The 71320-nt window shown below is 47.9% G+C and overlaps 4 protein-coding genes across 4 annotated transcripts; 3 read left to right on the plus strand and 1 right to left on the minus strand.

Annotated features, from left to right (window-relative positions):
* Window positions 1-14826: 14826 nt before the first annotated feature.
* LOC124676994 (beta-amylase Tri a 17) lies at window positions 14827-17780 on the plus strand. Its single transcript, XM_047213003.1, has 7 exons — window positions 14827-14938; window positions 15120-15518; window positions 15672-15836; window positions 16266-16529; window positions 16718-16927; window positions 17029-17268; window positions 17364-17780. Exons 1-7 carry the CDS (start codon window positions 14888-14890, stop codon window positions 17499-17501), a joined length of 1467 nt encoding a protein of 488 aa, XP_047068959.1. The 5' UTR covers window positions 14827-14887; the 3' UTR covers window positions 17502-17780.
* Window positions 17781-20099: 2319 nt separating this feature from the next.
* On the plus strand, window positions 20100-21159 carry LOC124676996 (oxygen-evolving enhancer protein 3, chloroplastic-like). Its single transcript, XM_047213004.1, has 3 exons — window positions 20100-20358; window positions 20460-20758; window positions 20922-21159. The coding sequence occupies exons 1-3, from the start codon at window positions 20115-20117 to the stop codon at window positions 21018-21020; spliced, it is 642 nt and encodes a 213-aa protein (XP_047068960.1). The 5' UTR covers window positions 20100-20114; the 3' UTR covers window positions 21021-21159.
* An 868-nt stretch (window positions 21160-22027) lies between these two features.
* Window positions 22028-25777, minus strand: LOC124675636 (54S ribosomal protein L24, mitochondrial-like). The gene is made up of 2 exons (XM_047211701.1): window positions 25513-25777; window positions 22028-22690 (listed from the first exon to the last, which is right to left on the minus strand). Exons 1-2 carry the CDS (start codon window positions 25710-25712, stop codon window positions 22276-22278), a joined length of 615 nt encoding a protein of 204 aa, XP_047067657.1. The 5' UTR covers window positions 25713-25777; the 3' UTR covers window positions 22028-22275.
* A 10933-nt stretch (window positions 25778-36710) lies between these two features.
* Window positions 36711-37746, plus strand: LOC124669398 (protein DESIGUAL 3-like). The gene is made up of 3 exons (XM_047206016.1): window positions 36711-36870; window positions 36999-37207; window positions 37322-37746. The coding sequence occupies exons 1-3, from the start codon at window positions 36772-36774 to the stop codon at window positions 37542-37544; spliced, it is 531 nt and encodes a 176-aa protein (XP_047061972.1). The 5' UTR covers window positions 36711-36771; the 3' UTR covers window positions 37545-37746.
* The last annotated feature ends 33574 nt before the right edge of the window (window positions 37747-71320 follow it).

Below are 71320 nucleotides of genomic sequence, written 5' to 3' on the forward strand. Positions count from 1 at the left end.
AAGTAAAAGAGAGATTCAAGTTCCTTCCGCTCCAGATGATGATGATCATCTAGTAGCTGATACCACTCCTTTGCTTTGTCCTTAAGTGACAATGGAAATAAATTCTTCATGACATTTTCTCTTGATAAACCTGCAACCTTAAACAACTCACAAAGTTCTTTAAATTTCAACAAGTGGTCACTTGGATGGACTGTTCCATCTCCTGCATAACGTTCATCCATGATATTTTCAACAATTTTCATAGGTATTTTAAAAGAAATACTTTCAGTGGGTTGATTTAAAATATCACAAGAATCATTAGAATTACCACATATGGGAGATAAAATATCATCAGAGCAAATTTTATCCTCTAAAGCCGGGGACTAAAAAGATCATAAAAACTAGATTCCCCAAGCTTAGATTTTTCCATAGTATTAGCAATAATAGTGTTCAAAGCATTCGTACCAATAACATTACTATTAGCATGCGAGTAAAGTTCCGTAGGGTTTTGAATTTTCTCTTCAAACACCTCATGTCCTAACTCAAGATAAATACTATAAAGCTCTCTAATTTTTTTTTTGTTTTCCATTAAGCCTAACTAGTGAAAATAGAAACAAGAAAAACAAAAATATTTACTTGCAGAATATAAAGGAAATAACTTAGAGCACTCACCAGCAACTAAAAAACTTTGTAGCCAGAGGATGTGAGTACCTTTTACATAACCTCCCCGGCAACGGCGCCAGAAAAGAGCTTGATGTCTACGACACTTTTATTCTTGTAGACAGTGTTGGACCTCCAAGTGCAGAGGTTTGTAGAACAACAACAAGTTTCCCTTAAGTGGATCACCCAAGGTTTATCGAACTCAGGGAGGTAGATGTCAAAGATATCCCTCTCAAGCAACCCTGCAATTACGATACAAGAAGTCTGTGATGTCCCCAACACACCCAATACACTTGTCAGATGTGTAGGTGCACTAGTTCGGCGAAGAGATAGTGAAATACAAGTAATATGGATGATTATGAGTAGTAATTGTAATCTGAAATAAAAATGGCAGCAAGCAAGCATGTAGCCGAACTGGTTGTAAACGGTGTTTCAATGCTTGGAAACAAGGCCTAGGGATCATACTTTCACTAGTGGACACTCTCAACAATAATACCATAATTGAATACATAGATATTATCACTTCACTATGCTACTCTGAATCACTCTCCGGTTTGATAATAAACACAAATTCATTGCGTAGGTCTGCATAAGCATTCCTTAAAGTTCGCATTCCCAATCTATGGACACCCCACACTATCACTTTGAGCATACAAATATGGTACTACCTAGTCACCATAATTTATAAGTATTTCTATAAATTAAGCATAAGAAACAAACACGGTGTGCACACTGTCACCTTCACACCGTTGGATAAGGTGTTCCCGGAGATCACATAATAAAACTACTTGAGTAGCACAATAGTTGAAGCATAACATCTACTTATTCAACTAGATTACAAAGTTCATGATCACATAAAGATCATACATGGAGAGATAGATAGAAACACATAGCTACCGGTAAAGCCCTCAGCCTCGGGAGAGAACTACTCACTCCCTCATCGTGGGAGTCGGCAACAGCGATGGAGATGGCAGTGGAGTCGATGGAGATGGCTCCGGGGGAAATTCCCCGTCCCGGCAGGGTGCCGGAAAAGAGACTTCTGTCTCCCGAATCTTGTCTGCGACAACGGCGGAGCTACGGATTTTTTCGTGGATGGAGGCTGGTTGATTTAGGGTTTTTGCATCGGGAGATATTTATGGGCGGAAGGGCGAGGTCGGTTGATGCCAGGTGGACCCACACCTCCCCTACGCGTGGGCCAGGGCCAGGCCGCGCCTAGGCATGGTCTGGCCACCCTGTGGACCCTCTTCGTCTCTCATCTGGACTCCGTCTTCACTCCGGGAAAATAGGAACTTTGGCTTTTGTTTCGTCCAATTCCGAGAATATTTCCTGTACAATTTTTTTGAAATACAAAACAGCAGAAAACAGGGAACTGGCACTGTGGCATCTTGTTGATAGGTTAGTGCAGGAAAATACATAAAAGTGCCACGAAGTGTAAACAAAACATATAGAAATTGGTGTAAAACAAGCATGGAGCCTCAAAAATTATAGATACATTTGCAACGTTTCAGTAGGTGGTGCGACTTGATGCCCTCAACATGCCACTAGGCCCGCTGGGCTTCCGGTGACCCACTTTAGCTCATTGTATTCATCTAGAAAATTAAAAAAAGTGCTCTTAGACCTTTTTGGAGTCTCGAAACTCCGTGAAAGTTAAATGTAAAGACATAAAGTTTTATGCCAAACAGAGTTAAAACTAAAATAAAGAGGATGGAAAATCCCCGAAATCAATGAAAATCAAGGTAATAACTCATAATATGGTGGTGCAAATATGATGAAATATAATACAATAAACTACAAACAACATAGATGCATGTTACATGCATCAGCAACCATAACCTTTACAACAAGGTTGGATTCCACTACTCAATTAGAGGCTCTCACCGTCACCCACGAAGCTCTTACACACCAACTTAGGAACCCCGTCTGCGAGGATCACTACTTGGGTTTGACCCAAGGTTTTGGGGCCGGAGATTTGGGGCTGAAGCTTTGGACGGAACATGTGGTCTTCAAGACGGATATCCTGGTGTTCCTCACACCATATATTTTGCCCCCCCCCCCCCATAAGTTTCTGCAACAACTTGAAATATTTTTTTTGACAACTTTACCGTAGGGGAAGCCCCTACGGTGTAGATTTTCTATTTATATATAAAAAGACACCCGAAGAGTACAAAAGGATTACATCAAGGAGGGAAGAAATGTACAAGAAGTAGTAAAATCATTATGTAAAGGTGCAGGAGATCCAATCAAGTAGAGGTTGGACTAAAGGAGATTTGACCCTAAATTGGTGAAGAAGAAGATCACTCTGGAATCTAACTTTCCATCTGGCCAGGGATGGAACTTGTTGTTTGAAGATCAAATCATTTCTTTCCTTCCAAATATTCCAAGCAACACAAGCAGTAATTTCCAAGAAACATGGTCCAGCGAAGGAGGTCTTTGCTCTCAAGAAACGCTCAGAGATCGGAAGAGAGCAATCCCATTGAATATGAATTGAACTCCAGCTAGAGGCAGCAAAAGAACATGAGAAAAATAGGTGGTCTCGAGTTTCCAAGTTCATGTTGGCACAGAGGACACAAGAAGGCCCATCATTTACGTTCCAGTGTTTACGAAGCATGAGATCCTTCGTGTTCAATCTGTCCTTAAGTAGTAACCAAACAAAAACACGGAACTTTGGTAAACATTTTGATTTCCAAATTGACTGGAGAGTAGGGTCACGTGGTGCTTGAGCAAATAAGAACTTGTAGTATTTGGCCGAAGTATAAATTGAGTTGCCCCACGGAAAGACTCTCATATCCATCACATTAGGATCCAAGTAACGTACTTTGAAGGTGAAGTTGAACATGCTCCCATTCCTGGAACGCCTGAGCAGAGAGGGGTAAAACAAACAGAGTGCTTGGATCTTCAGAACGAGCAAGCTCAGCTACTGATATGTCCTCATTAAGTGCAAATGAGAATACTCTAGAATATTTTTCACATAGTAACTCTTCGTTGAACCAAAAATCCTTCCAAAATAAAGTGGATTCACCATCCCCAATAGTGGAACGAGTGAGGCTTCTATATTCCTGAGAGAGGCTGAAGATATCGCGCCACCAGAATGAACCCGGAGAAGACTGGGCCTGAGGTGCGCCTGGGCCGTACAGGGACCATACTAGCTTCACCCACAGAATGTCCTCCTTGCTATAGAATTTGTGAAGCTGCTTCATGAGCAAAGCCTTATTTTGAACTTCCAGATTGATCACACCCAAGCCACCACATTTCTTGGGTTGGCGGACAACGTACCACGCAGCTAAAGAATGAACCGTGGTGCCCTCCTCCTTAGCCCACAAGCAATGTTTTCTAGACCGATCAAAAATATTTATGATCGTCTTGTGGATTTTTAGAGAAGCAAGGTAGTGAGTTGGTAATGAGGAGAGGACAGACCTGACCAAGGTTAACCTTCCACCATAGTCTAGAAATCTGGCACTTGCGTTCAAGCGACGCTCAATTTGATCCACAATCGGCGTGAGATCTTGGACAGTTGGTTTTGTCGTTCCCAGAGGGAGACCCAAATACGCAAATGGAAGAGATCCAACCGCACAACCGAAAACATTGGCAAGAAGCTGAAGATTTTGATCATCAATGTTTACTGGCATAAGGCAAGATTTATTGTAGTTGACATGGAGCCCCGTGGCAAGAGAAAAAGATTCAAGCAAATTCTTAAGAGCCAAGAGCTGAGCTGGACATGCTTGCAGAATCAAAAGCGTGTCGTCTGCGTATTGCACAATTGGGAAGTCTGTATTTGGGATGAGGAGAGGAGGGATAAGGACTCCTTGACCAGCTAGCTTGTTCACCATGGACTGTAATAGATCAGCTCCCGCCACAAACATAATTGGCGAAAAAGGGTCGCCCTGTCGCACACCACGCCTACATTGGAATTTTTTACCGGGGACCCCATTAAGTAAAACCGAGGAGGAGCCTGAAGAAAAAATGGACTGAACCCATTGCAACAATTTGTCATCAAAACCCCAACACTTCAAAATATTCAGAATAGCTTGGTGCTCAATTGTGTCGAAAGCTTTTGCGAAATCGAGTTTGAGAATCACCACAGGTTGGCCCGACTGCTTGCATTGATGTATATATTCATAAGCCCATGCCACACAATCTTGTATTGACCTGCTCTTAAGGAAACCGTATTGATTCTTATGAACAAGTGAGAGAATTATTTTTTGCAAACGGTTGGCCAATAGCTTGGTAAGAAGTTTCAGGCAAGTGTTTAGAAGAGAGATAGGTCTGAAATCATTAGGACCTTCCGGGGCATTGACTTTTGGGATTAAAGTGATGAAAGCATCATTTATACTCTGCAAGTTAACGGATCCTTCCCGTAATTCATGACAAAGTCTATAAAAATCATACTTAATGATGGGCCAACACACTTTGACAAACAAGCCAAGTAAAACCATCTCGGGCCCGGGCCTTATCGAAGGGATTTCTGCCACAATCTTGTCAATCTCCTCATGGGAAAAAGGGTTGGATAAAGATTCTAGACCTTCAGCGAGCAGGGATAAAATCAGAGAAGTTGAAACCGGCGTCAATTGGGGTAGAAATACCAAGCCTCTCCTTAAAAGAGTGCCGAAGTATCCCTGCTATTTCATGATGATCTTGGGCCACGGATCCATCTTCACGAACCAAGGAAGCAATGGTATTTTTTCTATAGCGAATTGTGGCCATCGAGTGAAAAAATGAGGTGTTCTCACTACCAAACTTTGCCCAGCGTGCAGTGCATCGTTTCTTCCAATATTCTTGCTTGCACTGTAATAAGTGTTGCAACCTCTTTTTAACAATGTTCCTAAAATTCCATTCGCTGATATGAAGAACACGCTTTTCTTCAATATCATCAAGCATTAAGATGATCTCATTGCAATTTTCCACAAGCTTGCCGATCACGGAAATACTCGGTGCTCCATTTCTTAAGGCCCTTCCTCAAGAGTTTAAACTTTGCAGAGAGGCAACGAGCGCTGTCCCCGGGACAGTTGATGTCCCATATACGACTGACCACATCATAGAAACCTGGCATCTTAATCCAGTGGTTTTCAAAACGGAAAACTTTCGCTTTAGGAATGGAGGTACCAACAGACACCACGCAAGGAATATGATCTGAGGTTGGGCGAGCCAAAGGTTTAACCAAGGTGTTAGGATATTTTAGAGTCCATGCCGAAGAGGTAAAGAACCAATCGATTTGTTCCAGTAGTGGCTCGGCTTGCATATTGCTCCATGTAAATACACGACCTTTAATTGGAAGCTCGACTAACCCTTGGTAACTAATGATTTCATTAAACGTAGCCATATCTGCTACATTTGCCCCTGGTTGGTTGCGATTATCAGAGTATCTGTAGAAGTTAAAGTCCCCAATAATAAGCCATAGTGCATCATCGGAAATATCCAAGTGAAACAGCCAAGCCACAACATTTTCCCTGGCAATCCCCTCACAAGGTCCATAAACATTGACAAGAATGAAGCTATCGACAGATACTGTTGACGTGAAGGAAACAACAATTGCAAAACTTTCTTGCAAGAGCACCTGTCCTGTGAAAATGTTACTCGACCACAAGATCAAGATCCCCCCAGAGGCTCCATCAGAAGGAACAAATTCAAATTTGATAGGGCAAAGGTGGCCGATCTTTCGATGAGACGTGGATAGATCGATTTGTTGGTGGAGTTCGTGCTTGACGATCCGACTACACGTGCAAAGCTCGTGCGCCAATGCAATCGCTAGGACAATCTCCGGGAGTTACTGATCTTGCGGATGCACGATCAGCCCGACCAACGAGGGTCTTAATTCCTACCCGAAATCGAGAACAAGTAAGAACTAATAATGCAATCAGAATTATTGCGGATATAGATGAAAGCTTTATTGAAAAGGTGGGATTCCGAATAGTCGGTCTTGTTCTGGCGTTGGCCTCAAAAGAAGTACACGAGAGTTGCAGCAATGGCTAACTTTTAGTCTAATCAAAATCCGAGTCTAAACGTGACGGCTATGGGGGTATTTAAAGGTGGAAAAGGTGGGGTTTCGGCCAGCCATACATGTGGTGGCCGAACCAAACCCTAGAAGGCCTTTTCCCCTTCAATACGGACTCTAAAAAGTGGCTGACTTAATTTCAGCGAAAATGACATGGGCCTGGCCCAAAACTAAAGGTGACGCAGCACCATATTATGCTATGGACGAAATTATGAAGTGGAGAACTCTATATTTCGTCTATGTCTTCATCTCTTCTTATGGTGGCTTCAAAGTTCTGAAATCTCCACTTGTGGCATCATCTTCTATCCTCAAGTGCTTGCTGCTATCTCCTCCATGTGTGATCATGCTCCAATGCTTGTCCTCCTCATCCATGCTAGGTCCATCATTCCTAAGAGTAACAAACATATCTGATTTAGGCAGCATCATATTCTCATGTATATGAGGAATAGTTCCAAGAAACGAAAGTACTCGATAGTTAAGTTGTTTGGCACGAGCTCGAGTGATTGGTCCTTGTATTTGTGTGGCTGTAGGTACAGCGGTTGTATCAATAGATGGGATGTCCTCATCATGCCCCCTTCTTGAATTGAAGTCGTCCTCGACGCAAGCTCATCTTCTTCACCAAAGTAAGGCTTCAAATCTGCAATGTTAAATGTAGGACTTACCGGACCCAATTCTGCAGGAAGCTCAAGTTTATATGCATTATCATTTATTTTCTCTAACACCTTAAAAGGACCAGCGGCACGGGGCATTAACTTAGACTTGCGCAATGCAGGAAAACGATCTTTGCGCAAATGCAACCAAACAAGATCACCAACATCAAACACAACATGCTTTCTTCCTCTATCCCCAGCAATTTTATACTTAGCATTCATGCGTTCTATGTTGTCTTTAGTAGTCTCATGCAACTTTAATATCAATTCAGCACGTTGTGTAGCATCCAAATCATTTTGCACCGAAGATGGTAAAGGCAATAAATCAATAGGTGCACGTGGAACAAAACCATACACAATCTCAAAAGGGCACATCTTAGTGGTAGAATGCAGCGAACGATTATAAGCAAATTCAATATGAGGCAAACACTCTTCCCACAATTTTAAGTTCTTCTTCAAAACAGCCCGCAGCATAGTAGACAATGTTCTATTTACTACTTCAGTTTGTCCATCAGTTTGGGGATGACATGTAGTACTAAACAGTAATTTAGTCCCCAACTTAGCCCATAAACATCTCCAAAAGTGGCTAAGAAATTTAGTATCACGATCAGAAACAATAGTATTTGGCACACCATGTAAACGTACAATTTCGCGAAAGAACAAATCAGCAACATGTGTAGCATCATCAGTCTTATGACATGGAATAAAGTGTGCCATCTTTGAAAACCGATCCACAACAACAAAGATACTATCCCTCCCCTTTGTGTACGAGGCAATCCCAAAACGAAATCCATAGAAATATCCTCCCAAGGTACACTAGGAACAGGAAGAGGCATATATAAACCATGTGGATTAAGTCGAGACTTAGCTTTTTGACATGTAGTGCAGCGTGCCACAAATCTCTCAACGTCTCGACGCATACGTGGCCAAAAGAAGTGTGCAGCAAGTACATCCTCCGTCTTCTTGACACCAAAGTGTCCCATCAATCCTCCTCCATGCGCCTCCTCGCAACAACAAAAGACGAACGGAACTATCTGGGATGCATAGCTTGTTAGCACGGAACACAAATCCATCATTGAGGACGAATTTGTTCCATGTTCTACCATCTCTACAATTCAGCAACACATCTTTAAAATCAGCATCATGCAAATATTGTTCCTTTATAGTTTCTAATCCAAAAATCTTGAAGTCAAGTTGAGATAGCATAGTATAACGGCGCGACAAAGCATCAGCAATAACATTATCTTTACCCTTTTTGTGTTTTATAAGGAAAAGACTCAATAAATTCAACCCACTTTGCATGGCGACGATTCAACTTAGCTTGACTACGAATATGCTTCAAAGATTTATGATCAGAATGTATAACAAATTCTTTAGGCCATAAATAATGTTGCCAAGTTTCTAATGTCCGAACCAGCGCATATAATTCTTTATCATAAGTAGAATAGTTCAGACTAGGCCCACTCAATTTCTCACTAAAGTATGTAACAGGTTTCTTGTTGTGCATCGCCCCACACAAAGGGCACATCCTTCTTTGTAAGCTCATTCAGCGGCGCAGCAATGGATCCAAAATCTTTCACAAAGCGCCTATAGAAACCAGCGAGGCCAAGAAAACTCCTCACTTGTGTGACCGTCTTTGGCTGCGGCCAACTCTCAATTGCCTCAATCTTGGCTGGATCAACTTCAATACCCTGCGCAGTAACAACATAGCCAAGAAACGCAACTCGATTGGTGCAAAAGGTGCACTTCTCAAGATTACCATACAAACGTGCATCACGTAAAGCATTGAAAACAGCTCGTAAATGATCCAAATGTTCCTCCAAAGATTTGCTATAAATCAGAATATCATCAAAGTATACCACCACAAAACTTCCAATAAAAGCACGTAAAACTTCGTTCATCAGTCTCATGAAAGTACTAGGTGCATTAGTTAAACCAAAAGGCATTACTAACCACTCATATAAACCGAACTTAGTTTTAAACGTTGTTTTCCATTCATCTCCTAATTGCATACGAATCTGGTGGTAACCACTACGCAAATCAACTTTAGAGAACATAATAGAACCACTCAATTCATCAAGCATATCATCTAAACGAGGTATTGGATGACGGTATCGAATGGTAATATTATTAATAGCCCTACAATCAGTACACATGCGTGAAGAACCATCTTTCTTAGGTACCAAGATAATAGGGACAGCACATGGGCTAAGAGACTCACGAATGTAACCTTTATCTTGGAGAACCTGAATTTGTCGCTGAATCTCTTTGGTCTCTTCAGGATTAGTACGATATGGCGCACGGTTGGGCAGCGAAGCACCTGGAATCAAGTCAATCTGGTGTTCTATCCCACGGATAGGTGGTAGTCCAGGTGGTACATCTTGTGGGAACACATCAATGAATTCCTGCAAAAGGTTAGCAACCGCAGTGGCAAAGAAGGAGGCATATCCTCAAATGAAAACAGAACTTCTTTGCAAATAATAGCATAACATTGAGTAGTGTTGACATCAAGTTCAGCAATATCAGATTTGCTCGCAAGCAAACAAGGATTTTTTAAACGAATTTCAGTAGCATGGTTTGAATCAGATTTAGTATTAGTCTTATGTGGCACAAAATCTGCAGCAACAATCTGATTCTCACTCTTAAGTTTCTCCTCGTTTTTTACTCTACTAGCTCTAGCAAGATCATCTTTTAGCATTTGTTCAGGAGTCATAGGTTTGAGACCAATTTTCTTTCCATCATGCATAAGAGAATACTGATTAGTTTTACCATTATGAACAGATTCTCTATCAGATTGCCAAGGTCTACCAAGTAACAAAGAACAAGCTTGCATAGGTACAACATCACAATCCACAAAATCAGAATATGTACCAATGGTAAAATGCACACGTGTAATTCTTGTTACCTTGAGCTTCCGAGAGCTCTCAAACCATTGAATGTAGTATGGATGTGTGCGCTCTCTTGTAGGGAGAGAAAGCTTCTCCACCATGTCAACGCTAGCCAGATTATTGCAGCTTCCTCCATCAATGATGATCCTAATAGCTCGCTCTTTTATAACGCCTCTTGTTTGGAACAGATTGTGGCGTTGATCATGCTCAGCTTTGCTCAATTGCACGCTCAACACACGCTGTGCAACTAACTCCTGTACTGATCAGCAGTGTCGCCTTCCATTACCTCCATCTCTTTCTCGGAATCAGAATTGGCACCATCACGTGCGGCAATAAGGGCCAAAGTATCTTCATCAAAGTCACTTGCGGAATCATATTCGCCATCTTCACGCACCAACATCACACGCTTGGTTCTCGCATTCTCTCTCTATGTGTCCAAATCCCAAGCATTTGCGACATTGTATGTCGCGCGTCTTCCCCGTGGAGGCCATCGAAGATGAACTCCGAGGAGGACCAGACGAGATGGTGGTGGAGTAGCAGCCGATGGTGCTCGTGATGCAGGCGCGGTGTACTTGGATGTAGTAGGTGCTGCTGCAGTCCCACGAGATGGTGGCGCTGATTGTCGCGGAGACCACGACGATGTACGACCTGCAGAAACATTAGCTTTTCTCCATGGTGGTTGACGATCCTGCACTTCACGTTCAGCTTTGCAAGCAAGATGAAACAAACGAGTAATAGTGTTGTACTCCTTATAATCTAAAATATGCTGAATCTCCTTATTCAAACCACCAAAGAAACGTGCAAGCATAGCCTCATTATCCTCTACAATACCACAACGAATCATGCCAGTTTGCAATTCTTGATAATGCAAGGCACAAATTCAAATATGCAAAACTGAAAAGACAATGCAAGGCGTGGCAGGGGGTTTATGGGACGATATGATCTAAACCCTAACTGTATTTTTTTTTGGCTTTTTCGTGGTTTATGGGTATGATGGCAGATGCAATCTACACGAGGAAAACAGTAAAATCTCACCGAGCAACCTGAAATCCGATACCACTTGATAGGGCAAAGGTGGCCGATCTTTCGATGAGACGTGGATAGATCGATTTGTTGGTGGAGTTCGTGCTTGACGATCCGACTACACGTGCAAAGCTCGTGCGCCAATGCAATCGCTAGTACAATCTCCGGGAGTTACTGATCTTGCGGATGCACGATCAGCTCGACCGACGAGGGTCTTAATTCCTACCCGAAATCGAGAACAAGTAAGAACTAATAATGCAATCAGAATTATTGCGGATATAGATGAAAGCTTTATTGAAAAGGTGGGATTCCGAATAGTCGGTCTTGTTCGGGCGTTGGCCTCAAAAGAAGTACACGAGAGTTGCGAGCAATGGCTAACTTTTAGTCTAATCAAAATCCGAGTCTAAACGTGACGGCTATGGGGGTATTTAAAGGTGGAAAAGGTGGGGTTTCGGCCAACCATACATGTGGTGGCCGAACCAAACCCTAGAAGGCCTTTTCCCTTCAATACGGACTCTAAAAAGTGGCTGACTTAATTTCAGCGAAAATGACATGGGCCCGGCCCAAAACTAAAGGTGACGCAGCACCATATTATGCTATGGACGAAATTATGAAGTGGAGAACTCTATATTTCGTCTATGTCTTCATCTCTTCTTATGGTGGCTTCAAAGTTCGAAATCTCCACTTGTGGCGTCATCTTCTATCCTCAAGTGCTTGCTCGCTATCTCCTCCATGTGTGATCATGCTCCAATGCTTGTCCTCCTCATCCATGCTAGGTCCATCATTCCTAAGAGTAACAAACATATCTGATTTAGGCAGCATCATATTCTCATGTATATGAGGAATAGTTCCAAGAAACGAAAGTACCTGATAGTTAAGTTGTTTGGCACGAGCTCGAGTGATTGGTCCTTGTATTTGTGTGGCTGTAGGTACAGCGGTTGTATCAATAGATGGGATGTCCTCATCAAAACTTATCTAGACGACGAGGCGCAAATCCTTTAATAAATTTCATATCAAAGTTGGCACGCTTAGTCTCTTGAAGACAAACAATAGAAGCAAAACTCTCATCAATTTTGTTATAAAGTAATGGCCATTTATCTGGACTATTTATCCCACGGATGTTCCAATTGAAAATAAACCAAGATCGATTGTCACGATTCATAGGAAATAATCTGTTTCAAGAAAGCCAACAGGATCCGCTGTGAACACGAGCCCTTCGAAACAAGAGAGCGAACTAGTCATTGTGGCGGGCTTGCATGAGACGCTCTTCAGAAAGCTCCTCAGGCTCAATGTGGCATTGCTCCACTCCTAGGCGTTGCATCTCTGTGATTTGTAGCACAGTCCGGAGTAGATGCCTTAGGGACAGAAGAGGAACGACGTCGTGGAGCGGCATCAGTTAAAGCCACATGAATATAGCCATCATTTTGGTGTCTAGGGCTACGACGGACAGCAGTGTCCACCTTGGGTGTATCCTTTTTACGTGGGCGACCACGCGCACGGCGATGAGCCTGAGACGTTTCTCCTGCAACAGCATCCCTGTATGTATTCTCATCAGTCAAGGAAGTCGACTCTTGGATAGGCAAGATCAGCTCAGAAGTAACAACAGCCTCAGGGACAACATCTTCAGTATTTCCTGAAACAAACCCCAGTTCAGCTAAAACATCCAGAGTATCCGGCAGCCGAATATTAACATCTATAGCTGACACGGCCCTCTCACACCATGTGTAGAAGGTTTAGTGGGTGCAAATTTAGTTTTGGTGTACGTGTTTGAATTCCCACAACCTTCCACTGTCAAACCCCTCTTGATAGTGCGGGATCCTAAACACATGCATACTAGCAAAACTAGGATGTGTGGTCTTCGATCTTTTCACTTTTGTGGGGTCGACCACCAACTTGTGCTTCTCATAGAATTTAACCATGATTTTAACCATATTTTAACTTAGGAACCCCATCCTTCGAGCTATATTAATCGTCTTTTAACCTAGGAACCCCATCTTTTGAGCGATTTTAATCGTGATTTTTACGCCTTGTAACTCAGGAACCCCATCTTTTTTTTCAGGGCACTCTCAACTTAGATAAGTAATGATTGAGGGAGGGTGTCAACTAGAACCTTAGGAATACGTGTGTGCGCACGCGCGTGTATGTTTTTTGTGTGTTATACACGATATGGTTAGAAATGATTTCCTTAAATAACTGTCATGTCATGTACGACCGATCTCCTCGGGAGGTGGGGTACGGCACAGTGGGCCATGGGCATCTCATGGAGGAGAGGATGGGGAGGAGGGGCGGACGGCGACGACAGCGATGGCTGACGGTGGTGCAACAACCTTTTATGGCGGCTAGGCGGGCTGATCTGGGCTCAGTGTTGTCTGCCTAGTTGCCTATGGTGTTGTGTGGTGTCTACCAGGCTACCAGCCATGCAGTTGGTTGTTCCCTGTTTGACTTTCCAGAGTGTCTTCTTCTCCACCGCCGGCTGGTGGCGTGGGGGCTACTGGCATGGCTTTGCATTAAGGTGGCGGTCCTTGGGTTCCTCTCTCTTCGTGATGAAGAATTGCATATCGCCAATCGTCATTGATCTGGGGTGGACTACCAAGTTCTGGAAGACTCCGCTGGCGAATTCCAAATTGACGGCATACCTGGAGTTTGCTGGTACGGATGGTGTTTCGATCGCGCACAACCATGTTTATTTCTGACCGTTTGGTTTCAGAGAGGGCGTTGTGAAGCTCTGTGGTATGTTGCCATCATGGGACATGCCTTAGTTGCACAGTGAAGTCAGACATGGGGAATGGCATGGAAGTCGGGACTGAAGACTGGCGATTGAAGTTTGAGACCTAGGGGTGTAGGGATTCTGGTTTGGTGATTTGTGACTTGGAGTAGCGGAATTGGCAAGTGGGGGCAACAACACAGGAGGAATTCAGTATCTAAACATACATGATGAAAACCCAAGGTCTGGTCTTAATTGGTTGTGTCTGGCAATGACCTCGTTGAAGGCATTGTTTTGTGAGTGCGGACTTTTCCGGGGTGAAAACCTATGGTCTTTGATCAGGGTGATGATGGTGTTTGTGCACTATTCCCTTCTTGGAGGCATCGCTTTTGGAGTTGATGGATTTCTGGTGTTGTTTTGGTGGTGTTTGGTCCGCTATTACAAGGAACTGGTCACTGTAGCGGGATTTTTTATGTAATTCTTCTTCTATTTTTGCCTATGTGCATCCGTATTGTTATTAGAACACTACATTATTGCAGAGGCTAGGTGTAATTGGTACCTTCCCGATATTAATATATTTCCTTTATCGAAAAAAAAGAAAAATAACCGCCATGTAGAGCTTTTGTAGGAATCAAGCCATAGCCTAACCATATCAGTTTTTGTATCTTTTGGCATTATATAACCCGTCCTTACTGCCACGAAGGTGTGCGCTTAATCCGACTAATACATACAAGCAGGGGAGATGTGTGCGTGTACGTTTTTGTGCCGGTTTTTGTGTATAGACGATATGCTTAGAGATGATTGCCTCAGATAACTACCAAGTGTAGCTTTTTAGTCATCAAGGCATATCCTAACCATACCATAACAATCCCCCTCCCCTCCCGCGGCTGTATAAATAGACCCCCTAGCTCCCTGCAACATCCCACAAACCAAGTTGAGCGAGCGAGCACGCAAGCCAGTGTCTCTAGAGCATAGATTTTAGCCAGCAGCCACAATGCCTGGGAACATGCTAGCCAACTACGTCCAAGTCAACGTCATGCTCCCTGTAAGCTCATTTACCTCGCTACACACCATACCCATTTCAATGATCTAATTCACACTATCGTAGATATATTTTGCCATATGTATAACACATTAACACAACAGTTGAAGAGTGAAGTCATGTAAAAACTAGACCTTAGATGGATTTTTTACTAACTTTCATTGATTTCACTTTGGGGAAATAGCTGGATGTGGTGAGCATCGACAACACATTCGAGAAGGGTGAGGAGCTCAGGGCGCAGCTGAAGAAGCTGGCGGAGGCCGGCGTGGACGGCGTCATGATAGACGTCTGGTGGGGGCTGGTGGAGGGCAAGGGCCCCAAGGCGTACGACTGGAGCGCCTACAAGGAGGTGTTCGAGCTAGTGCAGGAGGCCGGGCTGAAGCTGCAGGCCATCATGTCGTTCCACCAGTGCGGCGGCAACGTTGGCGACGTCGTCAACATCCCCATCCCGCAGTGGGTGCGGGACATCGGCAAGAGCGACCCCGACATTTTCTACACCAACCGGAGCGGGACGAGGAACATCGAGTACCTCACCCTTGGAGTGGATGACCAGCCTCTCTTCCATGGAAGAACTGCCGTCCAGGTTAGCACAGCTAAACCACCACTTCACGCTCTGCTGCATATGTGGTGATCGATCAGATGCTCAGATGAGTCTTGGCAACGGCAGAGTTGTGATTTTGTTTGGTACTGTATGACCATGGTGGCAAGCTTTGATTCTTCCTTGTGGCTGTGACAGATGTATGCTGATTACATGAAGAGCTTCAGGGAGAACATGGAACAGTTCCTGGATGCCGGTGTCATCGTGGACATTGAGGTGGGACTCGGTCCAGCTGGAGAGATGAGGTACCCATCCTATCCTCAGAGCCAGGGATGGGTGTTCCCAGGGATCGGAGAATTCATCGTGAGTGCCTTTTACCAAACAAAAACTACCCTCTTCTGCATTCTTCAAAATGTTCTTATACATATGACCAAAGGCAGTTTAATCTTTGTCCAAGTGATGATCTGCATTTAAAATGTTTTTTAAGAACTGAAAACCCAATGCTAAAGTGATTCTGATCAAAAGAGACGCCATGTCAAAACTGCAATTTAGGTTTATCACTACTTTTTAGTTTTGAGAAACCGTACTGTCCTTTTGAGAAAAGTGACAGAAGCAAACACAGGACCATAGTCCCACAGCTAAGCGGCATAAAGCAGAGGAAGCCAAATGTATATCTAGCTAAACAGACGGGGGAAGCAAATAAAACAAATGCAAAATAATACCATCACCAGTAAAGACAAAAGGACTTCAGTTAATTGTTCCAGCTATTACTAAAACAAAAATAATCTGCAGTGCTATGATAAGTACCTGGAGGCAGACTTCAAAGCAGCCGCAGTGAAGGCTGGCCATCCTGAGTGGGAATTGCCTGACGATGCTGGACAGTACAATGACACTCCTGAGGAGACCCAGTTCTTCAAGGACAACGGAACATACCTCACCGAGAAGGGGAAGTTTTTCCTCTCATGGTACTCCAACAAACTGATCGAGCACGGTGACAAGATCTTGGATGAAGCAAACCAGGTCTTCTTGGGATGCAAAGTGCAGCTGGCAATCAAAGTAAGTACCATGCTAAAGATCTCAGTTCATAAAATGGAGATTCAATTGTGAATGTTGCATCCGATAAACAAAATTGCACAAATTTCAGTTGAGCATCAGATTATATGACAAGGAAAAAAAAAAGTATATGCAGCTCACATTGCTTGAGCTAGAATGTAAATGAGAGATGATCCAATGTATGGTTGCAGGTCTCTGGCATTCACTGGTGGTACAGGGTTCCAAGCCACGCAGCCGAGCTCACTGCCGGGTACTACAACTTAGATGACAGGGACGGCTACAGAACCATAGCACGCATGCTCACAAGGCATCATGCTAGCCTTAACTTCACTTGTGCAGAGATGAGGGACTCTGAGCAGAGTTCGGAAGCAAAGAGTGCACCAGAACAACTAGTCCAACAGGTAACTACACCATTAGCGACCACCAAGTGATTTCTGACTCAAAGACTTCTGCACTTCAATATTTTTCGAAACACTGAAGCACTTCTCATCAAATTTCTCAGGTGCTGAGTGCTGGATGGAGAGAGGGCTTAAATGTTGCATGTGAAAACGCGCTCGCTCGATATGACGCAACTGGTTACAACACGATACTCAGGAACGCAAGACCAAGAGGTATTAACAAGAGCGGCCCTCCTGAGCACAAGCTGTTTGGATTCACCTACCTCCGGGTATCGGATGAGCTGCTGGAGGGAGAGAACTACGTCACTTTCCAAACTTTTGTCAAGAGAATGCATGCTAACCAGGTTAGTGCAACACCTGGACATCAAGACGTCTAAAAACTTACACAGATGGTATGATTTTCAGCTATATATTATAATAAATACATAATTATTTTCAGGCTCATGACCCAAGTGTTGATCCAATTGCGCCCCTGGAAAGATCAGAGCCGGAAATGCCAATTAAAATGATCCTTCAAGCAGCAGAACCAAAACTGGAGCCATTCCCCTTTGACGAGAACACCGACCTGCCAGTTTAAAGATCTCACTCATGCAGGGGTCTCTAACACCAATATCCTCGGCCTATTGGTGTTGAGCTGAGCATGAAAATAAGCTTACTGTGGGACAATAAGCCGCGATGATAAATAAACTTCTGTGCAAGAAGGTTAACAAAATCATGTATGTGGCAATAATATTGTGACACTAGTCACAAGGTTTGATGCTTTTCCGATGGGCCAGAGTACATTAGACCTTGGTCCGCACTTTGCTGTGTGTATTTGTGTGGACGAATAAGGCAATTTGTGTGTATGGCTTTCTTATTATGTGGTTTCTTTAGCAGTATAAGTAAAACTGAAGCGCACAGTTATTTGAATCCTCGACAGGAATGAACAAAACGAGAGTACCTAGGAGAGTACCAGTAGTCAGTGCAACAATGCGGCTAGTTCTGAATTTGGTAAGACAGACTTGACTGATCCAGCCCAGCACCCACAACTACTCAAATCGAGTGTATCAAACCAGCACATGCATACTAGACACTGAATGTATTCGCGTGCTGTAAATTTCTCACACTGATGTGATGCTCTGATGTTGGTTTTCACATCACCGAACCAGGATTAATCTCGATAATTCGCTTACACTAAACTAGCCAATCAAGGGTCATACTTTCTTTAGTCAAGTTCCTAGGCAAAGTTCACGAATCGTCGGCAATGAGATCAGGGATGGGAACAAGCAATCAGGCACGCTCGGTTTAACTGAAGCAGGGATGGGATTTTAACTCACCCAGGGCGCTCGCTGAGTAAAGGACGAAGCTATCGGGCGGGGTTGTCCTTGTCCGAAGGTCGTAATCTCGCCGCGAGCACGGACTTCCCGACGCGCGCACGGCCATCGGATCAGATCCCGTGGTCGTGCAGCTGCGGAAGGCGCTCGGCCGCCGTCAGCAGGGGAGAGAGGCTCGTCTGCTCGCCAACAGAAAATGAGAGGGCACGCTCATGGTAAATTGGGAAGAGAATGGGAGGGAGGTAGAAATCGCCGCCAGCCGCGGCGAACCACCATTGATGTGGATGATGGGTGCGTTGTGAGAGGATTTGATTTTGGCCGGCGCTTTCGCGGAGTTCGCAGTGCCACGCGAGAGAGGATTGCAACTCTGAACTCGCGTCCGTTACAATCTCATCCAACGGCTCTTGCTTGATAGAGAGGCGATACACACACACTAGTTCAAAATCCTCTTCCCTTTTGCCAGCGTTTAAATTTTTAAGTACGTCAAACTTCTTTATGTTTGATCAAGTTTATAACCAATATGCTAATACTTACAATGCCAAAAACATATACTACCTCTAGATACATCTCAATTCGAACAAACTTGCGAAACCCTTTTATGAATGGAGGAAGTAATGCAAATATATACTTACCACGAAAACAATAAAACCGGTGTGACGTATAAACTTGATCAAACTTAAAATTAACTTAGAGCAAAGATAGAAGGTTGGTCCTGCCTATCCAATGATGGTGTTACCCCTTTGATGTTTGGCCACCCTTTTTTAGCTTGATCTTTTATGAATTTATCTTTAATCGGGACATTTTAGCTCAACTTTATCCTAGCTTTGCTGCCTTTCTATTCTATAACGGCCAAGTCGAGGGCTTCCATTTATTTGGACCGGGAGGGGGGAGCATTTTTTAATATTATCATATATCGTAATGAAATTGTTTATTACATGTCATGTCATGCCACTTATGTTATCATTCTTGCTTCGGTTGGTCATTGACCCTCATCTTCCTATACCGTCGACCAGTTCTCCCTCCATGCTTCTCAACTAGGACATTCCTCTCCGGCATAGATTTTCATGGTGTTGTGGACATTCCCTCGCATGCACCCCCTCAGCACCACCCCCCACCCTCAGCACCACCACACGCCTCGCCTCCTCCTTCCATCACTATCGAATTCTCTCCTCCCCATTTTACTATTACCGCGACCCTCACTTAACCTAATTTGATATTCATGGTCACATCAAATCCATATCTAACCTTGAAAACCATAACCCTCCAGATTGAATGACAGAGTATGGAGATAAGTCTCGAACCTAGTGCTGGTAAGGATGCCACGATCTAAGGGGATGAAATGATCTATGTAGCTCTTTGTGTGATTGGGCGGATGCAAACTAAGATGAGCCTGAGGAATATCATGCATCGACGTATCGATCTTTGAATGCGCACTTCAGAATATGATTGCGGAGAGTTCAGATTTCTGCATAAGTGAATTTGCAAAATTATCTCGACGGGTATATTTGCTCGGTAAAACAAATTGTCGGAGTGCTCATTATTAGAACGAGTTATCGAAGACTAGCAAACTGACAAAAGAAGAAAATCTTACTGGCCAACTGAAGGCCATGCTCCACGACACATGTCAGGGGTTTATTGGCCAAGACGCAATCCAGACTGAGGTCAGGAGATGCACCATGCCAGAAGCCGTGCCACATGGCGTGCGCGCACTGGCCACAAACTTATCCAGTCAGATAAGGTTTCGCGCCGCGAAGGACAGCAACACGATACACGTCCTCCTCATATATTTTTGCCAGTGGAACGAGAGATCGCTAGCTAGCTTCTCAAAAGAGATAGACAGAAACTCACTCGGTGAAGCAGAGAAGCGAAGCTTCAGGATGGCACAAACCATGGCGTCCATGACCGGCCTATCGCAGGGCGTGCGCCTCCCAGGCCCGGCCGGCAAACGCGCCAGCAGGCTCACCGTGAGGGCGTCGGCAGAGGCCGAGACCGCCGGCCGTCGCGCCGTCCTTGGCCTCATGGCCACCGCCGTCGCTGGCGGAGCGTTCGCGCAGGCGGTCCATGCCGGCACCGTCGCCGCCATCAAGGTTGGCCCGCCGCCGCCGCCATCCGGTGGACTCCGTGAGTGCCTCTACTGGCTGCTTATACATAGAGTTATAGATACATAGCTTGGCTACATTTCCGCGTCATCTGATTGATGATGATTGTCTTCTCTGTGGCAGCCGGAACGGATAACTCCGACGAGGCGAGGGACTTCGACCTTCCCCTGAAGAACCGGTTCTACCTTCAGCCGCTGCCTGCGGCGGAGGCGGCCGCCCGGGCCAAGGAGTCCGCCCAGGACATCCTCAACTTGAAGCCGCTCATCGACAGGAAGCAATGGCCGTACGTCATGAACGACCTCCGCCTCAGGGCCTCCTACCTGCGCTACGATCTCAAGACCGTCATCGCCTCCAAGCCCACCAAGGAGGAGAAGAAGAGCCTCAAGGACCTCACCGGCAAGCTCTTCGACACCCTCGATGGGGTAAACATCTAACAATTTCAGATAGCTTATTTCTCTTCAGAAATCTTGCAGCTTGTCTTTCAGATACATGACCAATGATCACTCCTAACATCTTGTTACAAACCTGAACACTTGCACAAGAATTTCCAGGACTAACAGGTGTGGGCTTCTCCATTTTTTGCAGCTTGACCATGCAGCCAAGATCAAGAGCCCCTCTGAAGCCGAGAAGTACTTCGGAGAGACCAAGACTGTTCTTGGTGATGTCCTCGCCAAGCTAGGATAGATTGATCGTCCACATAATGGCCTTGTTGCTTTCAGGCCTTTTATGTTTGTTCATATGGAACCGGCATTGTAACTTCCCTGTTGATAATATGTCAACAAGCACTTAAAGATGATTCTATCTTGAATCTTTGACAGGTAAAGATACAAGCAGATTTAATCATGTGAAAGGGGCGGGGAAGGAAACAATTCTCCCGACAACAGAAAAAAAAAACTGCACCCAACAGCTAGGGCAGTACACACAAGTTCCGTCCAGCCAAACACTTCATCTAAATCTCTTTTGCTACAAGCAGGCACAGATTAAGATTTTCTCCGCTTGATGTAACGTAAACGCCATGCTGAGGTCTAACAGAAACCAGCCAGCAAAATGATACAACTCCAGCTAATTAGGTTTACAAAGAAACCCTCTCTTTGGCATTTCAGTTGAATGGGCTAGCAAAATTGGGAAGAAAATCATCTCAATCCTGGCGCTAGAAATTACAATAATTGTACAAAACAACTTCCACCAATTCGCAACTACTTGCAACACCAAAATGTTGCGTGTAAATGGTAAACTTAGGCAGTTAGGCTTAAGATACACTGTTGTCCCAAGCGAGATATTCTCCCCTGTTTATATGAAATGAAAATCTTCGATTATTTTGTCAACGGCATCGATGTTTCCATTCATTTTTTTATCTGCAAAAAATGAATAATTCAGTTCGAAACTTTGGGCTACAAAAGGCATGTCTGAAATCGAACATTTTTTAAATTAAAAGCATATGTGAAATAAGTGACATGTATTTTCTAGGGGTCTTATGGAGAATCAGATAATGAAATCCAGATACTTGATAAAAAAAATGAATGAAAGTATGTGATATTATTTATACCCATCCTTTAGCCTATGCAGACAATTCTTTGCCATTATGTGACTTGACATCACAAAAGAAAGATACCACCTAGATGATGCACGCTCTAAACAGTACATCAGCCTGCCATGACATGTAGAGGTTTCAAATGGACCACTATCGTGTCGAACATAAATTACATAAAAACAACTATGCAACCTTTCTCTAGTAATAAAGATACATTTAAAATTTTCTGGGATACCAAAGTGGGGCAATACAAGCCAATTATCATCGATATTCCAATTGAATCTTCAAGATTTAACAGTTAACATATTTAACCGATAAACTAAATTTCAACAAACTCGATGATGCTTATTCCTGAAAAGGATGCTACAGAATCACATTGACAGCACATACCGGGCACACGGGTCCAGGCTAAGACTTCTCTGCGACATCAGACACCTCTTTATTTGTATCCACGACTTCAGTTGTTTCGTCATCATCAGCTGTGGTTGCTTCTAGCTGACTCTGTTTTGAAAAAGCAATGGCCCTTCTCGATTCCCTACGGAACTCTCTCTTGGCCGACAGAACCTCCTCAGAACCTTGTTCTATCTTAGCCTCTTCCTCAGGAGGGAGCTCTGAATACATCTTCTCAATCTTTGCCTTCCAGGCAATACACATCTCAGTATCCATTTTGTTGTAAGGTGTCTTCAGGAGGTATTCATCAATGCCACCAGCTTTGTCAATGCACCGGAGTGCATGAGTGGTTACTTTGAGTCTAATGTGACGTTCATGAATATAGCTGAAAAGACGCTTCTCCTGAACATTTGGCTTCCAGAATCTCCTTGACCTGAACAAAGAATATACTCCATAACCAAAATGTTCCAAAAGATCTAGGAGGGGGAGCAAAAGGAAAGGCGATCAAGAAACGCTTAAGCCATATGGAGAAAGAATTAGCAGGAAGTGTTTTAAATTTGCAAACTACCAGGAAGTTTCTGAATGTGTCTAGCACATAATGAGACATCCAAAAGAAATGGAACATTATCACTTTGTTGAAGATATCCAGGATGCAGTTCCTATTACACTGTGTTGCTGTAGACATGAAACGGTGCAAGCCAAAAGGTTACAAGAATGGTTAAACATCATTAGCAGCTTTGCACTACCCAGAGGCTACAAGGTTACCCTAAATTAATGTGTGTAGTGCTTGAATACATCAACCAACTGAATAGTGAGTCCACGTGATGATTGAATCAAATAAAAAACCTATCAAAACAAGTATCTATTGCCAGGAATCAGAGTAAGTACACCATCTTTTCTTCCCCTGCTCGTGGGCGAGAGAGCTTCTTTGGGACCTTATCCTCTGCTAGGCAGGTCATGGTTCTGCCAGCATATCTGTGAAGGACTCCCTTGAGATTGGTGGTGTACCCCAAGCAAGGAAAAAAAAGTATTTCACTCCATGGTAATCATGAATGTTGATCCATCTGGCGTGAACTGGGGTGGCTGATGGCATCAAGGAGGTCAGGCAATGGCGACAAATTTTAAACTACTGGCTGCGTGGGCGGCCGTGAGGAGTAGCTTGGGTAGGGTGTTTGCGTTGTGTGTATTGTCTGATTTATGGTTATGGGCTTATGGCACTTGTTACCCAACTCGTGGTTCTATTTTGCTTATCCTCTCAATTAAATTAAGTGCAAAACATAACTGAACAATCATCGATCAAATAATCTGTGAGCAACTATGAATTATCCCCGGAATAATAACAAGTGATTGGATTCATTCTCCTACTATTTCCGAAAACATGCCATCATGAAGGATAGACTGAATCATGAGGCCACACCAACTGTTTAACATGGTAGGGGGACGACTGAAACAAAGTAATGGCATGCTTTCACTCAAAATGCATGTATAACAAACATTGATCACACAAGCCCAAAAAACATGGCTGCAGTTCGTATTACACCTGTGTTGCTATAGACATGAAATGGTGCAAGTATACCTGGGCATGTGTCGGGCCAGGCCGGGCCTCGGGCCGGCCCGAGGTAAGCCCGACGCAAAAAAAAAATCCGGCCCAAGCCCGGCCCGACCAAATACCCACCAAGCCCGTCGGGCTGCAGGCCGGGCCGTAGTGTTAAACTGTGTTTTCGGGCTACCCAAGCCTGGCCTGGCCCGGCAGTCGGGCCAACATTTCTCAGCCCAAGCCCGAGTTTTCGGGCTGGGCTTCGGGCCGGGCTGCCCATGGCCAGGTCTGTGCAAGCCAAAAGGTTACAAGAATGATTAAACATCATTACCAGCTTTGCACTACCCAGAGTTTACAAGGTTAAATTAATGTGTGCAGTGCTTGAATGCATCAACCAACTGAGTAGTGAGTCCATGTGATGAATCAAGTAAAAACCCTATCAAAACAAGTATCTATTGCCAGGAATCAGAGTAAGTGGAACATCTTTTCTTCCGCTGCTCGTGAGCGAGAGAGCTTTGGGACCTTATCCTCTGCTGGGCAGGCCATGGTTCTGCCACCATATCTGCGAAGGACTCCCTGGAGATTGGTGGTTGAAAATGTACGTGTACCCCAAGGAAAAAAAAAAATCCACTCCATGGTAATCCTAAATGTTGGTCGGTCCATGGCGTGAACAGGGGTGGCTTATGGCATCAAGGAGGCTGAGCAGCAGCAACAGGCCTTTAACTACCGGATGCGTGAGCCGCCGTGAGGAGTAACTTGGGTCAGGTGCTTGTGTTGTGTGTATTATCTGATCTATGGCCATGCCACTTGTTAGTTGTTACCAAACTAGTGTTTCTATTTTGCTTATCCTCTCAATCAAATTAAGTGCAAAACATAACTGAACAATCATCTATAAAATAAGTATCTGCGAGCAACTATGAATTATCCTCAGAATAATAACAAGTGATTGGATTCATTCTCCTACTCTTTCCAAAAACATGACATCATGAAGGATAGACTGAATCATGAGGCCACACCAATAGTTTAACATGATTGGGGGGCTGACTGAAACCAAGTAATGGCATGCTTCCACTCAAAATGCATGCATAACAAACATTGATCACCCAAGCCCAAAAAATATAACTTTAGAGTTAGAATAAGGTGTCGTATTACATCATGAAAGTCCTATACTGACATTCAAATAACAAATAATTCATGCATTTAGTTCGGATCCTAACTATCAAAGGCAGTACAAAGTGGAGAGTGAATCCCAACAAGACCTGATATGATTCTCAACTCATCTAATTCTCAAGTGGGTGTTGATGAGGAAAGTAAATCAGTGACAAGACTGAACAAACCAACATAGTATCGTGACATAATCGTTTTCCCCTTCGACTTACACTCAAAACAGCAGCTTCACTTTTTTTTTCATTCTCGAAAGTGATTTACGACATTTTCTATATAGACTTGGCATCCAGATTGATAAAATCAAACATAAATTAATAAAAACAGCATTTCCGCAACTAAATTTCCCAAACAAGATGAGCAAATAAACATCGCTCGTCGCCCCTCCCATCCCACGCACCCAAATCGAAATGACCTTGTGAAACATCAAACGCGTCATTTCCCCCATTCCAACTACCGAACCTTAGCATTACAGTCCGAAATATCTGTGCGCACAGATCAGAAGAAACCAAGAAATATTGCACGAGGGAATAAGAGAGTGAGAATAAGCCTACTTGTTGCCGCCATCCTCGGAGACCTTGTTGCCGAACCGGATGTGACGGCCGGCGAAGATGCCGCGTTTTGCCCGGCCCATGATGACCTTGCTATTCGGCAGCATGTTCTTCACCGACTCCATCGCCTCCGCCGGAAGCTTCACCTCCTCGCCCACGCGGCGCACCACCTTATTGTAGATCTCCTTCGCCCGGAACGACATCTCCCTCCGGCTACTGCTGATGCTACGGCGGCGGCGGCGGCCGGTTGGTTTTGGCGTGCGCGGTGGGGGCGAGGTTTCTTCCTGGCTCCGTGAGATCTTTGGGCAACAGCGCGTTGATTTGGGCCAGACCATGGCCCATTGCCTGAACGATTCTTGAAGGGAAGGCCCGTGTACAAGATGTTTTGTTCATTTTAGGCCCAGGACTTCCCCTCAAAAACAAATTTGGATGAGGACAGGCCTTGAATTTAGCAGAAACATGTTCAATTATCACGAAAAATCAATTAACCGAAAATACTTACCCCTCCTTGTGTTATCATCAGATTTTGGCTAAATCAGGAGATGGGCCGCGATCAAGATGGGCTTGGAGATTACATATAAAAGAAATACGTGAATCGGCCTCGTATGCAACGTTTGGGCTAGTTTGCCCTTGTATCATGTAACATATTAGATTACGTGTCGGTTAGGAGTTGGAGTTTTACCCGTGCACGGTTAGGTGCACGCCTGAATTAGAAAGTCCCTTGGACTATAAATATATATCTAGGGTTTATGGAATAAACAACAACCAACGTTCAACACAAACAAATCTCGGCGCATCGCCAACTCCTTCGTCTCGAGGGTTTCTCCGGTAAGCACCATGCTGCCTAGATCGCATCTTGCGATCTAGGCAGCACAAGCCTATCTTGTTGTTCATGCGTTGCTCGTCGTTGAAGCCTTTTTAATGGCGAGCAACGTAGTTATCTTAGATGTGTTAGGGTTAGCATTGTTCTTCGTATCATATCTCTGTCGTAGTGCAACCCTTATACATCTAGCCGCCCTTACACCTATCTCGGGTGTAGGGGCGGCACCCGCTGATCATAGTTTAGTAGATCCGATCCGTTACGGTTGCTCCTTGTTCATCAAGGATTAGTTTAACATCCGCAATAGTTAGGCCTTACAAAGGGTTGGAGGATCCAGCGGCGTGTAGGGTGGAGTTTGCTAGCCCTAGACAGGATGTTCCGGGGATCAACCTCGTGTTGGTTTTTAGGCCCTGTCTAGGATCGGCACTACGGTCACCGTGCGCGAGCGCGAGGCCCAATCGTGAGTAGGATGATCCGATTATGCGGTGAAAACCCTAAATCGTCGTAGATCGCATTAACTTTATCTTGATCAAGCGGGACCACCATATATTCGGACACCTTGTACGAATCATGGGTGGATCGGCTCTTTGAGCCGATTCACGGGATAACTCGAGAGCCGATCGAGGCTCGTATTTAACGTTTACGTGTATGCCATGCGGGAAATAAGCGAGGCATCATCCAACACCTTCCACGACCGGGTATAGGTCGGGTGGCACGCCCTTGCGATAGCATCGGACGTGTGACCGGGAGGCTTTGCGGGCCGTCGCTGCGAGGGACCGGGCCGGCCGCAGCCCTAGTTGTTCCCGGCTCTCTTGTGTTGCCGGTCGCTGCCCGCCGGTGGGTTTCGACCGCAACACATTCGGCACGCCGGTGGGACCATCTTCGACATCCACCGCATCACCATCTGCATCCGAGATGGCGGAAAGCACTCCGGTCAAGTACGAGGATCTGACTAACGAGCTCAAGAAGAAGCATGACGAGATCAAGGCGGTCCTCGAAGCCGAACTCATCGGCTCTTTCCACAGAACCCGCTCCCATGGCGTCGGGTGGAAAGGGTTCTCACTGAAGGCGCACTCGATGGAGTGGACCTGTCCGCCCCGTCGGAAGAACGCACCAGGTCGCTCCGTCGGGAGATCAACTACATGGTGGCTCATTCGCTGCACCGCCACTGCGAGAGCACTGGTGAACACTTTGGAGCGTGTCGCTCGCGCGTGGTCCAGGAAATCATGAGCCACCGGTATTCTCCGTCGGGACCAGCTGCGGGGACTTACAAAGGAGAGATACCACTCCGGTCCCATCCTCCGCTGCCGTTCGCATGGGCAGCACCGGAAGTGCCGAACTCATCGGCATACGTCGTCTACAAGATTGGTGGTGATCCTAGTGACTACCAATTCCTACCGAGGCACCCAAGGAGATCCCTCACGGATACGCGTGCGCATACGTACCGGACGCAATACACGGGCACTCTCGAACCGAGGTTGCAACAGCGGGGGCCTGCGGAACGGCGGGAGGAACGTCGGGAGCCGATCTTGAGAAGCAAACGTGGTTAGCTAAGTACGCCACTCCGACAAACCTCCGAGCCCGGCTCCTGCGGTTGGCTCGGAACCGGGAAAAGCAAGCATGGGCTGGCTAAGTATGCCACCCGGCGAATCTTCGGGGTTCGACACCTTCGACCATCTCCGCGGATCAGATTTGTACAATTCGAAAGATCGGTTCGGCATGATGCCGAAAAGGAAGACGTTCGGCTACACCAAGCCGTACCCCAACGATTACGAATTGATCCCGCTACCACCCAAATATCGGCTCCCGGACTTCACAAAGTTTAGTGGATCGGATGGTTCCGGCTCCATCGAGCATGTGAGCCGATATTTGGCACGAGTGGGCATGATCTCAGCATCGGACGAGTTGCGAGTGAGGTTCTTCGCACGGTCCCTCACGGGATCGGCTTTCGGGTGGTACACATCGCTGCCACCGAACTCCATCCGGACTTGGAAGCGATTGGAAGAGCAGTTCCATGAGCGGTATCACTCGAGAGGCTTCCGAGGCTGGCATTGCCGATCTAGCACAAGTACGACGAAGCGCGGGGAGACGAGTGTCGAGAATACATCCGGCGCTTCGGGACCATTAGGAACCGATGCTATTCGGTTCACGTAAGTGAAAAAGAAGCGGTCGAGTTGGCGGTGGTGGGTCTCTCATCATCGATCAAGGACGTGGCCTCCCAAGCGGACTACCCTTCATTGGCGCACATGGTGCGGAAGGCCGTCGGCATATGAACGGCGCCACCCGGATGTTTACCGGGACAAATTCAAGCGTGCGGTGGCCCCGGTTGAGGCGGACGAGGATGAAGGTGCTTGCGGGAGATCGAGAGGTAGCGGTGGCTGAATGGACTCGAGCGGCGGGCCCGTGTCCTGCAAATGGGTGAAGCCACAAGGCCCTCCAAAAGGGTTCGACTTCGACGTGACCAAAGGCGAGCAGATTTTCGATCTCTTACTCACGGAGAAGCATATAAAGGTACCCGAAGGCCACAAGATCCCCACGGTGCGGGAGCTGAACGGAAAGCCATACGCAAGTGGCATAACACGTTCACCCACACCACTAACGACTGCAGGGTGTGGCGGCAGCGAATCCAAATGGCGATAGAAAATGGACGGCTAATTTTCAACCGATACGCCATGAAGGTCGACACACACCCCTTCCCCGCCATCAACATGGTGGAGTATACTTACCATGGAGGGTGCCGGCCGGATCTCTCGTGCAATATCAACATGGTAGGGCTTGGGCACCACTGCGGTAAGGACGGAGATGAGGGCAGCTGCTCTCATAGCAAAGACACGAGAGGAAGCCGCTCCACGCGATCGGCTCCGCCAAGACGGCAAGCGCTACGTCACGGAGGGAGAAGTGAAGAACATAAGATATCAACGACCTCTCTCCGATCACCTCCTCAACAAGTATGTGAGTCGGTATGACCAACGCCGACGATACAACGACGATGATGAAGAAGATCGTCCGGCTAGGGACGACGAGGAGACGTCGTCGGCATGATCACGACGAGGAGCGATACGAGCGCCACGCCAAGGAAAAGTCGAGGGAGCAAGACGACGTGGATAGGCACGGGACTGCCCCTTCTTCGGACACTTGCTCGGATTCGAGGAATGAGCCGATTGCCAACAATCGGCAAGCGCCAGAATGCAAACGGAAGAAGAAGGATGCGGCTAACGTGTCCGTGTTCAAACGTCTAGGGCCTCTCCCGCCTCGGAACGGGCATGCTTGAGTCCGCTCGGGTGGAAGATCTCGAGGAACTAGAGGACGATGATGAAGAAGACAAGTATCATCGGCCAAGGTGGTGCCCCGATGGGCTCGGCCGTTCCCGAAGCGAAGGGTTCGGCGTCTACGTGGGTTGGAAGAAGGCTGAAAGGTTATACCGCACACGTTGAGGAAGGCACGGCCTGATGCGGCCGCCAAAATTCAGCGAACCCTGGACGAAGAGGGTCGACCACAAAGAATGGAGTGGCGCCCCAAGCAAAGGAAAGCCGATGATGAGACATCGGCTGGCACAAACATGGTCTTCATGCTTCCAACGGAGTTTAGCGCTCAAGGATCATACGAAGCACCTGTGGCACAATTGGACTGCGGCCCACGGCCGGTCATCTTTGAAAAGCCACGAGAAAGGAGTTACGAGGCATCCGAAGGCCCCGTACTTGCGAGGATACATCAATGGGCTGCTCTGTCAACAAGATGTTGGTAGACACCGGAGCGGCGATCAACATTATGCCATACTCCATGCTACGTCGGTTGGGACGCTCTAGCTCGGATCCGATCAAGACCAATGTGACAACGAGCGATTTCAACGGCCAAGCATCCGACGCACAAGGTGTTCGAATGTGGATCCGACCGTAGGAAGGAAAACCGTCCCTACGACGTTCTTTATTGTCGACGGCAAGAGTACCTATGCTTTGTCCTACTAGGGAGAGATTGGATCCACGCCAAGCTGTTGCATTCCATCCACGATGCACCAATGCCTAATACGGTGGGATGGAGATGAAGTAGAAGTTGTCCACGCAGATGATTCAGTCGAGATTTCAACAGCTGGCATGGACGTTTGGGAGTCATCGGGCCAAGAGCCACTCTCAGGCATCAATTTGGACGACTGCGAGCGCATCGACGTGACAAAGAACGGGGTTAGGCTGGTTTTATCCACAGGCCTGACCGTGTAACAAAAGCAAACATCGATGGACGAACGTGGCGATGCCGATCCAAGAGATCGGCCCCAAAAGTTTATGGAGGAACATTACAAAACCTTCATTGAACAAGCAACGTGGAGGCCGATTCCAGCAATCGGCCAAAATTATTCTCACCATCCATTCTGCCTGGGTTCAACGTTTGATCCAGCAGGGAATACCTAAAGAGCCGATACCATCAAATCTCTTGACAGAATCGGCTCGGGGGGGCACCTAGGTGGATAAAACACGAGGATATGGAGTAGGAGTATCTTGCAAACGACCAGCAGCCCGAGATATTCTTTGATGATGGGTATTGAAGTGTGGGGGCCGATACATAAATCTCGGCCGTAAAAAATTTCAAAAAATTTTAAGCACAGCCGATGCGACGGACATCGACTTAAGGATATAAAGCCGATGCATGGCCATCGACTCAAGAGGTATAACTGTTATAATCAGAGGATCAATGGAGCAGGAAGTGGATCCTCTCTTCAAGGATCTCCGGATTATCTTTGCGAGTATTCGAGTCCGCAGTATCAGCTGGGGCAGTTTGAGGATCATGGCCCTGACCAATGCCAAGAACAGCATGGACGTGCAGATCAGGTTAAGGATGGGTTGCATCAAATCCGCCAAAGGAAGGAGCCGATCTGACCTGCAAGGCGCGATAAGTGGACTGAAGAAGCTCGGGGGGCAGCTCACTCTGAAGGTTCTCTGCTCTGGAGAGCCGATTTTATTGAAATCGGCTGGCTCTGCATCATGACTTGGAAATCGATGGCGACACGTTTGGTTAGCCCACTGCTATGCTCGCCTTGGTAGAGGCTCGGGGGGCAACTGATCGCGTAGATATTCTGTTCTTAAGAAGCCGATTGGGATTTCATCGGATAGCCCTCCATCATAACCTTTTAAAAGGGGATTGGGCGAGGTTTGAAGAGTATCACTGAATATCCGAAAACCCGGAGGTATCGACTTCAGCATCAAGTCGTTTCAGCGGTGGTTCCGGGGCTCTCGTAAGGGCGTTGATCTGCCTAGTTGTCCGTCAGAGCTCAAAGTCATCGGTTGGAAAAGGCGAAAGATAGATCGTGAAGGATTGATATGTTAACATCAGCTTTCGGGCATTGATCAAATTCACGATCGCTCCGACGTCAAAGGGGTGAAGAATGGGTCATGAGAGACCGATGCGTTGTCATCGGCTCATTAAGCATTGGCTAAGTGACGATAGGCGGGATCAGTATGAAGGGAAATCGGCTAGATTGGCGTAAAGGAAATCGGTAAAATCAAATTGGGGAATTTCTTCATTGATAAACCAGATTTCTTACATAGAAGAGCTGATTGCTCTCAAAAGGGAGTACTAAGGGGATACATTGCCCGTCTACTACTGTTGATCCTATGCTAAGGGTCCTATCTACGGGCCGTCGCTGCCCTCGTCGTCACCCTCGTCGCCGCTGTCGGCGCTGCTCCCGGCGGGCTCGTCGTCGCTGCTGTAGCGGCCGCCGGCGGGACCTTCGTTGTCCTCATCCTCCTCGTCGTCGTCGTCGTCGTCGCTGTCGTAGTCACCGAGATTCCCCGGCCGGGGCGGTGGCGCTTGGCCGGCGGCTCGTCGGAGGGTTGTCGTCGTCGTCCTCCTCCTCCTCTTCCTCCTCCTTCACCTCCTCGGAGGAGGTGAAGTCATCCCAGGAGAAGCGATCGTCATCGCTCTCCTCCTCCGATTCCCCGTCGGCGAGGAAGCAGAGGTCGCTCTCCCCGTCCGTCGAGGACTTGTCGTCCTCGGACCAGATGGAGAAGTCATGGTCTGACTCCTCCCCGGCCTCTATGGCACGGCGGGTGTTGGCCGCATGGACCTCTTGTGGGTTCCGTTCTGGCGTCGGCTCGTGGGAGGAAGAGGACTCGAGGGAAAGTCCCGATGAGGCGGAGGAAGAAGAAGACATGGTGCGCAGAAGGGCTTTTGGAGTGCTAATGCGGAAGGGATGAGGAGGAGAACTGTTCGGCGCGGTTGAATAAAAGAAGTGGGGATTTAATGTTCGAACAGTTTTCGAGGAGGTGGTGCCAAAAAACTGTCAAATCGTGCAGAAAAGTTGGGAAGGCAAGTTGTCATGATGGAAAATACTGCGACGGTTCTGCTCTGCCACGACATGACCCCTCGGAGGAAAAACAGAGTGGTTTTGGAATTATCATTACCAAAACCAGGGGGCATGTGTTATCACCAGATTTTGGCTAAATCAGGAGATGGGCCGCGATCAAGATGGGCTTGGAGATTACATATAAAAGAAATACGTGAATCGGCCTCGTATGGAACGTTTGGGCTAGTTTGCCCTTGTATCATGTAACATATTAGATTACGTGTCGGTTAGGAGTTGGAGTTTTACCCGTGCACGGTTAGGTGCACGTCTGAATTAGAAAGTCCCTTGGACTATAAATATGTATCTAGGGTTTATGGAATAAACAACAACCAACGTTCAACACAAACAAATCTCGGCGCATCGCCAACTCCTTCGTCTCGAGGGTTTCTCCGGTAAGCACCATGCTGCCTAGATCGCATCTTGCGATCTAGGCAGCACAAGCCTATCTTGTTGTTCATGCGTTGCTCGTCTTTGAAGCCTTTTTGATGGCGAGCAACGTAGTTATCTTAGATGTGTTAGGGTTAGCATTGTTCTTCGTATCATATCTTGTCGTAGTGCAACCCTTATACATCTAGCCGCCCTACACCTATCTCGGGTGTAGGGGCGGCACCCGCTTGATCATAGTTTAGTAGATCCGATCCGTTACGGTTGCTCCTTGTTCATCAAGGATTAGTTTAACATCCGCAATAGTTAGGCCTTACAAAGGGTTGGAGGATCCGGCGGCGTGTAGGGTGGAGTTTGCTAGCCCTAGACAGGATGTTCGGGGATCAACCTCGTGTTGGTTTTAGGCCCTGTCTAGGATCGGCTTACGGTCACCGTGCGCGAGCGCGAGGCCCAATCGTGAGTAGGATGATCCGATTATGCGGTGAAAACCCTAAATCGTCGTAGATCGCATTAACTTTATCTTGATCAAGCGGGACCACCATATATTCGGACACCTTGTACGAATCATGGGTGGATCGGCTCTTTGAGCCGATTCACGGAGATAACTGAGAGCCGATCGAGGCTCGTATTTAACGTTTACGTGTATGCCATGCGGGAAACTAAGCGAGGCATCATCCAACACCTTCACGACCAGGTATAGGTCGGGTGGCACGCCCTTGCGATAGCATCGGACGTGTGACCGGGGAGGCTTTGCGGGCCGTCGCTCCGAGGGGCCGGGGCCGGCCGCAGCCCTAGTTGTTCCCGGCTCTACTTGTGTTGCCAGTCGCTGCCCGCCGGTGGGTTTCTGACCGCAACACATTCTGGCACGCCCGGTGGGACCATCTTCGACATCCACCGCATCACCATCTGCATCCGAGATGGCGGAAAGCACTCCGGTCAAGTACGAGGATCTGACTAACGAGCTCAAGAAGAAGCATGACGAGATCAAGGCGGTCCTCGAAGCCGAACTCATCGGCTCTTTCCACAGAACCCGCTCCCATGGCGTCAGGTGGAAAGGGTTCTCACCTGAAGGCGCACTCGATGGAGTGGACCTGTCCGCCCCGTCAGAAGAACGCACCAGGTCGCTCCGTCAGGAGATCAACTACATGGTGGCTCATTCGCTGCACCGCCACTCTGAGAGCCTGGTGAACACTTTGGAGCGTGTCGCTATGCGCGTGGTCCAGGAAATCATGAGCCACCGGTATTCTCCGTCGGGACCAGCTCTGGGGACTTACAAAGGAGAGATACCACTCCAGTCCCATCCTCCGCTGCCGTTCGCATGGGCAGCACCAGAAGTGCCGAACTCATCGGCATACGTCGTCTACACCTCCAGTGAAATTCTAAGGAGTATGAAGGAGACAAAAGGGGTAGAGGACGACCAAAACTAACTTAGGCGGTGGCGGTACAAAGAGACTTGAGGGATTGGAATGTACCTAAAGTCTTGGCTTTGATAATACTACATGAAGATTGGCGATCCATGTGCCGAAACCTTAGTTTACTATCTTTTTTTTTATCTTGTTCTTGTATTTGGGTTCCTTTTATTTCTGTTGGGTTTCATATCTAGCCTACCCAACCTGCTTAGGAAAAGGTTTTGATGTTGTTGTTGTATGATATACATTTGGTATAATATGTGTTGATTTTTTTTCTACATACTTGATCAAATTTTAAATTATTTAAATTTAAAAAATGCACTATATTTTGGCGAGTGGTACAAAATAACACTCTCCTCAAAATAGATAAATGGGAAATTCCGTCTCCCAACACACGGTTTAGTCATATAAAGCGGTAGAGAAGACAATCTTCTCTTATGTGTTCCATGTCGTTCTAGAAAGACAAGGCATTTTATTTCTAGTAACTAAGACTCACATGAATATAAAATGAGATTATTAAATCTAATAAATTAAATGTGTGATGGGAGTACGACATTTTTCGATAAAGGGCGTTTCATTACTCAAAATATTTAAGCATTACGTCCAGCCTCTGCATAACTAAGATGCACACAGCCGTTCGAGTATCAAATCTGAAAACAAATAAACTATAAAAGGTGGATAAAAAAAGCTAAACTAGACTACATTTAGTTAGCTTCAGTCCGCCTAATATGCGACCACCCATGTTGAAAAATAAACTACTTAGTCGTGTTCTCCATGTTAGGAGTACGACATACTGTATTTTTTTATTTACTAATGCTTATTCCCTAGGCTGGTGCCAATGCATAGCATCACTCTCACCCGCCACGTCAGCTTTTTTCCTCACTCTCATCCCACTCTCACCCCACTCTCACCCCACGGTGCCAATGCACAGGCTATAGTGCCAGCTTTACTTCTCTTTCCTCCACATCAGCTTTTCTCTCTCCTCGACATCAGCATTTCATTTTCAGATTACAACAATATAAATAATGCAAGGAAATTATTTTATTGAACTAAAATTGTTACCGATTACATCATAAAAAAAATTACATAAAAATTTGAAAAGATTACATAAAAATTTGAAAAAATTACATAATCTAGGAATTAGCCCACACATGCTCCATCAAATCATGCTGGAGCTGTGTATACATCGGTGACTCCCTCGTTTCGGTGTCCATCTGAATCCTGGCTGATAGGCTTGGTGGTGCATGGTGGTGTATTGCAGGGCTGACGTTTGAAGCAACTGTCTCATAGCTGTTGTCCAAATTTATACCACGCTCATCATCGATGATCATATTGTGCAGAATGAGTGAATGACACATGCACGATGATCATCTTGTCCATGGCCAGGCCACGACCTTGATCTGTGTCAGCGGCTGGGGATGAATTTTTGGGGTTTTTTCGGATTTTTTGAACCAGCAACGGCTACCCCAACGGCTACCCCAACGACCAATCACAACGCGCCACCTCAGTCCTTCCCTCTTGCCCCGCCTCTCGCCCCCCTCTGCCAGCGCGCCGCCCCGCCTCTCGCCCCGCTGTCGCCTCACTGTCGCCCCCAGCGCGGGCGGTAGCCGGGCGGCAGCGGGCGGTACCGCCCGGCGCCAGCCCCAGCGCCCCGCGCTCGCGTCCCGCCCCACTCCCGCCCGCCTCCCGCCCTGCCACGGGCGATAGTGCCGACTGAATGGAAATAGTGCCAGCTTGATTTCATGTCACGCTTCGCCACTTGGTTCCATTAAGCGGAAAGAACAGCTCTGACTGGAGGATCATTCAAGAAAAAGATATGCTAATGTTTCTTCTAGGCAAGTATCATACAGGTTGCATTGTGAGAATTTCACATATACTATAGACGTTTTCTTCAGGCATAAGATCTTTTGTGTTCGGCCTTACTGTAAAATTAGTTAAACAATCCCGATATTTTCAGTAGCACTATAACTCTATGAGTAATGATGGGTCATTAGCTGATTAGCAGTGCTATCGATGTCTCGAGCCTTGTCAGCTCGTGCCACCTTAACATTCCCTTCTTTCTTTGGTTTTAAGCACAACCTAGCAGAGCTTTCTGCCTTTCTCGTGAGAGGGAATCACTAACGAAAACCAAGGCACAGATATAAAAACAACGAAGATCATCAAAAGCCGAGACCTAAAGCATCTTCGCTGCACACAGCACACTCATCTAGTAGCGACAACGAAGCCTGTCGTGCCCATATCACTGTTTCTCCAGTCTCCACATTCACCTTAAGGAAAGGAAGAGGGGAGAACCGAGGTCCAAGGTATCAGAAGCCATGGCGAGAGTCGAAGCGGTGGTGGTATGCCTCCTCATCGTCGCCATGGATGTCGCCGCCGGCGTGCTCGGGATATACGCCGAGAAAGCTCAGAACCAGGTACACCCTGTGTGACCATATAGGTACTAGGAGAAGCATGAGATTCAGGCTAGAGATTTCGTCGTCGTCGAACTCTTGTCATTTGGTGGTGTTTCGTTTTATGGCAAATAAATGAAAGAATCTTGCAGGGGAGGCACCTGCGGATACTGTTCATCGAGTGCCGGCAGCCGGTCCGGCAGGCCTACAAGCTCGGCGTCGCGGCGGCAGCGGTGCTGGCGGCGTCGCACGCCATCGCCAACATCGTCGGCGGCTGCGCGTGCGTCTGCTGCTCCGGCGACAAGCTCCGGCGCTCGTCGCCCAACCGGCATATGGCGTCCTTCGCCCTGGTGCTCACATGGTACGCTCCTGTCTCCAACGCGCATGCTTCCGGTGACGGTGATTCGATCCGAAGAACACAGGATAAACATTGATGATCTGCGCGCATATTTTGACTGTCTCGATCGGTCGGCAGGATGGTTCTGATAGTGGGGCTGGCGCTGCTGGTCCTCGGGGCGCTGCCCAACTCCAAGAAGTCGATGGCGCACTGCGGGGTGATGCGGCACAACTTCCTCTCCATCGGCGGCATCCTCTGCTTCGTGCACGCGCTCTTCTGCCTCGTCTACTACGTCTCCGCCAACGCCGCCGCGCGGGAGGAAAGCGGCCGCGGCTCCAAGGCCGTCGGCGTGCACACCTGACGTGATCGACCATGCATCATCTCTTCCTTTCAACCGCGAGCCTGCTTTTTTGCTTGGTTAATTTCTTCTCTGCTGTGAAATAGGGTGTGATTCTGCAGTTCTGCTCACTGTGGGCATGATGTGTTGGCATCGTGTTGATGAACTACGTAGTGATAAATTGTGTGTAGCAGTTTTGTCGTGTTCAATAAAATCTTTTTGATTACTAGCTGGTTTCTGGGGATCTTTGTGGTTATCACTTTCAGTGCGTAACCAGCAGCCACTTCAGGGTGACGAAACACCCCGTGAGGATCTAGCTTGATGTTCACCTTTCTCTTTCGGAGTCGTCACCCTCGGCCGACAGAGGCTGGATTTGGGAATGGAAGTCCCGTACCATCAGGTTTGCCGAGTCTCGTTCATGGCCGGAAAGGCTTCAAGCGTGTCAAATTCTAAAAACCGGCTTGTCGGCAAGCAATCCTACAAAGCACCGATGGTGGTTGTCGGCGTCACTTTGACATGGTAAGTTCATATGACTTTGCCACCTGGAGCTTCTTCTTTTCTTTTCCCCCAAAAGGCACCTACGCCTAGGCCACCTTGCATCTGGATTAAGAAGTTCATCCGGGTCGCATCAAAGTTAATGATGACACTGACGATTAATTCAACCCAAGAAGATTTAAAAAAAACTGAGAAAAAGCTTTCAAATCGCCGTGTACCTGTACGATTCTTTCAAAATCGCCGTGTGGTGGATAGTGACATTTCCGTAATACGCCGATCACACGACCATTTTCATGGAGCATAATATGGAGAAAGTGATTAGCATGAAGCCCAATTTTACGTTCTTTGGCATCTATTTCGTATTAAATAAAATATAAAGAAGTGATTTTTTTTGAAGGGTATACATGGGTGTGTTTGGTAGATAGTGTCACCTCAGAATGACTATCTAAGAGCATCTCCAGTCGCGTCCCCCAAACCGTCCCCCAAAGGGATTTGGGGCGCGCCGGACAAAAAAAGAGTTCCAGCCGCGTCCTCCAAAGCCCATTTTTGTCCGGCGTGGCCCGATACGGTGTCCGGCGCCCCGAGCCCGTCCCCGTCCCACAGGGGACGCTCCGGGGACGCCGGCCACAACGAAAAGCGAGGCCAACCGACGCGGGGCCGACCCGTCAGCGGCACAGGGAAAATTCGTCTCACACTCCCGCCAAATCCCGCCGCTCCCGCCAAATCGCGCCTATACCGCCGCGCACAGGCCTCCCAAAACATATCCCGCCGCCGATTCATTTCTCCTATCCCGCCGATTTCTTTCTCCCTCCCGCCGTCCACCCGCCGCCGCTACCCACTCCCCATTCCATGGCGCCGCCGACAGCCCCCAAAAAGATGGCGAAGAAAGCGGCCAAGAAGCCGCCGGGCAATGCGACGATAGGGGCGAAAGCGCCGTTCGCGAAGCCGCGGAAGGCGCCGGCTGCGAAGAAGAAGCCTGAAGGAATGACCGAAGATCAATGGCAGCAAGATTGCTCGCGCCGGAAGCTATCGACGGCGGAGCGGAAAGGACGGAGGGCGGTGGAGCCGGAGAAGAAGGCTCAGGCGGCGCGCCAGCACCAGCACGTAATGGCCGGGTGTATCGCCGCCACCAACGCGAGCCCATGGAGTACGTCCATGCCGGTGTACGTTCCCGGAGTGATCTCTCCTTCGCAAGCCGCCTTCTACAACGACGGCCCCTCCGCCACTCCCGGGTGCGTGACGCCTAACTTGTCGCCGCACTACCAGGATGCGCTGCCGCACGGCGGCTTCAACCCCAACAACCTCTACTCCCCGGCGTACGAGCAGCGCGAGCCAGGACCCGGTCCGGACGACGAACCTTTCACCGGCCGCAGGGGTCCGCTCGAATACGACGGCGCCGGTGCTGAGGAGGACGACGGGGTTGAGGAGGAGGACGACGAGGAAGAGGAGGGGGTGGAGGACGACGAGGAGGACGACGATGAGGACGAAGAGGGCGGCGACGAAGAGGACGACGAGGGTGCCGGTGACGATGATCTCGTGGAGGTAGACGCGGACGGCGTGAGGACGAAGAAGAAGAAGAAGAAGAAGAAGAAGAAGAAGAAGAAGAAGAAGAAGAAGAAGAAGAAGAAGAAGAAGAAGAAGGCGTCGGGCACACGAGGCCCGAAGTGGACGCCTCTGGAAGATCTTTGTCTGTGCGAGTCATGGGCGACGGTGAGCCATGACTCCATCATCGGCGCCAACCAAAAAGGCGGGAGGTATTGGGCGAGGATCAAGGCCGAGTTCGATGAGCGCAAGCTCATCAACAGCGACTACCGAAAGTGACAATGAAGAGGAGCCAAAAGGCAATGTCGACGCGATGGGCCATCATCCGGGCGTCGGTGAACTCCTTCCATGGGTACCATCACGACTTAGAGACCGGAGGTGACCGCGGCGCCGACGTCGCCCAACCGAGTACGGTTGTTTCTTCCATAATCCGTAGCGCCCACATTGTGTTCGATGAAATGACTCTGCTTCCTTTGGTTAGTTTGATCGGGCCATGGATTTGTACGCCAAGAACTCGGAAGGTCACAAGTCTTTCGTGCTCATGCATTGCTATGGCAAGCTCAAAATGAATGAGAAATGGCGGCTGACGCGCTTGTCGCTGTCCAAGGGGAAGGACGCCATTGATCCGGATGCGCCGGCGGCAGCTCGACGGGCGTCCCTACGGCAACAAGGCTGCCAAGGCCGCCTTGGCCGACGCTGCGTCGTCCGAGAAGACGCGGCGTCGATCACGAAATGCCTCGCCGACGTCTCCTCGACCTTTATCTCCCGCGACAAGAAGGCCGACCAAAGGTGGGCCGAGCTGCTCAAGAGGCAAGAGGAGAAGGCTGGAGCTCAAGAAACGCGAGGACGACATGTCCCTGCTGAGAAGCGTCGACGAGAGGGAATGTCTCCCCGGACGCGAGCGGCGCACAACTTCTTCAAAGGCCGGATCCTCGACGACATCGAAGCCAAAATGGCGGCGACGGACGCGACGGCCCCGGCGGCGGCATCGGCATCGGCGGCAGCGGCAGCGCAGCAAGAGCGAGGCTGACGCGTCTTCTACTCGCTACACCTGCGTCGGCCTCCGCGTCGGCGACGGAGCGGACGCACCATGCACGAGGAACGAGGCGGATCGCGACGAGGTCGTCGTGCTCGACGGGCCTGCGTCGACTCGGGACACGACGCCGTCGACCAACCCCTTCCCCTTCTTCTAATTTGCATGCACCACCGGTCTGTAATATGATCGCGCGCCCAGTACTTTGATCGATCGCCGCTACTCTGATCGCGACGAATCGGCGGGAACGATCTCTTTTGAATGCATCTATTTGAATTTCTGATTGGGGGCGGCGTTTGGGGGACGCGGCTGGAGAGCGACGTCCCCCAAACGCGGCACGAACAAAACACGTCCCCCAAACGCTCGATCCGGCGCGGTTTGGGGGACGGTTTGGGGGGACGCGACTGGAGATGCTCTAATACCCCTAGAACTAGCCCAAAGAAGTTGAACGGACCAATACACTAAAGGAGGGTAAATGGACTCTTGTTAGGCTAAATTTTACTAATACATAAGCTAAAATATCTTGGACTGCGGGGCCCACAGCCTAGTTTTGTTGAGTACAACATTAAGATAGGCATTGCTCTTCCTTTAGTGTATACAACAATCCAACATTAAAACAACGTGCACCAAATACAACATTATGGCTCACTTGTGTGCAAAGCTTGCTTGCAGCCAGGAGGAGACCAGTTGTTGGATGAACATTGTACCCTCCTTCCTCACTACTAGCTTCCAAGCTGATAGTGCAGGAGTCGTTGTTGAATAAAGCCTAAAAATTACATGCAAAAAAAAAAAACATTGTGGCTTGAATATAGATAGATATTAGAGCTAATATGTTCATAAATTTAAGAAATACAACAATCTTGAACAATAGGGGACATAGGTTTAGTATTAGACTTAATAGGCTCGGAAATTTGGATAATATTAGAACATTCAACCCTACACATCGTTCATAGAACAAGAAACTACAACAATTTGGCATCAATTTTCAGATCCACCTAACTCTAGGCAACGCTTCGAGATGACGATAATGGACGTAGAAGCAACATAAGATGACAAGATGGATGAAGACAAGGACCCGGTGAAAGGATACAAATGCCACCTAGAGGGAGGATGCCAATGGACAGTTTAAAAAAATTATGATTATGGCTTGAATAAATGCAGAATGAAAGTAGTGTTTAATTTCTCAAGCTGCTAGAGTTCACCTATGTGCACCAACAACTTATGCTAAGCAATACAAACAACTATGTGACAACAAGATATATAACTTCAAACATGAAGACAGGGCAATCACAAAGTAAAGTGCATAAGTAAAGAGCTTGGGTATAGAAATAACCGAAGTGAGCGGAGACGACAATGTATCCCTAAGTTCACACTCTTACGAGTGCTACTCTCCATTGGAGTGATGTGTAGGCACAAGGCTCCCCAACACACCATGAAGGCCTCACCGCATTCTCCTCGAGCATTCCCACCAAAAGGTAAGTCCTTGATCCACTATGGAACCTTAAGGGTGGTCACCGAACCCACACTAAGCTTGGGGAAATCTTCGCAACTTAATTGGAGGCTCCCAAGAAAGCGTTGGCGGAAATTGTCACTAAGGCCTCACACTTGAGAAATCTCCACAACTTAAATGGAGGCTCCAAAAACATCACTAAGATCACTAAGTCATCTAGGGTTTAAAGATCCAAGAGAAACAAGCTCCAATCACCCGAAGGAATATCTAAAGAACTTTCACCTTTATGTATCACTATGGAGAACTTAAACCGATGCACCAAATGCAATGGCAAGTCGTTCACTCCAAAATTCCACCAAAGCTACGATTATGTGGGGATAAGAGAGGACGAGCAAATAAGAGAACACCAAGTTCTCCAAGATCTAGGTCTAAATGGATTTCCTCACAAAGAGTGGATGTTAATTGGTGGAAGTGTAGATCTAGATCTCCTCTATCTTCTCTCTCAAATAGATGCAAGATTATTTGAGGGAAAGGGTGATAGCAAACTCAAAAAATGTCAACAATGGCGCAAAAATGATCTCCAACAGATGGGGAAGAAGACTAACTTAAATAGGGCAAGAGAAATATGCCCTCTATGCACAAAATATGTAATTACCGGTACTTTCAGTCATTTCGGGCGATACTACCATTCCCGGAAGTACCAGCCAACTATCGGGCGCTCGGAATTGCTCCTAGTAATTAGGAACTGATGTTTTTAGTACCTGGCCCCAAAACCGGTACTTCCGCCCCTATGAATCGTCCAAACAGGTACGAAAACTTTAAGAACTTTTGCATCAGGACTCCGATTTTGATGATCTTTGGCTCGTTTTGAAGCTAGAAACAAGCTCTATAAGATCATGTAGAGAACCATAATTATACACTATATAATGGATAGCTGATTACGGGCTCGCTGCTTCGTTTGCTAACTGTTCATGTGCTATTTTCCTTCCTCTCCATCCATACAAATGCTGCCACGTTTGATGTTTATTCCTGTTTAGCACCTCATCAGTTTAGTCTTTTCCTTTTTTTTTGGGAGTCAGGGTGACCGGCAACCGGAAACTGCACAGTTCTCCTTCGCATGTCTACCATCGTGGGTTTTAACTGCCTGGTTTGCCACGGTGTTCCTGGTTCCTTGCTACGTGCCGTCTCCACATCTTGACGCACCGCACCGCCCTTCTCTGTTTTTTTTTTCGATTTTACCTTATTTTCCTTCATCCAACCTAATTCTGTTCCGTTTCTTCTGTTCTGGGGTTCTCTCGGAAACTCCGGCACCTCCATCTTCCTCCTTGCCCATCTGTGTGCCGTGTACACCTGCTGCTCATTCTTCCTCTGCGCACGATCGATCTTCTCTCCGCGTTACGGTGATCCCGCTGCTTCCTCTGCGATTTGCTCCTTCTCCCTGCCTTCGTCGTCGTCTCTTCTTCTCCTTGGTTTCTAATGTTGCTCGGTTTCTTCTTCTGCAGGTACTCCATGGACGCGCGCGGTTCGGCTAGCCGTCGCTGTGGCCACCCCCGTCCTCTTCTCATTCACCGGCTCCGTCTCGCCGCTGTGGCCTTCGCTGTAGAAGGATAGAGAGGGAGAGAGATATGCGGAATATGATGGATGTATTATTGAGCCTCATGGGCGAGTATATATAGGCGTACAGGGATCATCTTGGAGTGCAAGGCAAGACACGAGAGTCCTATCTCTATCCTAGACTATCCGTTTATACGTACACGGAATATATCTCTAACACTCCCCGCAGTCGTAGCGGGAGCGTCGTGAACAACATGAACGACGTGGACGGTCAGACTGGAGATAAACCGAAGTGGACCCCAGAAGGCTGACACTCCCCCGCAGTCGTAGCGGGAGCGTCGTGGACGGTGTCACGTCGCGGATGCTTGGACTGTAGAAGAAGCTGAGGTGCTCATGCGAGGTGATAGCCCTTTGTGCCGATGTCGAGGTAGCCGAGAGCGTGGGTGCTGCAACCTTGGTCGGAGTAGCCGCGCGAGGGGATGCCGTGGTCGATGTCGTGGTCGGGAGCCGGTGTCGAGGTAGCCGCACATGAAGCCGCAAGCGCATAGTGCGCGAGGAGAGTAACGGAGACGCGTCGAGGCAGTCGTGGAGATGGTCGATGCCGAAGTCGATGCAGTCTGAGCCGTCGAGGACGAGGTGCGGCCCTAGTTTTGCCAGAACTAGGCGCACGTCGGGGACGAAGGCATACTCCGGTTTTGCCAGAACCGAGTACGCAAAGACGAAGTCGGCGACGCGGTCGAGGCAGTCGTAGAAGAGGCGATGCCGATGAAGACGTTGTCGAAGCCGATGAAGACGAGGCGCTGGCCCGAGCTTGCCAGGCTCGGGGACGCGTCGGGGAAGAAGGCATGCGTCGGTGTTGCCAATACCGGGCGTGCGGGGGTAGGGACCATCATGGACCATGCGCCAGTATCAGGGGGACCAGCAGAGGAGGCCTCCAGAGCGGTGGCGAGACGCAGAGCGGCGAAGAGGGAGAGGTGCCGATGCAGTCCGCGGTTGTCGATGACGCTGGCGACGAGGTCGTGGTGGACGGAGACGTAGAAGGCGGCGAAACCAGCGGTGGCGAGGAATGGCCATGCTGGATGCCTAGACTGTAGAGGTGGTCGGCGAGGCCTGCAACGACCAAAAGTGCTCATGCAGGTTACCTGTGGAGGTGCGGCGGCGGTACTCGAAGTTGGCGAGGAGGAACCCGGCGGCTTGACGTAGACCTTGCGCTGACGGTGGCATAGCGCGCCAAGGGAGGCGGCGCGGAGGTTGCCTGGGACGTCGGTGCGCGGTGACGGCGAAGTAGACTGCGTGCGGCGACGTCTCGGCCCGAGGGACCGGCGTAGCTGCAGGGTGCGAGTCGAGGCAGCGGCGGGAGGCCACCAGCAACGTACACGCCTTGGAAGGCGCGTCGGAGGCCGGTAGCATGGACCAAAGGCGGCGGCGCTGCGGCCCGAAGGGGCGACGCAGCAGCAGCCTGTAGCTCGATCGGTGGTAGTCGCGTGCTCGGGGACGTGCTTGGCGGAGACGTGCGCGCGGTCGGTTGATCAGACCGACGGCGGCATTGTACGCGCCATGGCGTGGACGACGTGCCGCAGATTGGAGTCGTTGGCGACGTTGTCGTTGATGTCCCGGGCGATGACGGCGAAGACGGACCAGCGATGGAGACCGCGCGGGCGAGATAGCCTGCTGCGTCGCACGTAGGCGTCCCGTGTGTGACGCGTGCAGCCGCGCCGCGCGGTTGATGAAGATGGCCGGTGCAGTCGACGTCGAGGTTGGAGTAGAGGCGCACGGTGACGAGGATGCACGTACGCTCGGAAAAGAGCACAATCGCCGATGCTATTTTGCTGGTGAAGATCGGCCGCGTCCAAGACATGTCCTATGCATGAAGCACAAGAGATCAGGTATGCACATTGCGCATACGCGCATGATGTAGATGGGGCGCGGCCGACACGACGAGTACAGCTAGCATGATTGTGGAGTCTTTTCCGAGCGGAACAAGTCGAAGCAAATCGCAGGTCACTTGATAGTCGGCGGCGGGCGACGCAAAAACCAATCTATGATCGGTAAAAAATACAGAGAAAAACCAATCTACGATTGGGAAAAAAAAAGACTCGAGGGCAGCGGATCAACAGATCGGCGGACGAACCCTCATACGGATTGCGCTGCCCCCGGAGTAGGCCATGGAGAGACCTCCCCGGGGGCGGCGCGGCGCGGAAGCTTGGGCGGCGGCTAGGTTAGGATCGGCGCCGCTCTGATACCATGTAGAAGGATAGAGAGGGAGAGAGATATGCGGAATATGATGGATGTATTATTGAGCCTCATGGGCGAGTATATATAGGCGTACAGGGATCATCTTGGAGTGCAAGGCAAGACACGAGAGTCCTATCTCTATCCTAGACTATCCGTTTATACGTACACGGAATATATCTCTAACATTCGCGTTGTACATCCGCGGCCGGCTGATGGTGGTGCTGCTTCCGACGGTGTTCATCTGCGCCGTGGGAGACCTCCGGGTCGTCGCCGTTCTCTGGTATGTCCGCGGTCGATCCTCCCCCCAAATTCCGATCTGCTGCCCATGCCAGCGGCGTCTCCGCCGCTGTTCTCTGATGTTCCTGCTACATCACCAGCCGATGTTGGTGTTCCTTCTTCGTCCATGCTTCAGAGTGGTTTTTCACCTTTTCATGATTTAACAGAGGCAGAAATTTAGAGACGTCAAATTTGGCTGGGGAAGCGGCCGGTCATCGATTCGTCCTCCGGTACTGCCGCCTTCTGCTCATTGTTGCTCCTTCTAGGAGGAGGTGTTGTTCCTCTTTTTTTCTTAGGCTTTTTCTGCTGTTTTCGTAGGGGGGCCGGCTGAAACTTATGGAGGGTCTGCCCGGGATGAGTTTTCTGCTGTTGATGACCCTTTCATCCACTCTCTTTTCCCTGGGGTGCTCGATGCCGGCGTTCATGCTGCCATGGCTTCTTTGTTGCCTGACGTCGTTCTTCACTTCCTTTTCTTCTGCATGTCTTATTGGTTTCAATCTCACCTTTTTCATCCTTTTCTCAAGGTTTCCTCCCTGTCGACAACGGCGCCCGTCTGTCATTCTTGCAAAGCCAGAGCTCATGGACACCTCTGCCACTGGCTTCTTTAGCAGCTGTTGACGTCCCTGGTCCGTCTTCGTCCGATGTCTTATGTTTTGATCCTTCCATTGCCAACGTCTCTGCTGCTCGTGGCTCGTGTTGGACGGACGTCTGCGGTTCCTCCTTTACATACCATGCTCCAGCCGCATGGGCCAGCTGTGGAAGTTGATCCATGCTGGCGTGGTTCGTGCACCCTGCTTTGTTTCCTGCATCTCTCTTGCTTCTTTGCTTCTGCTTTCTACCTGAACAGGTTTTTGTTTTCCTTTCAGTTTCTGCCACTCCTTGCACCTCTCCTCATAGAGCAACTGCAAGCTGTCGCCACTGTATGGCTATGCCGGCAGCATACCACGTTTTTACGGGCTTCTATGCTTTCTACCAACCCTCATAGAGGCGCCTTCCAAAGGACTGCTGCGAATGGTCGTCCGCACCGTCGTCATGCCCAGTCCGCTATGAGTCGGTGGACTGCTCTCCTTCAGACAGGTATGACTGCTAAACGTCCTCATAGAAATGCCTTCCCAAGTTTCCCGCCTGCTTGAAACCTGAAACAAACAGCCAACAATTAATTAAGGGATGTAGAAGGATAGAGAGGGAGAGAGATATGCGGAATATGATGGATGTATTATTGAGCCTCATGGGCGAGTATATATAGGCGTACAGGGATCATCTTGGAGTGCAAGACAAGACACAAGATCTATCTCTATCCTAGACTACCTAAACCGTACGTATACCAAATATATCTCTAACACTCCCCGCAGTCGTAGCGGTAGTGACGTGAACAACGGTAGCGTCGCGGACGGTCAGACCGGGAGATAAACCGAAGTGGACCCCGGAAGGCTGACACCCCCCGCAGTCGCAGCGGGAGCGTCGTGGACGGAGTTGCGTCGCGGATGCTTGGACTGTAGAGGAAGCTGGTGAGGCGCAGGCGAGGTGGTAGCCCTTGTGCCGATGTCGAGGGAGCCGAGAGCGTTGGGTGGTGCAACCTTGGTCGGGGTAGCCGCGCGAGGGATGCCGTGGTCGATGTCGTCGTCGGGTGCCGGTGTCGAGGTAGCCGCACATGAAGCCGCAAGCGCATAGTGCGCGAGGAGAGTAACGGAGACGCGTCGAGGCAGTCGTGGAGATGGTCGATGCCGAAGTCGATGCAGTCTGAGCCGTCGAGGACGAGGTGCGGCCCTAGTTTTGCCAGAACCAGGCGCACGTCGGGGACGAAGGCATACTTCGGTTTTGCCAGAACCGAGTACACATAGAAGAAGTCGGTGACGCGGTCGAGGCAGTCGTAGAGGCGATGCCGAAGAAGACGTTGTCGAAGCCGATGAAGACGAGACGTCCGACGCGAGTTTGCCAGACTCGGGAACGTGTCGGGGACGAAGGCACTTCCGGTGTTGCCGCATCGGGCATGCGAGGGTAGGGAACATTACAAAATGCGCGCCATGTCGGAGTAGACTAGTAGAGGAGGTCTCGACGACGGGTGTCGGAGAAGAGGAGCAGGTGGTGTAGTCGGGGAAGAGGCGAGTCTCGACGACGGGTGTCGGAGTAGAGTAGCAGGTGACGTAGTCGGGGAAGAGGCGAGGACGCCGGCGGCGAAGCTGTAGTGTACGAAGACGTAGAAGGCGGCGAACCCAGCGGTGACCAGGGGTGGTCAAGCTGGACGCCTAGACGGGCGTTGCGGTGGTCGGCGAGCCCGGCGCGACCCGAAGAGGTTGGCGAGCTCGGCGGCGACCTGGGGTGGGGCGCGGCGGCGGTACACGAAGTAGGCGAGGAAGACCCAGCCGACGTGACGAAGACCATGCGCGGATGGAGGCGACCCGCGCCGAAGGGGCGGCGCCGTGGTGGCCTCGGACATCGACGCGCGGGGACGGCGAAGGCGACCGCGTGCGGCGACGCCACGGCCCGAGGGGCTGGCGTAGCCGCAGGCGCGAGTCGGTGCAGCGGCGGGACGCCACCAGCGATGTACGCGCCTCGAAGGCGCGTCGTTGGCTAGCAGCGTGGACCAAAGGCGGCGGCGCTGCGACCCGAAGGGGCGACGCAGCGGCAGCCCGTAGCTCGATCGGTGGTAGGCGCGTGCTCGGGGACGTGCTTGGCGGAGACGTGCGCGCGGTCGGTTGATCGGACCGACGGCGGCGCCGTACGTGCCATGGCGTGGACGACGTGCCGCAGATTGGAGTCGTTGGCGACGTTGTCGGTGATGTCCCGGGCGATGACGGCGAAGACGGACCGGCGATGGAGACCGCGCGGCGAGACAGCTCGCTGCGTCGCACGTAGGCGTCCCGTGTGTGACGCGTGCGGCCGTGCCGCGCGGTTGATGAAGATGGCCGGTATAGATCGATGCCGTTGTCGGAGTAGAGGCGCGCGGTGACGGCGGCGGTGGGCGACTCAATCCGATCTATGATCGGTAAACCAAAAAAGAAAACGCCGGTCGAGCGACCGGCGGAGCAAAAGAAAACCAATCTACGGATTGGAAAAAAAAGACTCGAGGGCAGCGGATCAACGGATCGGCGAACGAACCCTCATACGGGTTGCGCTGCCCCGGAGTAGGCCATGGAGATTGACCTCTCCGGGGCGGCGCGGGCGGAAGCTTGTGCGGCGGCTAGGTCAAGGAGCGTGCCGCTCTGATACCATGTAGAAGGATAGAGAGGGAGAGAGATATGCGGAATATGATGGATGTATTATTGAGCCTCATGGGCGAGTATATATAGGCGTACAGGGATCATCTTGGAGTGCAAGACAAGACACAAGATCTATCTCTATCCTAGACTACCTAAACCGTACGTATACCAAATATATCTCTAACAAGGGAAAATCTACTTAACAGCGCCGCACCGGTGACTTGCTCGTGCGGCGCGCGGAGATTGAAAAAACGTTTCGGTCAGTTCCATCCTGCGATGCATTACCTCACGTGGCCCCACATTACCCCACGTATAGCGCGGAACAGGGAGAGAGGGGCAGCAAGTGGCCCCACATTACCTCACGTGTAGCACGCTGGCTCACGGTCGATACAAAGTAGACAAGACATATGGTACAGTACGCTACAGTACTCCCTGCCAGCCTACAACATGATGCATCACACGCATACTCCCATACTCCCCGTACATTAATCAGTCTTTGCTAGTACAGTGGACCTATACGGCTAGACCTACTAAGAGCAAGTACAATAGAGTCCAGTCAGCTGACTATAAGACATTAAATAATATATTTTAGATGAGTTGGAGGAGAGAGAAGAGGAGAGAGAAGGGAGGTGGGCTATTATGCAATAGCCAGCTCTTGCACGTGCTCCTAGGCACCTTGTGAGAGTGAAATATGGGCCATATATTAGTAAAGTACTACATTCTTATAGCCAACTATTGTACATGTTAGCTATATGATTGTTAGAGATATATTTGGTATACGTACGGTTTAGGTAGTCTAGGATAGAGATAGATCTTGTGTCTTGTCTTGCACTCCAAGATGATCCCTGTACGCCTATATATACTCGCCCATGAGGCTCAATAAGACATCCATCATATTCCGCATATCTCTCTCCCTCTCTATCCTTCTACATGGTATCGAGCGGCACGCTCCTTGACCTAGCCGCCGCACAAGCTTCCGCCCGCGCCGCCCCGGAGAGGTCAATCTCCATGGCCTACTCCGGGGCAGCGCAACCCGTATGAGGGTTCGTTCGCCGATCCGTTGATCCGCTGCCCTCGAGTCTTTTTTTTCCAATCCGTAGATTGGTTTTCTTGCTCCGCCGGCCGCTCGACCGGCGTTTTTTGGTTTACCGATCATAGATCGGATTGAGTCGCCCACCGCCGCCGTCACCGCGCGCCTCTACTCCGACAACGGCATCGATCTATACCGGCCATCTTCATCAACCGCGCGGCACGGCCGCACGCGTCACACACGGGACGCCTACGTGCGACGCAGCGAGCCGTCTCGCCCGCGCGGTCTCCATCGCCGGTCCGTCTTCGCCGTCATCGCCCGGACATCACCGACAACGTCGCCAACGACTCCACCCGCGGCACGTCGTCCACGCCATGGCACGCATGGCCGCCGCCGTCGGTCCGATCAACCGACCGCGCGCACGTCTCCGCCAAGCACGTCCCCGAGCACGCGCCTACCACCGATCGAGCTACGGGCTGCCGCCGCGTCGCCCCTTCGGCCGCAGCGCCGCCGCCTTTGGTCCACGCTGCTAGCCAACGACGCGCCTTCGAGGCGCGTACATCGCCGGTGGCGTCCCGCCGCGCACCGACTCGCGCCCGCAGCCTACGCCAGCCCTCGTGCCGTGGCGTCGCCGCACGCGGTCGCTCGCCGTCCCCGCGCGTCGATGTCCGAGGCCACCACGCGCCGCCCCTTCGGCGCGGGTCGCCTCCATCCGCGCATGGTCTTCGCCACGTCGCCGGGTCTTCCTCGCCTACTTCGTGTACCGCCGCGCCCCCACCCCGTGTCGCCGCCGAGCTCGCCAACCTCTTCGGTCGCGCCGGGCTCGCCGACCACCGCAACGCCCGCCTAGGCGTCCAGCCTTGACCACCCCCGGTCACCGCCGGGTTCGCCGCCTTCTACGTCTTCGTACACTAGCGCTCTCGCCGCCGCCGTCCTCGCCTCTTCCCCGACTACGTCACCCGCTACTCTACTCCGACACCCGTCGCCGAGACTCGCCTCTTCCCCGACTACACCACCTGCTCCTCTTCTCCGACACCCGTCGTCGAGACCTCCTCTACTAGTCTACTCCGACATGGCGCGCATTTTGTAATGTTCCCTACCCTCGCATGCCCGGTACTGGCAACACCGGAAGTGCCTTCGTCCCCGACACGTTCCCGAGTCTGGCAAACTCGCGTCGGACGTCTCGTCTTCATCGGCTTCGACAACGTCTTCTTCGGCATCGCCTACGACCGCCTCGACCGCGTCACCGACTTCTTCTATGTGTACTCGGCTCCGCAAACCGAAGTATGCCTTCGTCCCCGACGTGCGCCCGGTTCTGGCAAAACTAGGGCCGCACCTCGTCCTCGACGGCTCGACCGCATCGACTTCGGCATCGACCATCTCCACGACCGCCTCGACGCGTCTCCGTTACTCTCCTCGCGCACTATGCGCTTGCGGCTTCATGTGCGGCTACCTCGACACCGGCACCCGACGACGACATCGACCACGGCATCCTCGCGCGGCTACCCCGACCAAGGTTGCACCACCCAACGCTCTCGGCTCCCTCGACATCGGCACAAGGGCTACCACCTCGCCCGCGCTCACCAGCTTCCTCTACGTCCAAGCATCCGCGACGCAACTCCGTCCACGACGCTCCCGCTGCGACCGCGGGGAGTGTCAGCCTTCCGGGGTCCACTTCGGCTTATCTCCGGCTCGACCGTCCGCGACGCTACCGTTGTTCACGTCACTACCGCTACGACCGCGGGGGAGTGTTAGAGATATATTTGGTATACGTACGGTTTAGGTAGTCTAGGATAGAGATAGATCTTGTGTCTTGTCTTGCACTCCAAGATGATCCCTGTACGCCTATATATACTCGCCCATGAGGCTCAATAAGACATCCATCATATTCCGCATATCTCTCTCCCTCTCTATCCTTCTACAATGATGACTACAAATGATATGACATCTTGTTATAGCCAACAGTTGGCTATACTATTGGAATTGCTCTAACTGCAAATCCACTCGAATACTTGGCATTAGGTTTCGTGAAATTTGAGCAACCCAATAGCTGCATCAGATTGATTGGACTACTGTTAAATACTATCTGGTATTAGTAATCCGATGTATTTGTTTAAAAAATCCGGCTGCTATTGCTAAATAATCTGCTCGTTATTACAAAATAATAGGGTAATTGTATTTGACATTCAGACCTTTAACCCAGGAGCTATTGCTAAATAATCGGATAGCTATTACAAAATAATCGGGTAACTGTATTTGACATTCAGACCTTTAACCTGCAAGCTATTGCCAAACAGCCTGGTAGTCGTTGATAAATAATGTGGTAGCTATTGCTAAATAATCTGGTGGCTATTATTAGTAACTTGGTACTGTATTGAAGAACATAAAAGTTATTTGGAATAACTTAGTAGCTATTGCTTAATAACCTGATAGTTATTGCTAAATAACCTGATAGCTATTTGCAAATTAATTTAGTGGCTAGACGAGAAGCTATTTCAAGGTGAGCTGGTAGTTAAATGTTAAAACCTACATTTGGAATAAAAAAAGTTCCGTAACATACACGTAAAATATAAAAGGGATTCACCTTTTGCAAACATGTCAACGCATATAAAGAAGGAATCGATCAAAGGGTAGAACAAAAATTACCAGTAGTTTAGTGCTAGTATTAGCCACTAGGGTACTACTACCGGGCATGGCCACAATTGCATGCAGCTTTTTTAATTAATAATGCGTGTATGTGGATGCAAGTAGAGCCCAGTGTATTTGCACTACCTCGCTCAGGGCCAGCGGGACAAGTTCATGCACTCGCTCGGGCCTGCAGAGGTAGGTGTCAGATGCTACCTGTGTGTTCCTAGGAGCTAGCGGGAAAAAGGTCAGCAGCCGCCGCACGGATGAATAATTATGCGGCGCCGCTGCGTAGCACGGTCCATTAATTAATATGTTAAACGTTCAGTCTGCTATGTAGTAATTTTGTAGAATTTTGTACAAAGCGATTTCCAGTTCCACACTCCATGCGCACTGGCCTCGCCCCTCAACTGTGATACCGTAGAAGTCAACTAAAAAGGTTTCAATAAAACAGTACCACATTGCATGAAATGGTGCATGGTTCTGCCCTGCGGTCCACACTCCATGTGCAGTGGCCTCAACTATAATACCGTTGAAGATTGCATGAAATGGTGCATGGTTTTAGGCTGCCGTCCTCAAAATATAATACTTCTCCAGTTTTTGTGTTTCTCTCGACTACCTCACATTTACGTTCTCTTGCTTCCTGTTAACTGTGTTCTCCTCTTCTGCAATTTTTTTGCAGGTGCTACCGCCGACATTCAGTTGCCTCTCCCTGCAAGCTTGGTCAGGTTTCTCAAGGGTAAGCGATGCAACACTTCTTTCATTCTGCTGGTTTGTTTTTTCGTACCGATTTCTTCCTTCCACGCTTCGTGACTATTTATTTTCCGTCTTCTCTTCTAGCTGCTTGGCCTGGCAGGTCCTACTACGGTGGCCCTTGCCAAAATTGTGGCGCTTCTTACTGGTATCATCAGGAGCGTAATAAGCGCCTCAGTACAAAGTACCGCCCTTTCTATACTGGTTGTTGTCGTGCTGGCCGCGTGTCTCTTCCGGTTTATCCGCAATGGCCTTCCCCGTTGTCTGACCTTATGCGTTTTGACGGCGGGTCTCACTCAGATCGTTTCATGCGTCTGATTCGAGAGTACAATTCTATGTTTGCTTTCACATCTCTCGGCGTTCATGTTGATAGAACAGTAAATGTTGGGAATGGTCCGTATGTGTTCAAGATTTGTGGGGTCGTCTGTCATGAAATTGGCTCTTTGTTGCCTCCAGAGGGTGATCATGTTCCTAAATTTGCCCAGCTATATATTTATGACACCCAAAATGAATTGGATCACAGGATGGGCATATTTAGTCAAGACGATGAAAATGGTGATGCCACTGCCACTGATGCCCCTTCTGCACCACCTGGTCAGTCTTCATCTGCTGTTGTTGGTCAGCGGCGTCGAAGAGAAGAGCTATCAGGAGATGGCTTCGATGCTTCTTCCCCACGGCCAGCCCGGTGTCAGCGGCGGCGTAGGGAGGAACCTGATCCTGTTATTGTGCAATCTCTAACTACGATGCTCAATGGGTGCAACTCTCTTGTGCAGACATTTCGTATGGCAAAGGATAGAATGTTTTCTCCTGATACTCCGTTCGTTTATTTGGGCATGAGGGTGCAGACCATGGAAACCGGTATTCTTTACATGTTGCTCCCGAGCTGGCTGCTCTCATAGTCGACGACCTCACTGTAGAAGCATGTAGGTCCGATATCATCGTCCAGAAAGAGGCTGGTTATCTTCAGCGCATCTCGCCACTTAACCCCTCCCTTATGGCTCTCCAGTATCCACTTCTGTTTCCTCATGCTACCATCGGGTTCCATCTTGGTATCAGGTATCGACAGGTTGATGGCATACCATCGACTGGACGCACCCAGGTGTCCATGTTTGAGTATTAATGTTACAGATTCCATTATAGGAAGGGCGAGCCAAATCCTTTCACGTGTTGTGGCCGATTATCGCAGCAGCTTCTTGTGGATTGTTACTCCTGTGCCGAGTCATGCAGATTAAGTTACCACATCTGGAATGAAAGCACGCTTCGGTCCGAGACATATCAGGGTATTTCTGATGCTCTCAGTGAGGGAAACTCCAGTGGTAAAAATGTTGGTGTGCAATATTTGTTGCACTCGAGTTTTACTGGTGGACCCCGATACATGATTCAGAATTACCAGGATGGGATGGCTATTTGTCGTGTTTTCGGAGCGCCTGATCTTTTCATTACATTTACTTGCAATCCTAAGTGGGATGAAATAACTGAAGCACTTCTTATGGAAGCTGGACAAAGGCATGTTGACAGACCGGATTTAGTTACGCATGTTTTCAAGATGAAAATGTAGAAGGATAGAGAGGGAGAGAGATATGCGGAATATGATGGATGTATTATTGAGCCTCATGGGCGAGTATATATAGGCGTACAGGGATCATCTTGGAGTGCAAGGCAAGACACGAGAGTCCTATCTCTATCCTAGACTATCCGTTTATACGTACACGGAATATATCTCTAACACTCCCCGCAGTCGTAGCGGGAGCGTCGTGAACAACATGAACGACGTGGACGGTCAGACCGGAGATAAACCGAAGTGGACCCCGTAAGGCCGACACTCCCCGCAGTCGTAGCGGGAGCGTCGTGGACGGTGTCACGTCGCGGATGCTTGGACTGTAGAAGAAGCTGAGGTGCTCATGCGAGGTGATAGCCCTTTGTGCCGATGTCGAGGTAGCCGAGAGCGTGGGTGCTGCAACCTTGGTCGGAGTAGCCGCGCGAGGGGATGCCGTGGTCGATGTCGTGGTCGGGAGCCGGTGTCGAGGTAGCCGCACATGAAGCCGCAAGCGCATAGTGCGCGAGGAGAGTAACGGAGACGCGTCGAGGCGAGTCGTGGAGATGGTCGATGCCGAAGTCGATGCGGTCCGAGCCGTCGAGGACGAGGTGCGGCCCTAGTTTTGCCGGAACCGTGCGCACGTCGGGGACGAAGGCATACTTCGGTTTTGCCAGAACCGAGTACACATAGAAGAAGTCGGTGACGCGGTCGAGGCAGTCGTAGAGGCGATGCCGAAGAAGACGTTGTCGAAGCCGATGAAGACGAGACGTCCGACGCGAGTTTGCCAGACTCGGGAACGTGTCGGGGACGAAGGCACTTCCGGTGTTGCCAGTACCGGGCATGCGAGGGTAGGGAACATTACAAAATGCGCGCCATGTCGGAGTAGACTAGTAGAGGAGGTCTCGACGACGGGTGTCGGAGAAGAGGAGCAGGTGGTGTAGTCGGGGAAGAGGCGAGTCTCGACGACGGGTGTCGGAGTAGAGTAGCAGGTGACGTAGTCGGGGAAGAGGCGAGGACGCGGGCGGCGAAGCTGTAGTGTACGAAGACGTAGAAGGCGGCGAACCCAGCGGTGACCGGGGGTGGTCAAGCCGGACGCCTAGACGGGCGTTGCGGTGGTCGGCGAGCCCAGCCGCGACCCGAAGAGGTTGGCGAGCTCGGCCGGCGACCTGGGGTGGGGCGCGGCGGCGGTACACGAAGTAGGCGAGGAAGACCCAGCCGACGTGACGAAGACCATGCGCGGATGGAGGCGACCCGCGCCGAAGGGGCGGCGCCGTGGTGGCCTCGGACATCGACGCGCGGGGACGGCGAAGGCGACCGCGTGCGGCGACGCCACGGCCTCGAGGGGCTGGCGTAGCCGCAGGGCGCGAGTCGGTGCAGCGGCGGGACGCCACCAGCGATGTACGCGCCTCGAAGGCGCGTCGTTGGCTAGCAGCGTGGACCAAAGGCGGCGGCGCCGCGACCCGAAGGGGCGACGCAGCCGGCAGCCCGTAGCTCGATCGGTGGTAGGCGCGTGCTCGGGGACGTGCTTGGCGGAGACGTGCGCGCGGTCGGTTGATCAGACCGACGGCGGCGCTGTACGTGCCATGGCGTGGACGACGTGCCGCAGATTGGAGTCGTTGGCGACGTTGTCGGTGATGTCCCGGCGATGACGGCGAAGACGGACCGGCGATGGAGACCGCGCGGGCGAGACAGCCTCGCTGCGTCGCACGTAGGCGTCCCGTGTGTGACGCGTGCGGCCGTGCCGCGCGGTTGATGAAGATGGCCGGTATAGATCGATGCCGTTGTCGGAGTAGAGGCGCGCGGTGACGGCGGCGGTGGGCGACTCAATCCGATCTATGATCGGTAAACCAAAAAAGAAAACGCCGGTCGAGCGACCGGCGGAGCAAAAAGAAAACCAATCTACGGATTGGAAAAAAAAAGACTCGAGGGCAGCGGATCAACAGATCGGCGAACGAACCCTCATACGGGTTGCGCTGCCCCCGGAGTAGGCCATGGAGATTGACCTCTCCGGGGGCGGCGCGGGCGGAAGCTTGTGCGGCGGCTAGGTCAAGGAGCGTGCCGCTCTGATACCATGTAGAAGGATAGAGAGGGAGAGAGATATGCGGAATATGATGGATGTATTATTGAGCCTCATGGGCGAGTATATATAGGCGTACAGGGATCATCTTGGAGTGCAAGGCAAGACACGAGAGTCCTATCTCTATCCTAGACTATCCGTTTATACGTACACGGAATATATCTCTAACAGAAAATCAATGAATTCACTGGAGATGTCAGGAGGGGCGAGGCGTTTGGTCAAGTGCATGCATGTATGTTTATCCTCTCTTTTGTTTTTTATTGTTTCCCTACAGGTTACTGTGTTTTTCCCTGCCTCCTTACAGTCCTTCCGATTATATGTGTGTTGTACTTGCTTATATATATGCCCTTTTTACTTTATGAAACAGATTTATATGTTGTGGAGTTCCAGAAAAGAGGCTTGCTCCACATACATACCCTTGTGTGGCTGGATGCTGACATGGAAGACCCGACGCCTTCTACTATCGATTCTTTTATTTCAGCAGAGATACCAGATTATGCTACAGATCCATTGGGGTATGCACTTGTGGAGGAGTTTATGGTACATGGCCCATGTGGTAAACACAACCCTGATTCTCTATGCATGAAAGACGGTGTTTGCTCTAAACGATATCCCAAAGAATTTAACGAAGAGACTACAATTGACGGCCTTGGTTTCCCGGTGTACCGTCAAGGCAACAACAATCGGTATATTATAAAAAATGGTGTTCGACTTAACAATAGGTGGATTGTTCCTTGCAATATGACATTGCTAAAAAAAATCCAGGCTCAAATTAATGTGGAGTGGTGTAATAAAACCAACCTTCTTAAATATTTGTTCAAATACCTTGCTAAGGGCCATGATATGGCAAGGGCCCGGTTTCATTCTACCGATCAGTCTACAAGCAGCTCTGAGTGTACTGGAAGAAATGAGATAGACGAGTATGTAAAATGCAGGTACATTCACAATGTTTACTCTTTTGCTATTTGGTAATCTGGTTTCCCTCTAATTTCCTGTTTGTTTACGTCACCTTCGTTATCGTGGACTAGGTATTTGTCTGCCTGTGAGGCATGTTGGCGTATGTTTGCATTCGACATTCATGTTCGAGCACCTTTTGTTGAAAGATTGGTGGTACATCTTGAAAATATGAACCAGGTTATATATAGCCAAGATGATAGCCTTGCTGATGTTGTTCTTAATCCCAATAAGTATAAGACTATGCTCAATGAGTGGTTTGTCGCTAACCAACGGTACACGGATGCTCGTGAGCTGATGTTTCTGCAGTTTCCATCAAAGTGGAGGTGGGACGCATCAAGTAAAACATGGCGAAGGAGGAGGCGTCACTTGAAATTCGGCACCCCTATTGGCCGTATCTACAACGTGCATGCTGCGGAGAGCTTTTTTACCTTCGGGAATCGATTAGCTTTTTTTTTTTTTTTGAGAATCCGCTGAATCGACTAGCTGCACCAAAGCCGAAACTCCTGCTGCGGCCCACGTAAAGGGCCTTACCATAGCCCACTAGACAAATAAACATAAGCTGGCCCGGTTACTTATGGACTTCAGTTGACGCTGTGGAGCATCCGAAAAAACACATCCATACCCCCTGCCTCTTCATTACCGCCCACCAACAAAAGCAACCGCCTTCTGCATTGTGTACCCAGATTAGCCTCCTGCTCACCAATTACCTCTAATTATCACTTAATAAAATTTTCCACACACAAATGGCCACGGGCGCGGCGTGCCGCCGCGCCATTGCCACCTAGTAGTACAAGAAGGGAATACACGATCAAATGAAGAAAGCTTTAGCCTATTGATACATCGCAAACGTATCTATAATTTTTGATGTTTCATGCTTGTTTTACACCAATTACTATATGTTTTAAGGTACTAACCTATTAATAGTTGCAAAAGTGCACAAGTTCTTGGTTTCAACTTTGTTGTGCAGGAAATAGGCAAATATGGAAGGAAATAGCTCATTATGGTGAAATCTGGAATTTCCCGGAATCTGTCCGTGTTGAACACTTTTCAAAGATCGCTTCGAAACTCCATCAAAACGACGTCCAGTAGAAAAGTCGTAAACACCAAAATCGTAGAGAATTTCAAACCGAACAATTTGGACATCTTATTCGTCCAGAACGGACAACGGATGCATCCGGTAGAGCAGAATTACTGCGGAGGTTCGTGCAGTCTCGGGACTCCAAAAGTTGGTGACGTATTTGACACAAACTCTTTCCGTACCTGGATATTTCGTCCCAGCCACGAGTTGTGAGGCTCATGAAGGACAGAGGGGAGTCCTAGGAAGGTTCTAGAGGTGCCCAAGAGCCCTTGGATCAAAGGGGCATCCATCCCATGGCCTAGATTGCATCTCCAACACTATATATTGATGGGAAACCCTATTTTTGGAGGCCCCAAAGCATTGTCACGAAAATCCTCCTCATTGGTAGCAGCCAAGGAGGGGGAAATACTCATCTACACCAGCACCAACTCAAGTAATAAGAAGGCTAAGGGGCAGCGCTCCCCCATGATGCCGGCGGCGGGGAAGGAGTCCCCCGCGCCGCCGCCGGCGCCGCCCACGCCTCCGCCTCCCGGCGCTCCTCGCTGAGCCCCTCTCCGACGTCTTCACCGCCATCTTCATCACCAACTCCTCATTGTTTTTAGTGGTCCATCCTCTCACAAACCTATGTACCGCCCTATGTAAACATGGTGTTTGATGCTATAAGTTATAATCCTATGATCTATGTCATGTTGTCATAGTTTATTTGTTCATTGATTGATTGGTTGTTTCTCTTTGGTTCATTAGAGTTATATGTTGATATGTTACCGTCCTTGGTGCCCATTATATTTATGTGCGCATGGATCAAGCATCATAGGGTTGGTAGTACTTGTATACTAGAAGGGGGAAGTTCTGCCGGAGTGACAGAAACCTGAGGACGCGAACCGGATAGTTGCATGTATTGAGTAAGAGGACCATTTACTTAAGGCTATGGTTGGGGAAACCTTAATGCTTGCTAGTATTTACGGATGTTTGCTAGCAAGCCAATCATATAGTACTTGTAATCCCGGAGGGAGAGCATGTATATTTAGCCTCTCCTACATAGAAAGCTGCATCGAAGACATTGAACCCAAGATCCTCACTAATTGATCTTGGACAAAGCCACCACTATTACCACCGCCTTTCCACACTCATGGTACTGTTAGTTTACTTTGTTTTATTGCTGCAGCATTAACATTTATTATGTGTATTTTATTGTTCTTCAAAGTCATCTCTCATACCCGTTATCGCTCTAGTTTTATTTCCTAGATATTGCAAACGCTTAGTGTGCGTAGAGTTGTATCAGTGGTTGATAGAACTTGAGAGAATGTTTATAGTACCTTTAGCTCCTCGTTGGGTTCGACACTCTTACTTATCGAAAAGGCTACAAACGATCCCCTATACTTGTGGGATATCACCTATCTATAAGAGATAGACCGGTAACACCTCCAAAATCGAAAACGCAACAAGTTTGTCATGCAGAATCCGTTTTCGATGAACCAGAGTTTATCATGGGAATAACCAAAAGCTCTAAAACATCACATGGATAAGATCCAAATAACAATCAAGGAATATGATGAAAGGATGCAAGGGTTTGAGCTCTCTCCGAACGGTACGATCAAGTTACTCATTCGAGAGCCCTCTTGATAGTACGACCAACTATCCCATAAAGCGGTCTCCCAACTACATTACGAGACCGACAAGAAAGAAACCCTATCAACAACAAATCTTAATGTTCGCATTCCACTTGTGATAGATGATGATGATCTTGACCACATATAGATGGAACGCACTTCGTGATTGTGCTTGCTTGATGAAGTCTCGCGGATTCCTCCCCCATAATCCACTATATGAGAGCTTCTTATTTGGCGCATATTGATACGCGTACAGCACGCGTCCGTTGGGAACCCCAAGTGGAAGGTGTGATGCGTACAGCAGCAAGTTTCCCTCAGTAAGAAACCAAGGTTTATCGAACAAGTAGGAGCCAAGAAGCACGTCGAAGGTTGATGGCGGCGGGATGTAGTGCGGCGCAACACCAGGGATTCCGGCGCCAACGTGGAACCTGCACAACACAACCAAAGTACTTTTCCCCAACGAAACAGTGAGGTTGTCAATCTCACCGGCTTGTTGTAACAAAGGATTAGATGTATAGTGTGGATGACGATTGTTTGCAGAAAACAGTAGAACAAGTACTGCAGTAGATTGTATTCAATGTAAAAGAATGGACCGGGGTCCACAGTTCACTAGAGGTGTCTCTCCCATAAGATAAATAGCATGTTGGGTGAACAAATTACGGTCGGGCAATTGACAAATAGAGAGGGCATGACCATGCACATACATGATATGATGAGTATAGTGAGATTTAGTTGGGCATTACGACAAAGTACATAGACTCGCTATCCAAGCATGCATCTATGCCTAAAAAGTCCACCTTCGAGGTTATCATCCGAACCCCTTCCAGTATTAAGTTGCAAACAACGAGACAATTGCATTAAGTATGGTGCGTAATGTAATCAATAACTACATCCTTGGACATAGCATCAATGTTTTATCCCTAGTGGCAACAACACATCCACAACCTTAGAACTTTCCGTCACTCGTCCCAGCATTTAATGGAGGCATGAACCCACTATCGAGCATAAATACTCCCTCTTGGAGTTAAGAGTAAAAACTTGGCCGAGCCTCTACTAATAACGGAGAGCATGCAAGATCATAAACAACACATAGGTAATAGATTGATAATCAACATAACATAGTATTCTCTATCCATCGGATCCCGACAAACACAACATATAGCATTACGGATAGATGATCTTGATCATGTTAGGCAGCTCACAAGATCCGACAATGAAGCACATAAGGAGAAGACGACCATCTAGCTACTGCTATGGACCCATAGTCCAGGGGTGAACTACTCACTCATCACTCCGGAGGCGACCATGGCGGTGAAGAGTCCTCCGGGAGATGATTCCCCTCTCCGGCAGGGTGCCGGAGGCGATCTCCTGAATCCCCCGAGATGGGATTGGCGGCGGCGTCTCTGGAAGGTTTTCCGTATCGTGGCTCTCGGTACTGGCGGTTTCGCGATGAAGACTATTTGTAGGCGGAAGGGCAGCCTCGGAGGGGTCACGGGGGCCCCACACGCTAGGGCCCCCCTGGGCCGCGCCGCCCTAGTGTGGCGGCGCCCCGTGGCCCCACTCCGTCTTCTCTTCGGTCTTCTGGAAGCTTCGTGGCAAAATAGGCCCCTGGGCGTTGATTTCGTCCAATTCCGAGAATATTTCCTTACTAGGATTTCTGAAACCAAAAACAGCAGAAAACATCAACTGGCTCTTCGGCATCTCGTTAATAGGTTAGTGCCGGAAAATGCGTAAATACGACATATAATATGTATAAAACATGTAGATATCATCAATAATGTGGCATGGAACATAAGAAATTATCGATACGTCGGAGACGTATCAGCATCCCCAAGCTTAGTTCTCGCTCGTCCCGAGCAGGTAAACGATAACAAAGATAATTTCGGAGTGACATGCCATCATAACCTTGATCATACTATTGTAAGCATCCGTAATGAATGCAGCGATCAAAACAATGGTAATGACATGAGTAAACAAATGAATCATAAAGCAAAGACTTTTCATGAATAGTACTTTCAAGACAAGCATCAATAAGTCTTGCATAAGAGTTAACTCATAAAGCAATAAATCAAAGTAAAGGTATTGAAGCAACACAAAGGAAGATTAAGTTTCAGCGGTTGCTTTCAACTTATAACATGTATATCTCATGGATATTGTCAATGTAAAGTAATATAACAAGTGCAATATGCAAGTATGTAGGAATCAATGCACAGTTCACACAAGTGTTTGCTTCTTGAGGTGGAGAGAAATAGGTGAACTGACTCAACATAAAAGTAAAAGAAAGGTCCTTCAAAGAGGAAAGCATCGATTGCTATATTTGTGCTAGAGCTTTGGTTTTGAAAACATGAAACAATTTTGTCAACGGTAGTAATAAAGCATATGTATCATGTAAATTATATCTTACAAGTTGCAAGCCTCATGCATAGTATACTAATAGTGCCCGCACCTTGTCCTAATTAGCTTGGATCACCAGGATTATCATTGCAATACACATGTTTTAACCAAGTGTCACAAAGGGGTACCTCTATGCCGCCTCGTACAAAGGTCTAAGGAGAAAGCTCGCATTTGGATTTCTCGCTTTTGATTATTCTCAACTTAGACATCCATACCGGGACAACATAGACAACGAGATAATGGACTCCTCTTTAATGCATAAGCATGTAGCAACAATTAATGTTCTCATATGAGATTGAGGATATATGTCCAAAACTGAAACTTCCACCATGATTCATGGCTTTAGTTAGCGGCCCAATGTTCTTCTCTAACAATATGCATGCTCTAATCATTAAACGAGTGGTAAATCTCCCTTACTTCAGACAAGACGGACATGCATAGCAACTCACATGATATTCAACAAAGAGTAGTTGATGGCGTCCCCAGGAACATGGTTATCGCACAACAAGCAACTTAATAAGAGATAAAGTGCATAAGTACATATTCAATACCACAATAGTTTTTAAGCTATTTGTCCCATGAGCTATATATTGCAAAGGTGAATGATGGAAATTTTAAAGGTAGCACTCAAGCAATTTACTTTAGAATGGCGGAGAAATACCATGTAGTAGGTAGGTATGGTGGACACAAATGGCATAGTGGTTGGCTCAAGGATTTTGGATGCATGAGAAGTGTTCCCTCTCGATACAAGGTTTAGGCTAGCAAGGTTATTTGAAACAAACACAAGGATGAACCGGTGCAGCAAAACTCACATAAAAGACATATTGTAAACATTATAAGACTCTACACCGTCTTCCTTGTTGTTCAAAACTCAATACTAGAAATTATCTAGACTTTAGAGAGACCAAATATGCAAACCAAATTTTAGCAAGCTCTATGTATTTCTTCATTAATAGGTGCAAATTATATGATGCAAGAGCTTAAACATGAGCACAACAATTGCCAAGTATCAAATTATTCAAGACATTTTAGAATTACTACATGTAGCATTTCCCGATTCCAACCATATAACAATTTAACGAAGAAGATTCAACCTTCGCCATGAATACTATGAGTAAAGCCTAAGGACATATTTGTCCATATGCAACAACGAGAGCGTGTCTCTCTCCCACACAATGAATGCTAGGATCCATTTTATTCAAACAAAACAAAAACAAAAACAAACCGACGCTCCAAGCAAAGCACATAAGATGTGATGGAATAAAAATATAGTTTCAGGGGAGGAACCTGATAATGTTGTCGATGAATAAGGGGATGCCTTGGGCATACCCAAGCTTAGACGCTTGAGTCTTCTTGAAATATGCAGGGGTGAACCACCGGGGCATCCCCAAGCTTAGAGCGTTCACTCTCCTTGATCATATTGTATCATCTCCCTCTCTTGATCCTTGAAAACTTCCTCCACACCAAACTCGAAACAACTCATTAGAGGGTTAGTGCACAATAAAAATTGTGGTGACCCGGCATACCACTGCATGGTGTAGTATGCAAGTCTGATATAACACCAATGAAACACCGTTTCACTCGTATTATATCGCTCAGAGTGGTACAACAGAAACATATGCGGGTCCAAGGCATGTCTATAGAATTACAACACGTACTCTCTACAAAAGATCCACACAGCCTCCTACTTTACAATGAGGTAAAACTGCAAATAAACTCCAGAAGAACGACTCGTAGTCTAGTCTTATCACGAACTCTATTGGTAGAGTATTTAACTAGCTATTGAGGCTATGAATAGATTCTAGGTAAATAGGAGCTAGGTTTAGGAAGCTAGTTCCCTTCTATGGCTAATCTAGGTTTTCTCCTTGTTGGATGTGTATTTGACTCTTCTGACAGGGTCCTGTCCCTTGAAGTAGTTGTTGACTCCTCGGCCTTCGAGTTGTATTGTAGATCCTTCTTCGATGCCTCCATATCTAAGCGAGGGATTTAAGAGTGGGATGAGTACGAGCGTACTCAACAAGTTCATTATAGGAAAGAGGTGTTTGATGCACTAGCTACGACATTAGACCGTAAAGTCTAATACCAATGCAGGTTTTCATAACCATTTCTTCAAAAGGTTGCTTTTATTCAGAAGAACTATGTCTGTCAGCCTTCACCGGTTTACTAGAACTTCATGGAGCTCCTTTCCGGCCGCGTTCGCAGTTCCATATCCCGGAATAGGGAGTGATAGGTCACGATTCTTTACACTCTGCAGAGGTGTGTTGCTTTACCCATAAGAGATCTTAACCTTGGTGCCAACCAAGCTGCAGGCTTGTCCACACTTCCTATGGTGTGAGGCCCGGTATAAGGTCTAGCCAATCATGTTCCTCCGCTACCTCGAACACCCACCCTTTGTTGCAAACTCCGACCCTGGGTCCACGCCGGTCCCATTATTCCCATAGATTTCAGGGTGGACCCCGACCACGAAGTCAATGCAGGGCTCTACCATACATTCCTATGCCGGCAGTTGCAACCCATCATAGACCTCATTACCGTTGGGACTTCTACGGGTTCCCACCCCTGCATCATGTCTCGCAAGATCATGTGCACCCAGTAATGAACATCCGTTGATGAACGAGAGGTGGAAACACTTTTGACTACTCCGTCCCACTCCGGATCTTATGGTTAACACGGGTATTACGGCACAAGAATCACTGGACGACATTTGTTGTTAATCCTAGATGGATATAACCCTTGCAATGGAACCTCCACCATATCAACACAATCCATGGTTCCATTGCCAACCACATAGTCATATTCATAGTTATGAAAATAGTGGTTTTGGTTTTTATGCAACAGTGATAATCATAGTACTTTGCAAGTAATTTGATAAAGATACTCGAATGACATGAGCAAGTGATGAACTTGCCTTTCTTGACTGCAAGATTATGCAGACAAGGTCTTCGATACGCGATAACTCCAAATTCTGAAATAGCATCATCGTCCGGTAAGGACGATGCTTAAAGGATTGGCAAAGATGCAATAATGCATAAGTATGAGATGCAATCGCTCTAAGCGTGACCTAAGCCCGATGTTTTAGGTTCAGTGAGTTGGTATGATTATTTCAGGGTGTGTTGCACTTTTAGAGTGATTCACAAACAAGGTTTATTAAGAATTGGTTATTTGGTATCATAAACAGGTGTTGCAATATAGCATAACAATAACATTAAATAGCACCCAACAATATATATGATTTGGTATAATCCTAACATGTAATGAATAGGGGTTGGTTTAAGCACTACATGGTATGGTTAATGATTAATTATCATATACTTCGAAAGAATAACTTTTGAAGAACATGTTCTTTAATAAAGAACAAGTATGATAATTAGGGTTGTGGGGTTCTATGGTTTTCCATGGTTCTAATTGTTTTCTGGAGTAAGTAGTAGATGGATCACAACATAGTTGGATTCATCAGCAACTAGGCTTGATTGTTTTTACTTAAGCATAAGCAACTTAAGCAATTAATTATTCATGGTTGCTATCATGGTTGGTATACCCTGCTGGTGATAGCTGGTTATTGGCTATAGGTCATATTAGGCAGGATTGATGATGATTCCTTATTTTCTTCAAAAGAATAACTTTTGAAGAACATACTTCTTAAGTAATAAGAAGTATTACAATTAAGGTTGAGGTTGTGTAGGTTTTTCTTTTGAATTCATCAAGTAGAGAATAATTGGTTCCTAAATAAGGTGGTTTATAAACATGTTACACTATTAGGGTTTAGGTGTATGGCAATTGATGCCAAATATTAAGCTTGGGTTGCTATATAGAGTTCATCACAATGGTGTGATGCTAAATAGGGATAAACAATGATGATGGCTTTGGTAATAGGTTCTAGGTTTTACACTTGGTTGACTCTACTTGATTATCTAGGTCTGATGAAGATGAACACATGGGACACCCATATTTTATGTGGATTTGAACAAGCATTGAGATGCTAATTATGAACCTATGATTACTAATAAAGTAACATGATCACATGTTACTTGGGTTTTAGGTTTGGGAACAATTTAGGGTTCATATGAAGTAATGGAACTTGGGTTCCTATTTGGATTAGGGTTTTTAGGATCACATGAAATGATAAGGTTATATTATCATTCCATGAGGAATTAGGGTTTCCTAATTGTCCTATAGTTCTTGGGTTAATAACTTCATTATAAAGTTTGAAGTTATTAATAACTTTGAAATAAAAATAATAATATTGGATTTGGCATTTTGTTATTTTTAAACAATTAATAATTAGGGTAATTATTAATCATAGTTTAAATCTCTATTAAAGTGTTAACAAAATAACCAATAAAGAAAATTAATTTTAAAGTTTTCTTTATTTACTTACTGGTTTCTATTTAATTTAAAAAGTTTTCTTAATTACTGAATTTAGAATTAAAGGAAAAGGCTTATTTAACCAGTATTAAAATATTTGAATTTTTATTGAAAATAAAAAAATTCATATTATATTTTTATTAGATAGAGTTTATTTTTCTAAGAATTTTGATGTATCATTTATATTTTTCTGAGCTATATTTAATTTTCTATGATTTGTCAAAATTTCAGATATTTCCTGGATTTAAATTCAAACGGTTAATACTTAAGTTACCCAGCTAATCCACCCACCCAGTCACTGACTGGTGGGCCAATGCCACGTCAGTTTCCACGGTGGCTTGACTAGGTCAAAATAGACAACGTGGCCAGAGAGGCTCACTGCCGGCGATCGGACGGCGACGGCGCCTGATGACCCACAAGTATAGGGGATCGCAACAGTCTTCGAGGGAAGTAAAACCCAAATTTATTGATTCGACACAAGGGGAGGTAAAGAATACTTGTAAGCCTTAACAACTGAGTTGTCAATTCAGATGCACCTGGAAAAGCACTAGCAACAGGGGTGATGTGAAAGTAGCAGTGGTATGAGAGCAATAGTAACAGTAACACAGCAGCAGTAATAGTAATATGAGAGCAATGGCACCAGAAGATAGTTGATACTACTTCCAATGACATGTAGAACAAGTATATGATGATGAAAGATGGACCGGGGTTCCCAGCTATCTATACTAGTGGAAACTCTCCAATAACAAGTGTTGGGTGAACAAATTACAGTCGGGCAATTGATAGGATTGAAATAGCATTAAGACAGAATATCAAGATCATTAATCATGTAGGCATGTTTTCCAATTATAGTCGTACGTGCTCGCAATGAGAAACTTGCACAACATCTTTTGTCCTACCAGCCGGTGGCAGCCGGGCCTCAAGGGAAACTACTGGATATTAAGGTACTCCTTTTAATAGAGCACCGGAGCAAAGCATTAACACTCCGTGAAAACATGTGATCCTCACATCACCGCCATCCCCTCCGGTTGTCCCGATTTCGTCACTTCGGGGCCTTTGGTTCCGGACGGTGACATGTGCATACAACTTGTAGATACAATCTAAGCAATAAGTATAGAGCTCAAATCTAAGATCATGGCACTCGGGCCCTAGTGACAAGCATTAAGCATAACAAGATTGCAGCAACAATAACTTCATAAACTTTGTAGATAGACAATCATAACGTAACAATCCATCGGATCCCGACAAACACAACACCGATTACATCGGATGAATCTCAATCATGTAAGGCAGCTCATGAGATCATTGTATTGAAGTACATGGGGGAGAGAATACCAACTAGCTACAGCTAGAACCCGTAGTCCATGGGGGAACTACTCACGGAGCATGATGGAGGCGATGGCGTTGATGGAGATGGCTTCCGGGGCACTTCCCCGTCCCGGCAGGGTGCCGGGACGGAGACTTCGTCCCCCGAATTGGAGTTTCGCGATGGTGGCGGCGCCCCTGGAGTCTTTCTGGAGTTTCGTCAAGAGTTACGGCGTTTTTAGGTCGAAAGGGGTTTTATAGGCGAAGAGGCGGCGCAGGGGGGCACCTGAGGGCGCCACACCACAGGCCGGCGCGGGCCCAGGTCAGGCCGCGCCGCCCTATGGTCTGGTGGCCCTCTGGCCCCTCTCCGACTCTTCTTCGGTGTTCTGGATGCTTCCGGGAAAAATAGGAGGTTTGGTCTTCGTTTCGTCGAATTCCGAGAATATTGCCCGAACAGCCTTTTCGGAACCAAAAACAGCAGAAAACGAGAACCGGCACTCGTGGCATCTTGTTAATAGGTTAGTTCCGGAAAACGCATAAAATCATCATAAAGTGCAAGCAAAACATGTAAGTATTGTCATAAAACAAGCATGGAACGACAGAAATTATGGATACGTCGGGGACGTATCAGCATCCCCAAGCTTAGTTCCTGCTCGTCCCGAGCAGGTAAACGATAAAAAGAATAATTTATGTAGTGACATGCTACTTACATAACCTTGATCATACTATTACAAAGCATATGAAATGAATGAAGTGACTCAAGGCAATGATCTATAGTTGCTAACAAGTAGATAACATATAGCAAAACTTTTCATGAATAGTACTTTCAAGACAAGCATCAAAGGTCTTGCACAAGAGTTAACTCATAAAGCAATAAGTTCAAAGTAAAGGCATCGAAGCAACACAAAGGAAGATATAAGTGTCAGCGGTTGCTTTCAACTTGTAACATGCATATCTCATGGATAATTGTCAACACAAAGTAATATGATGAATGCAAATAAGCAAGTATGTAAGAATCAATGCACAGTTGACACAAGTGTTTGCTTCTAAGATGGAAGGAAGTAGGTAAACTGACTCAACATAAAGTAAAAGAATGGCCCTTCAAAGAGGAAAGCATCGATTGCTATATTTGTGCTAGAGCTTTGGTTTTGAAAACATATAGAGAGCATAAAGGTAAAGTTTTGAGAGGTGTTTGTTGTTGTCAACGAATGGTAGTGGGCACTCTAACTACCTCATCAACCAGACTTTCAAGAGCGGCTCCCATGAAGGACGTTATCTCTACCAGGCAAGGTAGATCATCCCTCTTCTCTTTTGTTTACACATGTATTTTAGTTTCATTATTTATGGATGACACTCCTCCCAACCTTTTGCTTACACAAGCCATGGCTAACCGAATCCTCGGGTGCCTTCCAACATTCACATACCATGGAGGAGTGTCTATTTGCAAAATTAAGTTGCTTACCGATAGATCGGGGCAAAACACGTGAAGAGAATTATTAATGCAAGTTAATTAATTGGGGCTGGGAACCCCATTGCCAGCTCTTTTTGCAAAATTATTGGATAAGCGGATGAAGCCACTAGTCCATTGGTGAGAGTCTCGTCAAGAGTAAATGACAAGGTTGAAAGATAAAACACCACATACTTCCTCATGAGCTATAAAACATTAACACAAATTGAGGTAATGCATTTTGAATTGTTTAAAGGTAGCACTCAAGCAATTTACTTTGGAATGGCAGGAAATACCACATAGTAGGTAGGTATGGTGGACACACATGGCATAGTGTGTTGGCTCAAGTGTTTTGGATGCATGAGAAGCATTCCCTCTCGATACAAGGCTTTAGGCTAGCAAGGTTATTTGAAGCAAACACAAGTATGAACCGGTACAACAAAACTTACATAAGAACATATCGCAAGCATTATAATACTCTACACTGTCTTCCTTGTTGCTCAAACACTTTTACCGTAATATATCTAGACCTTAAGAGAGATCAATCATGCAAACCAATTTCAACAAGCTCTACAGTAGTTCTCCATTAATAGGCTTAGACTACATGAAAAAACTTAATCATGATCTACTTGAGAGCTCAAAACAATTGCCAAGTGTCAAATTATTCAAGACATGATGAAGCATTTTCTGTTTTCAACCAAATATAAATAAGTGCAATAGCTTCCAACTTTTATCATTGAACATTAAAAGTAAAACGAAGAACACGAGTGTTCATATGAAAAAGCGGAGCGTGTATCTCTCCCACACAAGGATTGCTAGGATCCGAATTTATTCAAA

The sequence above is a fragment of the Lolium rigidum genome, chromosome 7 (genome assembly GCF_022539505.1).
Source record: "Lolium rigidum isolate FL_2022 chromosome 7, APGP_CSIRO_Lrig_0.1, whole genome shotgun sequence".
Taxonomy (NCBI): domain Eukaryota; kingdom Viridiplantae; phylum Streptophyta; class Magnoliopsida; order Poales; family Poaceae; genus Lolium; species Lolium rigidum.

What these genes read in the sequence shown, in the direction of transcription:
- LOC124676996 (XM_047213004.1), top strand. Translation starts at nt 20,115, where the DNA reads ATGGCACAAACCATGGCGTCCATGACCGGCCTATCGCAGGGCGTGCGC. An exon ending in GCCGCCATCCGGTGGACTCC is followed by an intron (nt 20,359 to 20,459) that starts GTGAGTGCCTCT and finishes TCTCTGTGGCAG; the next exon opens with CCGGAACGGATAACTCCGAC. An exon ending in TCTTCGACACCCTCGATGGG is followed by an intron (nt 20,759 to 20,921) that starts GTAAACATCTAA and finishes CATTTTTTGCAG; the next exon opens with CTTGACCATGCAGCCAAGAT.
- LOC124669398 (XM_047206016.1), top strand. Translation starts at nt 36,772, where the DNA reads ATGGCGAGAGTCGAAGCGGTGGTGGTATGCCTCCTCATCGTCGCCATG. An exon ending in CCGAGAAAGCTCAGAACCAG is followed by an intron (nt 36,871 to 36,998) that starts GTACACCCTGTG and finishes AGAATCTTGCAG; the next exon opens with GGGAGGCACCTGCGGATACT. An exon ending in TTCGCCCTGGTGCTCACATG is followed by an intron (nt 37,208 to 37,321) that starts GTACGCTCCTGT and finishes ATCGGTCGGCAG; the next exon opens with GATGGTTCTGATAGTGGGGC.
- LOC124676994 (XM_047213003.1), top strand. Translation starts at nt 14,888, where the DNA reads ATGCCTGGGAACATGCTAGCCAACTACGTCCAAGTCAACGTCATGCTC. An exon ending in CAGAACAACTAGTCCAACAG is followed by an intron (nt 16,928 to 17,028) that starts GTAACTACACCA and finishes CAAATTTCTCAG; the next exon opens with GTGCTGAGTGCTGGATGGAG. An exon ending in AGAGAATGCATGCTAACCAG is followed by an intron (nt 17,269 to 17,363) that starts GTTAGTGCAACA and finishes AATTATTTTCAG; the next exon opens with GCTCATGACCCAAGTGTTGA.
- LOC124675636 (XM_047211701.1), bottom strand. Translation starts at nt 25,712, where the DNA reads ATGTCGTTCCGGGCGAAGGAGATCTACAATAAGGTGGTGCGCCGCGTG. An exon ending in TCCGAGGATGGCGGCAACAA is followed by an intron (nt 22,691 to 25,512) that starts GTAGGCTTATTC and finishes TTCTTTGTTCAG; the next exon opens with GTCAAGGAGATTCTGGAAGC.